This window comes from Haematobia irritans, chromosome 5 (genome assembly GCF_050003625.1).
Source record: "Haematobia irritans isolate KBUSLIRL chromosome 5, ASM5000362v1, whole genome shotgun sequence".
In the NCBI taxonomy this organism is placed as follows: Eukaryota; Metazoa; Arthropoda; class Insecta; order Diptera; family Muscidae; genus Haematobia; species Haematobia irritans.
Window position 1 is genome coordinate 28,431,436 of NC_134401.1, and position 72,089 is coordinate 28,503,524.

A 72,089-nucleotide genomic window follows, 5' to 3' on the forward strand; every position below is an offset into this window, starting at 1 on the left:
GAGACTCCGCAAGCCAAATCTGGGGATCGGTTTATATGGGGGCTATATATAATTATGGACCGATGTGGACCAATTCTTGCATGGTTGTTAGAGACCATATACCAAAACCATGTACTTTCTTTTCTTTCTTTGAGGCTCCGCAAGCCAAATCGGAGGGTCCGTTTATATGGGGGCTATACGTAAAAGTGGACCGATATGGCCCATTTGGAATACCTACATCAATAACAACCACTTGTGCCAAGTTTCAAGTCGATAGCTTGTTTCGTTCGGAAGTTAGCGTGATTTCAACAGACGGACGAACGGACATGCTTAGATCAGAATTTCACCACGACCCAGAATATATACTTTATGATGTCTTTGAGCAATATTTCGATGTGTTACAAACGGAATGACAAAGTTAATATACCACTCTATGGCTCTTTTGAGCAACAAATTCAATGGCCGTGTTATCTCAGGTAATGGCGATGTCAATTGGCCGCCAAGATCATGTGATTTGACACCGTTGGACTTTTGTCTTTGGGGTTATTTGAAAGAAAAGGTGTACGTCGATAAGCCAGCAACAATTCAAGAGCCAAAGGATGAGATAATTCGGCACATTAACGGCATAGAACCTCCATTATGCCTCAGCGTCATCGAAAATTTGGACTATCGGATGAAGGTGTGCCACCGAGGTCGCGGCTCCCATTTAGCCGATATTTTGTTGCATACATAATTGAGTAATTCCAATATATCATAATAAAATAAAATTACAATAATTTCCTAAATAGTTTGTGTTTTATTCAAAATCAACATCGGCCCTTGAAATTTTAACCCGACCCTTTAATATAAAATAAGGTATTGTAATTTAGTTAAATTTTAAAATTTTTTAAGAAATTTTCCCTAGACCAATGAAATTTTATTTAATTCAGGTATGTCTGCAAATAAGTTCAATGCTAACTAAAGCGGAAGAAAATGTTCCCACATATCTCAAAAATAGTAAGAATGAACTTCGGTGTATGATTTGGCGTCAATGATTTTTATACCCTCCACCATAGGATGTATGTATATTAACTTTGTCATTCCGTTTGCAACACACGATCTAGCGATATCCATCCGTCCGTCCGTCTGTTGAAATATATTCCTTAAATCAAAAATTGTTTTCTTTACTTTAAGGCAAATTATCCTTGCTTCAAAGACATACGATTTTAACGGAAGGACGTAAACTTCAAAGAGATGTGTCCTAAAGTTAATGAAAAAGGTATTAATGGAGGCAAATGTTTTAAATTTTCTTTTTAATAAAATTTCTTTAGTTTTAAGAAAATTACCTTTAATGTTGTGCAAATTGCGAAAATTGCAAAAAATCAGATCTATTTTTAACTTCCAATTTAGCTCCCATATATATGTATCGACTGATTTCTTTAAATAGAGCCAAATTGGGCTCATTTACTAACCGATCAGCGTCAAATTTGCCATAAAGCAATCTAATTTGCCACCCTTTAAGTGTGTAAAAAAAATCAAATCAAAATTTTCCCAAATTTGGCCATAAACCCCTTATTTATCAACTGATCTTACACAAAGTGGACGTACTCTAATCTTATATAGTACTAACTATACGTGCAAAAAATCATGAAAATCGGTTCATATTTAAATATAGCTCCCATAATATATATGGGAGCCCGATTTTCGAAAATTTGGTCATAATAGCCTCATTTGTTAACTGACCTTATGAAAATGCGGTTTATGTCTCAAACCTTTAACAATGATACCCCACAAACAATGTTTACTAATTCAGTAGGGGTGGTTTAGGGTATGATATAGTCGGCCCCGCGCGACTTTCTAGTTTACTCACTTGTTTTGCAGTGTAATCGATACTATACTTTTTTCTAACAACAAATAATTTATATATTATTGAAATTGTGCATTTATTTTTTAAATGTTCAAACCTTTGGAGAAAATTATAATAATAATTGTGCTAATGGTTAATTTTGCTTTCTTTGTCTGTCCCATATTATGAGGGGCTTTATTCTTTTATTCAGAAAAAAACCCTCAAAAAAATTAATAAAATAAATTGAGTATTCAAAATGACCCATATTTGTGGGAACATTTCAACAAAGCATTAAATTTATTTTTTAAAGTTTGTATTTAGTTGTAGAACAAATCTAAGAAGCATAAGAAAATACAATAACACTTCATCATATTAACGATGATTGCCAAACAAACGAGCAACAAAAAGTGAAAAGTTTATTTTTATGACTTTTTGATAACTTCGACACTTCATGAGACAAATGTGGTGCAGTAACAGCCAGACGCAGCTAGCAAGCAAGCAAAAGAGTGCAATGCTCTATCATAGAAAAATGTTTTTTTTTTTTTTTTTAACTTGTGGTCTTATCATGGTGAACAGTCGCGTCTCCTCCCAGAACATAGCACAAACTTGTCAATAGGCAGTCCATACCATGCATCGCATCCCATCTATTCATTTGTCATTGGATGCGGAACATTTTGCGCCATTAAAAATTAAACCTTTGAACTTAAATTTTATTTCTTTTGATGGCCCAAGTTATACGATGGAAGGAGTCAACCAAGTGATAAATACACTGTACGGTACATCTAGAATGGGGCATAGTGGAATGTATAGGGTGTAGGAACATGTAAGCAAAGACATAACTTCTCCATATTAACATGCTAGGGATGATGACACAAGAAAAGAAGGTAAAATTTTATTTAAACTAGAGAAAATTTTAGGAATTTGAGGTATAGGTCCACATTGATAAAAATCTATATGAATACTATGTCAAATTTTTGAATCTTTTTTTTATACCCTTCACCATAGGATGGTGGGTATATTAACTTTGTCATTCCGTTTGTAACACATCGAAATATTGCTCTAAGACCCCATAAAGTATAAATATTCTGGGTCGTGGTGAAATTCGATCTAGCTATATCTGTCCGTCCGTCCGTCTGTGGAAATCACGCTAACTTCCGAACGAAACACTAACCACTTGAAGCTTGCCACAAGTACTTGCTATTGATGTATGTCGGATGGTATTGCATATAGGCCATATTGGATCACATTTACGTATAGCCCCATATCAACCGACCCCTACATTTGGCTTGCGGATGCTCTAGGAGGAGCAAATTTCATCAGATCTGGTTGAAAATTGGTACGTGGTGTTAGTATATGACCTCTACTACCCATGCAAAAATTGGTCCATATCGGCCCATAACTATATATAGATACCATATAAACCGATTTCCAGATTTTACTTGCAGATCCTCTTGGAGGAGCAAAATTCTTCCACTTCGGTTGAAATTTAGTACGTGGCGTTAGCATATGGTCTTTAACACCCATGCAAAGATTGGTCCACATCGGTCCATAATTATATATAGCCTCCATATAAACCGTTCCCCAGATTTGACCTCCGGAACTACTTGGCGGAGCAAAATTCATCCGATTCGTTTGAAATTTGGAACGTGGTGTTAGTATATGGTCGCTGATTACCATGCCAAAATTGGTACATATCGATCTATAGTTGTATATAGCCGATCCCCAATCACACAAAAATTGGTGCATATCGGTCCATTATTATATACAGCCTCCATATAAACCGATCTCCAGATTTTACTTGCGGATCCTCTTGGAGGAGCAAATTTTATCCGATCCGCTTGAAATTTGGTACATAGTGTTAGTATTTAGTATCCAACACTCATGCCAAAATTGGTTTATATAGGTTCCTAATTATAAATAGCCCCCATATAAATCGATCCCCAGATTTGACCTCCGGAACCTCTTGGAGGAGCAAAATTCATCCTATCCGGTTGAAATTTGGAACGTGTTGTTAGTATATCGCCGCTAACAACCATGCCAAAATTGGTCCATATCGGTCTATAGTTGTATATAGCCGATATATAGTCGATCACACAAAAATTGGTCCAAAATTTTATTACTGTAGAAAATTGTGTCAAAATTTTATTGGTATAGAAAATTTTGTCACAATTTTAGTTGTATAGAAAATTTGTCAAAATTTTATTTCTATAGAAAAATTTGTCAAAATTTTATTTCTATAGAAAATTTTGTTAAAATTTTATTTCTATAGAACATTTTGTCAAAATTTTATTACTATAGAAAATTTTGTCAAAATTTTATTTCTATAGAAAATTTTGTCAAACTGAATTATATCCGTATTTAATCGGCCATTTTTATACCCTGCACCATAACTTTGTCATTCCGTTTGTAACACATCGAAATATTGATCTAAGACCCCATAAAGTATATATATTCTGGGTCGTGATGAAATTCTGAGTCGATCGGAGCATGTCCGTCCGTCCGTCTGTTGAAATCACGCTAACTTCTGAACGAAACAAGCTATCGACTTGAAACTTGGCACAAGTAGTTGTTATTGATGTAGGTCGGATGGTATTGCAAATGGGCCATATCGGTCCACTTTTACGTATAGCCCCCATAAAAACGGACCCCCAAATTTGGCTTGCGAGGCCTCTAAGAGAAGCAAATTTCATCTGATCCGGCTGAAATTTGGTACATGATGTTAGTATATGGTCTCTAATGACCATGCAAAAATTGGTCCATATCGGTCTATAATTATATATAGCCCCCTTATAAACCGATCCCCAGATTTGACCTACGAAGCCCCTTAGAGGAACAAAATTCATCCGATCCGGTTGAAATTTGGTACGTGGTGTTAGAATATGGTCTTTAACAACCATGCAAAAATTGGTCTACATCGCCCCATAATTATATATAGCCCCCATGTAAACCGATCCCCAGATTTGACCTACGAAGCCCCTTGGAGGAGCAAAATTCATCCGATCCGCTTGAAATTTGGTACGTGGTGTTAGTATATGGTCTTTAATAACCATGCCAAAATTGGTCCATATCGGTCTATAGTTGTATATAGCCGATCCCCAATCACACAAAAATTGGTCCATATCGGTTCATATTCATGGTTGCTACACGAGCCAAAAATAATCTACCAAAATTTTATTACTGTAAAAAATTATGTCAAAATTTTATTTCTATAGAAAATTTTGTCATAATTTTAGTTGTATAGAAAATTTTGTCAAAATTTTATTTGTATAGAAAATTTTGTCAAAATTTTATTTGTATAGCAAATTTAGTCAAAATTTTATTTCTATAGAAAATTTTGTCAAAATTTTTTTTTCTATAGAAAATTTTGTTAAAATTTTATTTCTATAGAAAATTTTGTCAAAATTTTATTCCTAGAGAAAATTTTGTTAAAATTTATTTCTATAGAAAATTTTGTTAAAATTTTATTTCTATAGAAAATTTTTTCAAAATTTTATTTGTATAGAAAATTTTGTCAACATTTTATTTGTATAGAAAATTTTGTCAAAATTTTATTTCTATAGAAAATTTTGTCAAAATTTCAATTCTATAGAAAATTTTGTCAAAATTTCAATTCTATAGAAAATTTTGTCAAACTGAATTATATACGAATTTAATTGGCCATTTTTATTAGTTTAATATATACCACAAGTTTTGAGCCAAAAGTTATTTTGGGCAAAAAACATAATGGACCTCATGACAGAGAATGATGTTGGCCCTCTTGAGATTGTCTCAAAAAATCATTGGATTGGGAAAACGGATTTGCTTTTGCAGAATTTAGAATCGAAACATTTTAATTATCATATCGGAAAAGCCACTGAGACCTCCAGATTTTATAGCAAGCTTGATCCAATGGCTGGCTCTTTATATATAAATAACACTTTAACTCAAGACGAAATAATGTGGATATTAAAAGCAAGAAGCAGCATGATTAAATTAAATGAAAATCACTTTCATCAAAATGGAAATCCTCTTTGTTCAATGTGCAACTTAAATGAAAATGAAAATTTGCAGCATTTCTTATGCAAATGCCCAGCATTAAATGAATTTCGATACCAATATTTCCAAAAGGTTTCGCTTAATGAGAATGAGCTAATACAAATTTTGAATGGTCTCATTATAAATTGGAAAGTTCTTGCAAGCTTGTGTAAATTACAGAAAAGAATTGATGTACGAATTCAATTTTTAATCTTTAAAATTTTTCTAAGAAATAATGTAACATATAAAGGGACTGACGACCATAGGTCATAGTCTTCGGTTTATATCAATACAATTCTTATTTTCTATCTCACTAAATATATATTGCGATGTTAAGGAGTTTTAAAATACCTTGCCATCGGCAAGTATTATCACTACCCAAGTAATTCGATTGTGGATGACAGACTTTTGTAGAAATTTCTACGCAATTCCTGGTGGAGGGTACATAAGATTTGACCTGGTCGAACTTGCGGCCATATATACTTGTTTTTAATCAAATTTGCATTAAATTTTAATTTAGTTCATGGAATTGTTTTGAAACAAGTGTCCTTGACATTAATAATTTGTTGGGAACATGTATTAAATCATCCTAGAAAGAGGAATTTATACACAAATGAAGCATAAAGGTTTACTAAATTTGTGTCTCCCACAAACTAGTTCAAAAATTATTAAAATTTGTAAATGTTACTAATAATGCGACCATCTTGAATTTTGTAGGCCACTAAAACATTTTTGCAATTTTTAACTCCAATTTTTCCTTCACACTACAAACTTTTCTTTTACAAATGAAAAAAAAAAATATTTCCAATAAATTTTTCTTTAGTTTGTCGAACAATATTTATTTATTTTTGAAATTGGCGAGGCATCTACATACACAGTGTTATTAAAATTGTCTAAAATTAACCTAAGTTTTCTAAAATTATCCAAAATGTCATGCACTGGACAAATAAATAAAGTGGATAAATAAATAAAGGATAAAGTGTTCTTCCGATTTCTTTTAGGAAATATTTTGAATTTATTATTATTTGAAATCCATAAAAAAATACGCAAAACATGGTATGCTTTGGTCCAGGTTTTCATATAGCTCTACATAAACCAATCTGCCGACTTTATTTCTTGAACGATAAAAGAAGCCGTCACATTTAATCGACATTGACTTGCCACATTTGAACCACATAGGTCCAAAAACTCAAAGTCCCCACATATACCCCATGATTTTGGAGGCTACAATTTCAAATTAAACCTCTGGAAACATGCCATCTGAGAAAATGCAGAATAATAATGCACTAAGCAGATTATAAAAATTACAAAAAAAAGAACAATAAAATTTTAAATTTGATTTTAGTTTCATTTGTCCCACTCTTTTACTTTCGGTTTATATCTCTTTGCCAGCAATGGTCATCAGCATTTAACTGTCAACATGTGTGGTGCATGGCATTGAAAGAAACAAAAAAAAACAAGAAAAAAATATATTCAGATTCTCGTACTAAGACCGACCCCAAAACAATAATCGTTTCCGCATGAAAAAAAAAGATAAACAAAGTAATTTTCTGGAAACAATGTATTTTATACACCCTGTTAGATACTTAACTCTGTATCAGAGAGGACAGAATAGCATGGTTGTTTGACTAATAAGACTACAATGGCACAAAATCATGCATCATTCTTGGATTGGTGATAACCTTTAGACATCGACCGCAATCTCCTTCATAAGCCAACTCTTGCTGCTGTCAATTCTGTGGACACTTTAGAGATAATGATTAAATGCAAAGGAATATCGGAAAATTAAAAGAAATAAATCGTAAAACTTTCTTGTAAAAAAAATATTTCTTGTTGATAAAATTGTGAGGTAGTTGTATTGCGATGAAATACAAATGATTTGTTTCAAGCAGAAAAGAATTATTGGAAATCTCAAAGAGAAAGGCGGTTATTTTAATGATCATGTTTGAAGTGCAATATAATATGATTTGGTATATTTTAATGTCGAGCACATAAAATTTTCAACGACATCATCTTTATGAAATTTATATAAAATTGATTTGATTTTATACAAAACATCCTTGCGTAGTGCTAAAATACTGTTTGATGGGAAATAATATAGTTATGACCGAAACTTGCCTTTTTGACAATTTTCCGGACATTACCGGTTTAACTGTCAAGGATTGGTAGGCGAAGTTTAGACGTGGTGGAAAATTTAAAGATATAGGTGAATGTGGACATTAAGAAAATATCCACAAAAATTTAGAATTTCCGTAAATTTAACTTTATTGAAATTGACTAAAAAGCCTAATACTCTGAAGGTATCAACTGAACTGTACACCATAAAATTCATGAATATTTTTTTATGAGAAAATTCTGTGCAAAGTGGTTGCCAAGCAAGTTCACTTTCGATCACAAACAATGACGAGTCCACTTACGACATAATTGGGCTTATAACGGATTCAAGATTATTTTTGTTCAACGAAGTATAGTTGACGAATTGTGAATCTAAAAAATATACAGAATTTACATTTAGGACCTGCAAGTATCTCAAATTCTTCCCTCACATTTCCCACTGGTGGCTAGTTTCACATTAAGAGATGGTACGAATAATTTTTTTTTTAATTTTTCGACAGGGCCAAATTTGAATCGGATCGGCTGAAATTTGTTCCTCCATGAGGCTCCAGAAGTCATATCTTGTGCACTCAGTTTACCTGGGGCTATATAATTTTGAACCGATATTGGCTAAGTTTTGCATGATTATTAGAAAACATAAACTAACATCATGTACCAAATTTCAATCGGATCGGATGACATTTTTTCCTTCAGAAAGCTCAAGAAGTAAAACCTCGAGATCGGTTAACATGAGCGTTACATATAATTAAACCGATATGGACCAATTTTTGCATGGTTGTCTGAATACGCGTACTAAATTTCAACCAGAACGGATGAAATCTGGACCATCAAGAGACTTCGGAAGCCAAATTTTAGGGCCGGTTTAAATGGGGGCTTTAGACAATTATGAAGCGATATGGGTTAACCCTCTAATGCCCAATCCCGCCTTTAGGCGGGCTCCATTAAATAAGAAAGCTTTTAGTATAACACACCTTAAGACAACAAAAATGAATAAAATAAAAAGAAAACTTAGTTGAACCTGTTCAAGAGCCTTTGCAGCATAAACTGAATTTTACCGTATACAGTTTTCTTGCTTTTGAGTCGTTAACATTGAATATTTAATCAACTGACAAAAAAATTGGGGCATTAGAGTGTTAAGTTTTGGTGATTAGAGTGCATATTGTAATCACAGTTGCCATAGTTGGTAGATTTTTTACTGTTTGGTGGAATTCTTAATGTTTTGGTAGATTTCGCAAAATATCCCCCTCCAACCGTACCCCTTGGTTGGAGGGGAAATATTCACAAATTTTCTATAGAAATAAAATTTTTAAAAAATTTAAAAATAAAATTGTGAAAAAATTTTCTATTGAAATAAAATTTTGCCAAAATTTTCTATCAAAATAAAATTTTGACAAAATTTTTTATAGAAATAAATTTGTGACAAAATTTTCTATAGAAATAAAATTGTGACAAAATTTTCTATAGAAATAAAATTTTTACAAAATTTTCTATAGAAATAAAATTTTTACAAAATTTTCTATTGAAATAAAATTTTGTCCAAATTTTCTATCAAAATAAAATTTTGACAACATTTTCTATAAAAATAAAATGTGAACAAAATTTTCTATAGAAATAAAATTTTTTTCTCTAGAATTTTGAAAAAATTTTCTGTAGAAATAGAATTTAGACAAAATTTTCTATAAAAATAAAATTTTGACAAAATTTACTATAGAAATTAAATTAAGACAAAATTTTCTATAGAAATAAAATTTAGATAAAATTTTCTATAGAAATAAAATTTTGAAATTTTGAAATTTTGGTATGTTGCATAAACTCGAAGATTTTTTTTAACTTGACGATAAAGCTAAAATGCATTCAAAAATAGGAAATAGTTTCAAAGTCGCTTTTTATACCCTCCATCATAGGATGGGGGTATATTAACTTTGTCATTCCGTTTGTAACACATCGAAATATTGCTCTAAGACCCCATAAAGTATGTATATTCTGGGTCGTGGTGAAATTCTGAGTCGATCTGAGCATGTCCGTTCGTCCGTCCGTCCGTCTGTTGAAATCACCCTAACTTCCGAACGAAATAAGCTATCGACTTGAAACTTTGCACAAGTAGTTGTTATTGATGTAGGTCGGATGGTATTGCAAATGGGCCATATCGGTCCACTTTTACGTATAGCCCCCATATAAACGGAACCCTCAAATTTGGCTTGTGGAGCCTCTACGAGAAGCATATTTCATCCGATCCGGCTGAAATTTGGTACATGGTGTTGGTATATGGTCTCTAACAATCATGCAAAAATTGGTCCACATCGGTCCATAATTATATATAGCCCCCATATAAACCGATCCCCAAATTTGGCTTGCGGAGCCTCAAAGACAAGCAAATTTCATCCGATCAGGCTGAAATTCGGTACATGATGTTGGTATATGATCTCTAACAACCATGCAAAAATTGGTCCACATCGGTCCATAATTATATATAGACCCCATATAAACCGATCTCCAGATTTGGCGTGCGAAGCCTCAAAGAGAAGCAAATTGCATCCGATCCGGCTACAATTTGGTACATGGCGTTGGTATATGGTCTCTAACAAGCGTGCAAAAATTGGTCCACATCGGTCCATAATTATATGTAGCGCCCATATAAACCGATCCCCAGATTTGGGTTGCGGAGCCTCAAAGAGAAGTAAATTTCATCCGATCCGCCTGAAATTTGGTACATGATATTGGTATATGGTCTCTAACAACCATGCCAAAATTGGTCCAAATCGGTTCATAATTATATATAGCCCCCATATAAACCGATCCCCAGATTTGGCTTGCGAAGTCTCCAAAAGAAGCAAATTTCATCCAATCCGGTAGTAATTTGGAACATGGTGTTAGTATACACACAAAAAAATAAAATATGAGTTCGTACATAAATTTGTACATTTTTATAAGTTTATAGACTTTTTCATAAAAAATGTCTTTACTTACATAATATATTGTTTTCATAAATACTTGCTGTGAAATTATGAATCTTTTAATGATATATAGAGACGGTTTCATAAAATTAATGAAATTTTACTTAATATATCAAAAAATACTGGTTTTCTCTTAGCGTGAGAGAACCACAACATAGTGTTACTCTCATAGATATACAATACAAGCATATAATACGAGACAACAAAAAACGAAACATAACGTTTTGAAGGTAACACGCGAGTTTGATGTATTTGAGTTGTTCAGTACAGTTTGAGTCGCCGTCGCGAGTTGTAGATTTTTTATTGCTGTAAAAAAAAAAATATGAAAAAGCAATATTAACTGGAAGCGTTGTTCATGTTTATCAATAATATAAAATATTATAAAATTATGTTCTTTGCTGGCTGGACTTTAATGCGGGTTTTAATAAATGGGTTCATACATTTTGACCAATTATGCAGGCATTACGAATCAGGGGAAAAAATTTAAAAGAAAACTTTCATATAATGCATGTCGTTTTTAGTACATATTATGTAAAGGTACATATTTTTCAATGACAAAAATATGTATACTTCATTTGTAATATTAAAATTTCCATTCCTATTATGTACACATTCATAGTCAATGAAAACCTGTATTTTTGATTTTATGAATTGCTTTCATATAATTTATGAATACCGTGTTTGGAAAATTTTTGTGAACGCTATTCATAAAATAAATGTATTATTTTTTTGTGTGTATGATTTTTAACAAGCGTGCCAGAATTGGTCCATATCGGTCCATAATTATATATAGCCCCCATATAAAACGTACTCCAGATTTGACCTCCGGAGCCTCTTGGAGGAGCAAAATTCATCCGATCCGGTTCAAATTAGGAACGTGGTGTTAGTATATGGTCGCTAACACCCATACCAAAATTGGTCCAATCACACAAAAATTGGTCCATATCGGTTCATAATCATGGTTGCCAATAGAGCCAAAAATAGTCTACCAAAATTTTATTTCTATAGAAAATTTTGTTAAAATTTTATTCGGTTCATAATAAAATTTTCATCATTGTCAAAATTTAATTTCTGTAGAAAATTTTGTCAAAATTTTATGTCTACTTTGTCAAACTGAATTATATACGTATTGGATCGATCTTTTTTGATTTAATATATACCACGTATGGACTTACATACAATTTAGAAGATGGTGTTAGGAGGTTTTAAGATACCTTGCCATCGGCAAGAGTTACCGCAACTTAAGTAATTCGATTGTGGATGGCAGTGTTTGGATGAAGTTTCTACGCAATCCATGATGGAGGGTACATAAGCTTCGGTCTGGCCGAACTTACGGCCGTATATGCTTGTTTGCCTTAATCATGGCATTATTAATACTAGAAATCAATTCTGAATTTGGAAAATTATACTAAGGTTGACAAGTTTTTAAAGGTTTTTAATACAACGAGATGAAAAAAGTACAAAGGCGAATAAATTCAAATTTGTTTCCTGTTTTGTAGCACGCAATAATAAAATTTAGAAGAATATTGGGCCTTCAGTGTAATTCCCCTCTCTTTGGCTTGCAATCATTACTAAAATCATTGGTGAAAATTTCTTTAGAACCGGGCAAGCTCTTTTTATCAGTGCAGTTTGAGAGAAGCGGCAAATCAATTCTAATCAAGTGGGAACAAGCGATGTAGTATCAACCAAATTACTTTAAATTAGCGTTTGTAAAAAAAATTTTGATTCAACCAAATTCGTAATTGAAAATGTTTCGAAAGGTAATTGTAATTGATCAAAACTATTACCGCATGATAATCACTTCCAAATTTCCAAAATTAATATTTCAAATATTAATAAAAACATTTATGCTATGCAATTGAGGCATTGTATTACTCCAGGCAATAAACAACATTTTTAATTCAATAATACGATTAAAAGCCATAAAATGAATAACATTATTACATTCCAAATCCGTCACATACACAAATGTAGGCCCAGGAAGGCCATTACAAATGGACATCTGCCCTGTGACGAATATATTAATTTTTATTTTTAAAGAAATTTCATTAGCCCTAGATTATAATATTTATGAACATTAAAATTTTCTAGAAAATATTTATACACAGTAATAAATAAAAACAAATAAAATATGGTGGAAGTATTAAGCATTCGCTGTTGTAGCTATCATCTGGCTAGGTCCCACTTAGAAGACATGACCCCCTTGGCCACAAAAGGCGACAATCATGAGGAATTTGTTGTGTGTGTTTGTGTGCCTTGGGCCTGCTACTTGCCACCGTATGCCTTTATATTTCCTCAAATGAAGTGGCAACTGTTTGTGGTTTTGGACTTAGTAGGCCCCTATGCCGCTCTTGTTTTATTGCTGCTCTTGGGTTACGCTTGGTTCAAAATATTATGTCATTTTTAATGTAATTAAACATTATTTTAATGTCTGGTAATGTATGTAAATGGAAAAACAATAAAAGAAAATCATAATAAAAACGAAAAACGAACGAATTTTTATTCCAAAGTCATAAAAACGCGTAAATGCGATGTTCTTCTGTTCTGACAACGGCAACGACGACGACGACGATGAAGAACAGCACCGACCATGGGGATAGAAAAACAAACGGAGAGTCATGAATGAACGATATAAAAATTAAAAGAAGCAGTACCACCAAAAGCTTTGAGACTTAGGAGGCTCTGAATTCAATGGAAAAGAAAATTATGTTAATAAAGTCCAACACAATGGGAGAATTCAAAATTATGTTTAAGAGCAAAAAGTTCTTGCTAGTGGGCAATGAGGTATATCCTTCAAACTAGTCCTAAGTTTGTTGTATTAAAACCGAACTTCCCTGCGATTAGAACCAGGCTTATACATACCGTCCACCATAGGATGGGGGTATACTAATTATGTCACATCGACATCTTGACTTCAGTCCCCGTAAAGTAATATATTCTGGGTTGTTGTGAAATTTTATCGATCTATCGATTTCCACCAGTCCGTCCGTTCCCATGTCCGTCCTTGACTTGACCCAACTAGTTGTTATTGATGAATGTAAGAGGTATTGCAAATGAGCCATATTCGAGCACTTTTACGTATAGTCCCCAAATAAAGCGCCTTCCAGATTTGGCTTGTGGAACCTCTTGGAGGAGCAAATTCCATCCGATCCGGTTGAAGATGAAGGTTTTGTTTTTCATTTTTTTCCGGCGGTGACGGCTTGACTGCAAAGCCGATATTAAATTGTCTATTCTGCGGCACACAATTATCCATTATAAATTCAATTTGAAGTTTTCCGAATGGTAATGAAATTAGTTGTACAACCAATCTTGCCATCACATTTACAATTCATTCAATTTTTCTTAGCTAAATTTTTACAAAATTATAGCAACTTGATACTGACGTATATTGGGTTGCAAGCGAAACATTTTGAAAAAAAAACAAGTATGTACGGCCGTAAGTTCGGCCAGGCCGAAGCTTATGTACCCTCCATCATGGATTGCGTAGAAACTTCATCTAAACACTGCCATCCACAATCGAATTACTTAAGTTGCGGTAACGCTTGCCGATTGCAAGATATCTTAAAACCTCCTAACACCATCTTCTAAATTGTATGTAAGTCCAAACGTGGTATATATTAAATCAAAAAAGATCGATCCAATACGTATATAATTCAGTTTGACAAAGTAGACATAAAATTTTGACAAAATTTTCTACAGAAATAAAATTTTAACAAAATTTTCTATAGAAATAAAATTTTCACAAAATTTTCTACAGAAATAAAAATTTTGAAAAAATTTTCTATAGAAATAAACTTTTGACAAAATTTTCTATAGAAATGAAATCTTGGTAGATCATTTTTGGCTCGAGTGGCAACCATGATTATGAACCGAATAAAATTTGAACAAAATTTTCTATAGAAATAAAATTTTGACAATGATGAAAATTTTATTATGAACCGAATAAAATTTTAACAAAATTTTCTCTAGAAATAAAATTTTGACAAAATTTTCTATAGAAATAAAATTTTGGTAGATTATGTTTGGCTCTAGTGGCAACCATGATTATGAACCGATATGGACCAATTTTTGTGTGATTGGACCAATTTTGGTATGGTTGTTAGCGACCATATACTAACACCACGTGCCTAACTTGAACCGGATCGGATGAATTTTGCTCCTCCAGGAGGCTCCGGAGGTCCAATCTGGAGAATGTTTTATATGGGGGCTATATATAATTATGGACCGATATGGACCAATTCTGGCACGGTTGTTAAAGATCATATACTAACATCATGTACCAAATTTCAGCCGGATCGGATGAAATTTGCTTTTCTTTGAGGCTCCGCAAGCCAAATCTGGGGATCGGTTTATATGGGGGCTATATATAACTATGGACCGATGTGAACTGATTTTTGCATGGTTGTTAGAAACCATATACCAACACCATGTACCAAATTTCAGCCGGATCGGATGAAATTTTCTTCTCTTTGAGGCTCCGCAAGCCAAATCTGGGGATCGGTTTATATGGGGGCTACATATAATTATGGACCGATGTGAACCAATTTTTGCATGATTGTTAGAGACCATATACCAACACCATGTACCAAATTTCAGCCGGATCGGATGAAATATGCTTCTGTTAGAGGCTCTACAAGCCAAATCTGAGGGTCCCTTTATATGGGGGCTATACGTAAAAGTGGACCGATATATCCCATTTTCAATACCATCCGACCTACATTGATAACAACTACTTGTGCCAAGTTTCAAGTCGATAGCTTGTTTCGTTCGGAAGTTAGCGTGATTTCAACAGACGGACGGACGGACGGACGGACATGCTTAGATCGACTCAGAATTTCACCACGACCCAGAATATATATACTTTATGGGGTCTTAGAGCAATATTTCGATGTGTTACAAACGGAATGACAAAGTTAATATACCCCCATCCTATGATGGAGGGTATAAAAATACAACAACTATTAATAAATTTATTTGATTTAAGTCAATGTGTTTGATTAATTGGCGGCTAATTTTGAGTCGAGATAAGTCGACATATTTGGCGCCGGCTTCGACTGGCAAAATCTGGTCGGCGGCGGCTAAAATCAGCGCTTGAGTTCTAGTGGCCTAAAATCCCAGCTGACCTCTTTGCAAGAAAACCTAATTATTTTGCCCCTTGCTCACGAACAGCTCAATTTGGAATGGCTTCATATCGAAGAAAACCAAATTCGATAACTGGGCACTTCCGTGAAAGTAAATCAACACTTGGGCTCCTTCAAGTTTTTTTTATTTAGTTGTGCATCGGTGAGCTCTTGTGCACTTTAAAACCCAGTTCGAGCTCATTCTTCATCCTTTCTAGCAATATGCTCAGCGTATGAGCAAGTTTTCTAGCACCGCGGTGTGGATTTCGATCGCATATGGTCTTCATAAAGCCGTGGTTTCAACCTCAGTTTTAACCGAACACCACAAAATTTTTCAGCGGTGGATTATCCCTCTCAGTAAAGCTGGTGACATTTCTGAATGTCTCCCAGCTTCTCTTAGTAGTTTCACAGCAAGGTGGAACGCTGTTCGGACTCGACTATAAATAGGAGGTCCCTTGTTATTGAGCCAGTGATAAGAGAAAAGTTCACCCCTGTGGTATCAAAATGTGCTGAATATTCTAAGTGAGCCTGAAATATTGGACTGCCACCATACCTAGTTAATTTATGCTACACTTTTCGGATCATTTGTGGTGTATTTACAGTCAAATTTTTGGACGAGATTCGACACTGCCACATCCCAGCAAAAACATTTTGGAAGTTCTTCTCAAGGCACAACTTTAAAAGAACTTCCAAAAATGCTCTCCCAAAGATGTTCTTTATTTTAACTGCACAGGAAGTTCATTTGAGTAAATTTCTTTATAACTCGCTTTTTTCATATTTTTAATGGAAATTTTTTTTTGTGTTTCAAATAGGTTAAAAACAGATTAAGAATTACCCAGCAAAAAAAATTGGAAGTTGTTCCACAAACATTTCTTTTAAAGCCCATCCCAGAACCCCCCATCGAGTTTTTTCAACTTCCGATGCAGTCCTTTTGGACAAGTCCATAAACATTTCTTCCAAAGCGCATCGTGGGATAGCCCAATAATTTTTTTCCACTTCCGATGTAGGACAAGTGCACAAACATTTCTTCTAAAGCGCATCTTGGGATCCCCCAATGATTTTTTATACCCACCACCATAAAATGGTGACGGGGGTATAATAAGTTTGTCATTCCGTTTGTAACACATCGAAATATCGATTTCCGACTATATAAAGTATATATATTCTTGATCAGGGAGAAATTCTAAGACGATATAAGCATGTCCGTCTGTCCGTCTGTCTGTCTGTCTGTCTGTCTGTCTGTTGTAATCACGCTACAGCCTTCAATAATGGCGCTATCGCCCCGAAATTTGGCACAGATTCGTTTTTTGTTTGCAGGCAGGTCAAGTTCGAAGATGGGCTATATCGGTCCAAGTTTTGATATAGTCCCCATATAAACCGACCTCCCTATTTGGGGTCTTGAGCCTATAAACACCGTAGTTATTATCAGATTTGCCTGAAATTGGAAATCTAGTGGTATTTTGGAACCATAAATAGGTGTGTCGAAAATGGTCCGTGTCGGTCCATGTTTTGGTATAGCCCCCATATAGACCGATCTGCCGATTTTGCTTCTTGGACGTCTAGAAACTATATTTACCATCCGATTTCCCTGAAATTGGAAATCTAGAGGTATTTTGAAACCATAAAGAGGTGTGTCGAAAATGGTCCGTATCGGTCCATGCTTTGGTATAGCCCCCATATAGACCGATCTCCCGATTTTGCTTCTTGGGCGTCTAGAAACTATATTTACCATCCGATTTGCCTGAAATTGGAAATCTAGAGGTATTGTGGGACTATAAAGAGGTGTGTCGAAAATGGTTCGTATCGGTCCATGTTTTGGTATAGCCCCCATATAGACCGATCTCCCGATTTTGTTTCTTACGCGTCTAGAAACAGTATTTTCTATCCGATTTGTCTGAAATTAAAAATCTAGAGGTATTGTGGGACTATAAAGAGGTGTGTCAAAAATGGTCCGTATCGGTCCATGTTTTGGTATAGCCCCCATATAGACCGATCTCCCGATTTTGCTTCTTACGCGTCTAGAAGCAGTATTTTCTATCCGATTTGTATGCAATTGAAAATCTAGAGGTATTTTGCGATCATAAAGAGGTGTGTCGAAAATGGTCCGTATCGGTTCATATAGACCGATCTCCCGATTTTGCTTCTAGGTCTTCTAGAAACTATATTTACCATCCGATTTGCCTGAAATTGGAAATCTAGAGGTATTTGAAGACCATAAAAAGGTGTGCCGAAAATGGTGCTCATCGGTCCATGTTTCGGTGTAGCCCCCATATAGACTGATCTCCTGTTTTTGCTTCTTGGGCTTCTAGAAACTATATCTTCTATCCGATTTTCCTGAATTTGAAAATCTAGAGTTCTTTTGGGACCATAAAAAGGTGTGTCGAAAATGGTGCCCATCGGTCCATGTTTTGGTATAGCCCCCATATAGACCGATCTCCCGATTTTGCTTCTTGGGCTTCTAAAAACTATATTTACCATCCGATTTGCCTGAAATTCTTGAGCTTCTATAAACTTTATTTATTACCCGATTTGCCTGAAATTCGAAATCGAGATGTATTTTTAGACCACTAATAAGTATGCCGAAATTGAGGTATATCGAGGTCCATTTTTTGGTATAACCTCCATATAGACTGATCTATCGATTTTTACTTCTTGGGCGTCTAGAGACTATATTTTTTAGCCGATTTGTTTGAAATTGAAAATCTGGAGGTATATGTGAGTAGCAAATGATGCCTATCGGTCCATGTTTTGGTATAGCCCCAATATAGATCGATCTCCCGGCTTTATTTCTTGGGCTTCTAGAATCTGTAGTTTTTATACGATTTGCTGGAAATTAGTAATCTATAATAAAATTTTAGACAAACGAAATTTCCTTTTCGTATAAAGTATTTTCGTTTATTCAACGATTGTCTCTAAAATTTGTGTCAAAAAAAAAAAACTTTGCTTGTCTAAAATTACGTTTCTCAAAAAAGAAAACACTTCTTTCATGGTCATGAAAATTGCTTGAAACTGAAGGTAGAATTTTCCAGATTTAACTCATCGTATTTGTTTAAATAATGGCGGAAAAAATCTACAGATTTAAGATTTCAAATCAAGTCGTAATTTCATCATATACACGATATGTTTATAATTCTCTAAAACTCAAACAAAATTGGTTCTCATAAATCCAGAATCTGATCTGGTCTTCATTGACTTGCTTGGGAGAAGATTTGTCATCAAACCCCCTACAATTCTATATATTATCAAGTAACCCACTACGACGAAGAGTTTTCAAAGTAAACTATTATATCTGATTCATGGTGGTGGGTATTTAAGATTCGGCCCGGCCGAATTTACTGTTTTATATACTTGTTTCTACTTCCGATGCAGTCCTTGTGGACAAGTATTAGAAAGAACGCAATCAGCCTATTTTAAGTGCAAATTTTGTATAATTAAATTTTACAAAAAAATAGAAAACTAAAAAAAAAAATAGAAATTAATAACAAAAAGTAAAAAAATAATAATAAAAAAATAAATTTCATCCCCGCTGGGATTTGAACCCGTGCCGTTTGACTTTTTCTCTTCCATGGAAGTTTTTTTGAGAAGGTTTTGCAAATTAGGAGAATTTTTAATTTTTTTGTTGATTTTTAATGGAAGAAATATATTTATACGAAAATATATGCGAAATATATAAAAACGATGCATAACATAAAAAAATTATTTTTTAGAAAAATATTTGATAAAAAAAAATTGCCGTTGGTGAGATTTGAACCTGCGTTTCTTATTTTTTCGTTCATACTAATAAAGAACATCTCGAGAAGCAATTAGAATGTTATTCCTTGGTGTCGTATTACGATGATATCACAAACATTTGAATTGACCTTTCGACGCTTTATGTTCAATGGCGTTTGTGGCTGAGTGTGCTAAGGCGTTCTGTTATGGTGCCCGCAAACTCAGGTTCAACCCCTGGGTGGAGCGAAAAAGTTTTTAAAATTGTTAAAATTAGATAATAGGAAAATAATTGTGTAATAAAACATAATGATGAAAAAAAGTGAAATTTGTAAAAAAAATTTTTTTTTTCGCTTTTTAAATTTCTTCATTCAAATTAACTTCCAGGGCACAACTTCTAAAGCAATGCAAAGGATCCAAAAAGGGAGTACTTCCGTCCTATGACAAGCCCATGTAAAATTCATTGGAGATGATCCAAGTTTGCACTACTTCCGGATCACAGATTGGGGATCCAAACTACTTTTTTGGAAGCTCTTTTTTTGCTGGGTAATAAAATGGAACAAATTATTTAAATTTAGCTGAAAAAAATGCTAAATCCTTTGTAGAAAAATTTCGATTTTTTTTAAATATTTGATCACAAAAGTTCCAGACAAGCGTTATAATACATTAAAAATCATAATAAAAAAATTTAAAAATTATTTATTTGTCAAAATATCACAAAATTTCAAAATTTAATTCACATCCAAAACACTGATTTCGCCTCACACCTTAAGAAGTGATGCAAATTTAGTGCAGCGGCTGTTGAAATGGTGGACATCCGTCCTATGACAAGCCCATGTTAAATTCATCGTTTCGGCATCATCACTTCCGGATACAATAAGAACGTTTTCACTACTTTTTGGCGACGCTTTTTTCGCTGGGATTTTAATGCTGGAGAGCTTTTACGATAGCCACTTGTGGTTTTCCAGCTAAACATAAAACAATCACACTATCGCGTTTAATTCCTTTAAGAACGACTTTATTTCGGAATGCAATAGATCAAAATGCTTTCGTAAGTTTGTAAGCAATAAAATGAACTGCCACTAAAACAAATCTATCAGCTGTCAGACGAGTGGTTTAGGCAACACATACCAGGCACACTATAGAGTTTAAAGTACACCTGTACCGAACAGCAACAGTGGGTCATGATCACGGTTGAAATTCGCACCAAAAATATTATTCCAAACTTTGGAGAAAATGTTACCACAAATCTACCAAATTTAAAAAAAAAATCTTATTTTGAGAGAGTTGAAAGTACACCAGTACCGAACAGCAATAGTGGGTCATGATCACGGTTGTCACTCGCGCCTAAACTAATCTACCACACTTTGGAGAAAATTTTTCTACAAATCTACCAAATTTAAAAAAAAATCTTATTTTGAGATGTTTGATCAAATTTTTTTGTATATGAAAAAAGTTTTTTCTTCGAATGAATGAGTGACCGCTCCTATCAGCGTTTTTTATACCCTCCACCATAGGATGGGGGTATATTAACTTTGTCATTCCGTTTGTAACACATCGAAATATTGCTCTAAGACCCCATAAAGTATATATATTCTGGGTCGTGGTGAAATTCTGAGTCAATCTAAGCATGTCCGTCCGTCCGTCCGTCTGTCCGTCTGTCCGTCTGTCCGTCCGTCCGTCTGTCCGTCTGTCCGGCTGTCCGTCCGTCTGTGGAAATCACGCTAACTTCCGAACGAAACAAGCTATCGACTTGAAACTTGGCACAAGTAGTTGTTATTGATGTAGGTCGGATGGTATTGAAAATGGGCCATATCGGACCACGTTTACGTATAGCCCCCATATAAACCGATCCCCAAATTTGGCTTGGGGAGCCTCCCGGAGCAGCAAAATTCATCCGATCCGGTTGAAATTTGGTATGTGGTCTTAGTATACGGTCTCTAACAACCATGCAAAAATTTGTCCATATCGGTCCATAATTATATATAGCCCCCATATAAACCGATCCCCAGATTTGACCTCCGGAGACTCTTGGAGGGGCAAAATTCATCCGATCCGATTGAAATTTGGTACCTGATGTTAGTATATGGTCTCTAACAACCATGCAAAAATTGGTCCATATCGGTCCATAATTATATATAGCCCCCATATAAATCGATCCCCAGATTTGACCTCCGGAGACTTTTGGAGGGGCAAAATTCATCCGATCCGGTTGAAATTTGGTACCTGATGTTAGTATACGGCCTCTAACAACCATGCAAAAATTGGTCCATATCGGTCCATAATTATATATAGCTCCCATATAAACCGATCCCCAGATTTGACCACCGGAGCCTCTTGGAGGAGCAAAATTCATCCGATCCGGTTGAAATTTAGTACGTGGTCTTAGTATACGGTTTTTAACAACCATGCAAAAATTGGTCCATATCGGTCCATAATTATATATAGCCCCCATATAAACCGATCCCCAGATTTGACCTCCGGAGTCTCTTGGAGGGGCAAAATTCATCCGATACGGTTGAAATTTGGTACCTGATGTTAGTTTACGGCCTCTAATAACCATGCAAAAAATGGTCCATATCGGTCCATAATTATATATAGCCCCCATATAAACCGATCCCCAGATTTGACCTCCGGAGCCTCTTGGAAGAGCAAAATTCATCCGATCCAGTTGAAATTTGGTACATGGTGTTAGTATATGGTCTCTAACAACCATGCAAAAATTGGTCCATATCGGTCCATAATTATATATAGTTCCCATATAAACCGTCCCCAGATTTGACGTCCGGAACCTCTTGGAGGAGCAAAAGTCATCCGATACGGTTGAAATTTGGTACATTTTGTCAATATATGGCCTCTAACAGCCATGTAAAAATTGGTCCATATCGGTCTTTAGTTATATATAGCCGATGACTTATTACACAAAAATTGGTCCATATCGCCAAAAACAATCTACCAAAACTTTATTTCCATAGAAAATTTTGTCAAATTTTATTACTATAGAAAGTTTTGTCAAAATTTCATTTCTATAGAAAGTTTTGTCAAAAGTTTATTTCTATACAAATGTTTGTCAAAATTTTATTTCCATAGAAAATTTTGTCAAAATTTTATATCTATAGAAAATTTTGTAATTTACCAAAACTTTATTTCCATAGAAAATTTTGTCAAATTTTATTACTATAGAAAGTTTTGTTAAAATTTCATTTCTATAGAAAGTTTTGTCAAAAGTTTATTTCTATAGAAATGTTTGTCAAAATTTTATTTCTATAGAAAATTTTGTAAAAAATTTATTTCTGTAGAAAATTTTGTCAACATTTTATTTCTATACAAAATTTTGTCAAAATTTCATTTCTATACAAAATTTTTGTCAACATTTTATTTCTATAGAAATTTTTGTCAAAATTGTATTGCTATAGAAAATTTTGTCAACATTTTACTTCCATAGAAAATTTTGTCAACATTTTATTTCTATAGAAAATGTTGTCAAGTTTTTATTTCTATAGAAAATTTTGTCAAATTTTTATTTCTATAGAAAATTTTGTCAAAATTTTATTTCTATAGAAAATTTTGTCAAGGTTTCATTTCTATAGAAAATTTTGTCAAAATTTTATTTCTATAGAAAATTTTGTCAAACTAGATTATATACGTATTTAATCGGCCTTTTTTTGTTTAATATATACCCCGTTGGGCTAACTTACAATTTAGAAGACAGTGTTAAAAAGTTTTACGATACCTTGCCATCGGCAAGTGTTATCGCAACCCAATTAATTCGATTGTGGATGACAGCCTTTAGTAGAAGTTCCTACGCAATCCACGGTGGAGGGTACATAAGATTCGGCCTGGCCGAACTTACGGCCGTATATACTTGTTTTTTGTATGAAATAACACAAAAATTACACTTTTTAAAGATTTTGAATTTATAGAACATTTTTTCAAAATGATATTTTACCAAAAATTTGGTCAAAATGTTATATCTGTAGAAAATTTGGTAAAAATTTAATTTTTACAGAAAATTTTCTTAAAATTTTATTTTTATAGAAATTTTTCTCAAAATTTTATTTCGATAGACAATTTTTTTTTTAATTTTATATATTTTGGAAATTTGTTCAACATTTTATTTCTATAGAAAATTGAAGGAATATTCGAGGAGAAAGAGACCTTAGGTTAGTTTAGCTTCAATGGCATCCAGATATTTCAGGCTCACTTGGACTATTAAGTCAATTGTGATATCACAGTGGTGAACTTCTCCCTTATCACTGAGTTCTGCCCGATTCTTGGTTATGGCTCAAGGGACTTCCCTTTTTTAGCCGAATACGAACGGAGTTCCACATTTCTTTGAAACCACTTATAGAAGCTCAGAAATGTATGTCACCAGCTTTGTGAGTGGGGTAATAACGGATATTGTCTATGGCTCTGGCTCAAGGGACTTCCCTTTTTTAGCCGAATGCGAACGGAGTTCCACATTTCTTTGAAACCACTTATAGAAGCTCAGAAATGTATGTCACCAGCTTTGTGAGTGGGGTAATAACGGATATTGTCTATGGATCTCTCATGAGAGTGCAATCAATATCGCGACCTTCAATTATCGTAATTTAAAATTTTCAACTTTTACATCATTTTCTTCCACTGTAAGGTCGCATTGCAAACATCAACAATTTCCAACAATTTTTGACAATAAAAATGTAAGAAAATTTATTTTTATTACCTTAACTAGCAGAGGCGGAGAAAATTTTTATGTTCATTTTTAATATTTTTTCTGTTTTTGTTTTGCGTGGATAATAGATCATTTCTTCATCGCAATTGTAAGTGAGTGAGTGAGTGGTGGTTAGTAGTACAAAAAGAAATTTGACTAACTCCAGAAGAGTCCACTTCAGCGACAATACTTAAGTTGGTCATGAATTGATGTCCGGCACCCTTTAATGTGGTGTAAATTATGACCTAATATGGTTAATTAAAGTCCATTATAAACATTGGAAATATTTGTTGGACTTTATGTCAGTCATGACTTCCTCATTCTTGGCAAATGGTTTAAGAGTTGTTTTTTTTTTGTTCACTACAAATACAATTTCAAATTTTCTCCAATGGCCAGTGCAAATCTTTAACTCTATTGCTTTGAAATTGGCCAAATTATTTGCTCGTTCTCTTCGTTGTAAATCCAAAAAATGGTAACTCAAATCTTGTTATTGGCCGAAGCTTGTTTTGGAGTGCACTGTTTTGCTGTTTTTTTCTTTTCTTCTCCTCTCCTTTATTGGCCTCAAGCTGACTATGAACTCCACGTTTTTCGTTATCCTGATTTGTATCGAAAACTGGTTTCTGCAATGTTTGTTTACATTTCATTCAGGTAAACTTCCAAATATGTTCGCTCTTCTAGCTAACCAACACAAAATTGTAATGTGCTTGCCCCCCCCTCACTGATTACAGTTGAGAATATCTATCCCAGCAATTATGTTGCCTGTCATGGCTAATAAGAAACAGTACGAAACATATGTAATGACATTTAGAAAAGTACTTTTGAAGTAAGGCGAAATGGGATTTAGTTTTTGGGTTTATTTTTATCTTAAAAGATACTGAAGTTGTGAGTCGAATGCATCACATGGAGATGTAAACAGGTATCCATTGAATAAGCGAACTGAAAATGTAATAGTTTTTAATTATTTAATTTAACTTGGGATATATTTTTCAATTTCAAATAAATTAATTTTTATTGTATTTTATATTTATTTAATAGAATATAAATTATTATACACTGAAAAAGCATGCCGGGTTCCAAAGATTTTATCTGTACACTGATGATTTTGGTATTGATTCCGAGCCAAAGAAGTGGAGAATTGAAGTAAGGCTACTTCTAAGGCACAATTATATTTTAAATTTGAGTTTGGCTTACTTGAGTCTAGGAAACAAATTTTAATTTATTAGATTTTTTTTCAGCTTTTTCTTCATTAAAAGTCCATTAAAACTTGTTTACGACAACTTATATTTCCAAATTCGGACTGGACTCCAAGTAGAAATTATGCTTCAAGTAAAAAAAAACTTCTTTAGAATAAAATTTTGCAAAACATCTCTTATTTTTGAACGCCTTTTTGCTTTGTAGTGAATATGCAAAAAGTCAACAAACTAAAAAAAAACGATTTCATTAGTTTTAAAGAATTTTTTAGAATAATTGAAGTAATGTTGACCTTAGTCAAAGAAAATTTCCTTTCATGTCAAGAAACCGACTTGATTGAAAAATTTATAAATATAAAATTTTATTTTATATTTATAAATTTTCCTTGTTCAATAGCCGAGATATCCGCCTTCTTTGCTAAGCAAATTTAGCATTGGAAGTTTAAGGAAATAAAATATTTGGCCTCAGAACAATTTTTTTCAGTGTCGAGCTATTTTCTTGCAAAAGTGCTCTACCTTGAAGATCAAGTTATTTTTTCAAAAAGACGGCAAACCCAAGCATACTTACAAAATAGTAAAGAAATAGTTGTCGGAGCACAGTTTTCAAATGCTCAAAAGGCTACCACAAAGAAATACAATTTTGACAAGGTTTTCTATAGAAATAAAATTTTGGCAAAATTTTCAATAAAGATAAAATTTTGACAAAATTTTCTATAGACATAAAATTTTGGCAAGCATAAAATAAAATAAAATTTTAACAAAGTTTTTTATAGTGATAAAATTTTGATAAAATTTTCTTTAGAAATAATATTTTCACAAAATTTTCTATAGAAATAATATTTGCACAAAATTTTCTATAGAAATAAAATTTTGACAAAATGTCCCATAGAAATAAAATCTTGACGAAATTTTCTATCGAAATAAAATTTTGAAAAAATTTTCTATAGAAATAAAATTTTGACAAAATTTTCTATAGAAATAAAATTTTGACAAAATTTTCTATAGAAATACAATTTCGACAAAATTTCCTATAAAAATACAATTTTAACAAAATTTTCTATAGAAATAATATTTTCACCAAATTTTCCAAAGAAATAAAATTTTGACAAAATGTTCCATAGAAATAAAATCTTGACAAAATGTCCCATAGAAATAAAATCTTGACAAAATTTTCTATCGAAATAAAATTTTGAAAAAATTTTCTATAGAAATGAAGATTTGACAAACTTTATATTTAAATAATTGACAAAATTTTCTATAGCAATAAAATTTTGGCAAAATTTTCTATAAAGATAACATTTTGACAAAATTTTTTATAGACATAAAATTTTGGCAAGCATAAAATAAAACAAAATTTTAACAAAGTTTTTTTAGAGATAAAATTTTGACAAAATTTTCCATAAAAATAAAATAAAATATAGAAATAAATTTTTGACAACATTTTCTATAGCAAAAAAAAAAAAAAAATGACAAAGTTTTCTATAGCAAAAAAAATTTACAAAATTTTCTATAGAAATAAAATTTTGACAAAATTTTCTATAGAAATAATATTTTCACAAAATTTTCTATAGAAATAAAATTTTGACAAAATGTCCCATAGAAATAAAATCTTGACAAAATTTTCTATCGAAATAAAATTTTGAAAAAATTTTCTATAGAAATAAAATTTTGACAAAATTTTCTATAGAAATAAATTTTTGACAAAATTTTCTATAGAAATACAATTCGACAAAATTTCCTATAAAAATAAAATTTTCACAAAATTTTCTATAGAAATAAAATTTTAACAAAATTTTCTATAGAAATATATAAATAAAATTTTGACAAAATTTTCTATAGAAATAAAATTTTGACAAAATTTTCTATAGAAATAAAATTTTGACAAAATTTTCTATAGAAATAAAGTTTTGAAAAAAAAAAATTATATAGAAAAAAATATTTTACAAAAATATTCTATAAAAATAAACTTTTGACACAATTTTCTATAGAAATAAAATTTTGCCAAAATTTTCTATAGACATAAAATTTTGACAAAATTTTCTATAGAAATAAAATTTTGACAAAATTTTCTAGAGAAATAAAATGTTGACAAAATTTTCTTAAAAATATATATATTACAAATATATTCTATAAAAAAAAATTTTTGGTTAAATTTTCTATAGGAATAAAATTTTGACAAAAATTTCTATAGAAACAAATTTTTGACAAAAATTTTTTTAGAAATAAAATTTTGACAAAATTTTCCATAGATATAAAATTTTGACAAAAGTTTCTTTCAGAACCAAATTTTCAATAGGAATAAAATTTTTACAAAATTTTCAATAGAAATAAAATTTCGACAAAATTTTTTATAGAAATAAGATTTTGACAAAATTTTCTATATAAATAAACATTTCACAAAATTTACTATAGAAATAACATTTTGACAAAATTTTCTATAGAAATATTTTTTTACAAAATCAGATTTTTTGTTTGGTATAATTTTTGTAAAATTGACCCTTTGTTTTGGGTAGATTGATTTTGGCTCGAGTAAAACTGTTCTTAGGGGCTCGCTGTGAGTATTATCGCCAAAGACACCATGTGTCTATTTCGTCTCCTTATAGGTGTTGCATACGAATCCTGAACGAATTTTTAGATACATGATATATTACTTTCTGAAAAATTATTTTCTCCGACCTGATATCGGACTATCACGTACCCTATATTAATTTCACAACTACTCAATGGTCCCTATAAATTCTATCGAAGTAAATCGACAAAGTTTATTTCAATTTTCCCCTTCCCCAACCAGATATGGACAAATCATATACTAATTTAAAAATCATGTATAAATTTAATCACCTCCTCCCACGTTCCCTGTAAATTTCAAGTAGATCGGAGATGTTTAAATTTTGCTCTATTGTTTTAAAGGGACGTCACTTTCCCCGATACAATATCGACAAACACCGTGGTGAATAGCACCCCTAACCTCCCCTGAAAATTCTTGAAGCTTTCCTTCAAGTGTGGGGCAAGGAAGGTTGCCTCTTCGTTTATAACTATCCCCCACTTCCTTTGTAAATTTCAAGAAAACTTAAGAATTTGTTTTGCAGTTTTAGAGGAGGACCTCCTCGCCGACCAAATATCGAAAAGTGATGTAGCATATCTTTTGTAAAAGAAAAGAAGAAAATGACAAGCAAATTATAAGCCTAAAGGGGCGGACTCTCTTCCGTCCAAATATCACAAAATCAGGTATCAACTATTAATATCGTAACCTCTCCCCAGTCCTCTGTAAATTTCAAGTAAGTCGGTAAAGTTAAATTGTTTCTCTATATGTACTTAAGAGAAGCGGATGTATCCCTATGCCCTTTTATTTTTATTAAAAAATCAGGAACCTGATATAAATTTCATAACCTCACCTATTTTTTCCGTAAAATTTCAGTCGGGGAGTTAAGTTTTGTTTTCACTGTACTTTAAAAATAAAGTCGGTCAAAGGGGTGGTCCCCCTCCCCGACCAAATATCGAAAAATAATGTAGCGGACTTTTGTCTAGATGCCAACCCCAACATTCAATGAAAATTTCAAGCAAATGGCATAATTTTGTTCCAAGTTTCAAAAAGTAGGGCAAGGGGGAGGTCCCCCTCTCCGTCCACATATGAAATCATCGGGTATCCCATATTAATTCCATAACCTCACCACATGTTCTCTGTAAATCTCAGATAATTTAGAGAATTTTAGTTTTTTTCACTGTACTTAACAAAAAAGTCGTACAAAGGGGAGGCCCCCCTCCGCAACAAATATCGAAATAAAAAGTAGCGGATCTTTGTCTAGATGCCAACCCCAATCTTCAATGAAAATTTCAAGCAAATCGGTCAACTTTGGTTAAATTTTCAAAAAGTCCGACGAAGGGGAGGTCCCCCTCCGCGACCAGGTGTCAAAAAATGAGGTACCCTATTTTCACCACATGAACGCCCCCTACGATCTCTGAAAGTTTCAAGTAAATCGGTTCAACCGTTTCGGCGCCAACTCGGAACATACAAACAAACAATCAAACAAACAAACAAATAAACAAACATAAATTGAATTTTATATATATAGATAGATAGATAGATTGATAAAGACAAATTTTTAGCGTCAAGAAAAACCTTCATTTGTCCAAAATGTCGTTCCTAAAAAAATAAATCTTTTCTTTCAGTACCTCTTTGGGGGTTTCCTGTCACTCCCTACAGGTACTTGATGGTCAAAAAATTACATATTTTCTGTAGTCAAGCTTGAAGGTGTATATTAGGCCTTTAAACAACGTCCTTTATATATGGTATACCAACATTTCCAAGAATCAAAAAATATTTTTCTAACAACGACTTAATTTGCATAATTCAATAATTGTTAAAGATTTTTTGAAAAATTTCTTATTATTCCAGCTTCGACACTTTAATCAAGATGTGCACTTAAGTCCATCAAATATTTTCTACAATTTTATTCTATGAAAAAAAAATCATCCTGGTTTCCATTGCAACAACAATACTAAAATTACAATTTGCTACAATTTTTTTCGATGAAAACGCGTTGGTTTCTTGCAGCACCCCATTAAAGTGGAAACAACACCAATGGTGTTTGGCCGGCCACTTTGCCATGCCATGTCGAGGCTCTGGCAGTGTGAAAAACATTTGCACTCCAAAGCAACAACAAAAAAGTACGCCCGTTCAACATTCAATGTCCGTCCGTTCGGGGATTTGCGGGGAACTTATTATTAATTTGAACAAGTTGAACCAGTTCCATCAAAGGTTGTTATTAAATAATAAGGAGACCAGAGATACAAGTAGCCAACAACCTCAAATGTATAGTTAAATGGGGTGAAAAACAGAGAGAGAGCGAGAGGAGTGGAAGAGAACGAATAACAAATATAACTCTCAAAAGTGAGTTAAAGAGAAAAAATGTTAGGCAAAGAGAATTTTTTCTTTAAGTTTTAGTACATCATAAAAGGGAGATTATAGGGAGAAAGTACTCAAGAGAATTTGTTTTAATTTCTATGCGTAATATAAGAGTAATGGCTATGCATTTTTTAAATTTAGTACTAAAGATGCATTTGCTGGGAATGGAGTGCTGATGGTTTTTTTGATTTTTTTGAAGGAAGAATAGATTTTCAAATCCATAGACAATATTACGATTTTTTCCCTTTCACCTTAATCCCTTAATAATTAGTAACACTTTATGGTTCATCAAATCCTATATTTCTTTATGATCAGATGGTGACTGCATACTGTTCTTTCGGCTCACATATTCAATACCCGGAGCTAGCATATTTACACCCTTATAGATTTCCCTTTGAGAATTTTCCATAATCACCCACAACAAAATCACAACGCGTGCCTTCAGCATGCCAAAGGGAATTTAAATCTCATCAACACAAATATCCCTGGCAAATGAATGGAACGAAAAAAAAAAGAAACACCTAAATGATGAACATTATGAAGAGGAAAAAACTGTTTTTTTATTTCATTTAAAAATATAGATCTACTTCAAAATGATTTCAAGTGGTTAGGAAGAACGATGATGCCACTATATCTCTTATTCCATCTACATGAAACTTATATATTTTTTTCCTATAAACAACAAAAGCAATATAGTCACTATAAATTTGTGTTTAAACAAAATCCCTTTGAGAAATGACGAAACAAAAAAGAAAAAGAAAATAAATCTAAAAATAAATTTCAACAACTCTTCTTTCTCCCATGTGAGGTGTCATTGAAACTCCTTGCCTCTATGTTTTTTAAATTTTTTATATTTTTTTGGAAAATTGATTATTTACCCCTTTGAAAGTAGATTAGTATGGAGAATTTATGTTTAGATAGTTTCTTCTAAATTTTATTTAGTGATTAATACAAAATCTGGCAATGTGTTTAAAATCTATCAGCAGTTGACAAACAACAAAAAAATATGTTTTATTGGCCGCAAAATAGGATGTATGAGCCCTATATAGCCCCAAAATTATCTGAGGAGGTGAATTTTTATAAGACTTATAGCTCATTAGCAAATGTGTTTAATATCACCAGCATATTAGCTTTAATATGTTTCTATAATTCCAAGAAAGAAAATAATATAGTCGAAAAGCAATATGAGTACACTCAAAAAATTGTGAGCCAACACTGAAAAAAAATTGTGGTGAGACCAAAGATTTCATGTCCTTAAAATACGAATGCGAAATTTGCTTAGCAAAGAGGATGCATTTTTTCCTTATCCAAAAATCGATAAACTTTTCAATGAAGTCGTTTTGTCCTTATAGTTACGTGATTTGACTTTAAACTGGGTATTTTTACGTGAAAGAAAATTTTCTTTGACTAAGGTCAACTTGACATTAAAGTTTTTGAAAAATTCTTCAACTTTAATGTTGACTTTTTGAATTTTAACTACAAACTAAAAATTGGTCAAAAATAGGAGATATTTTTCAATACTACATATTAAACATGTTTTTTACTTGAAACACAACATAATCTCTACTTGAAGTCGGGTACGAATTTGGAAAATTAAATTGTCGTTCAAACGTGTTGAAAGGATTTTAATAGCACATGAAAAAAACCAGCTGAAAAAAAACCGATTAAATTAATTTTTTTCCTAGAAAACTAAAACTAAAGGGAATTTTTTCTTAAATTTATCCTTAATTCAATTCTCTGCTACTTTGCCCCGGAATCAATACGAAAATCCTTAGAGTAAAGACACAATTCAGGCATTCATAGATTCAGGCATGTTTTTTTTTTCCAGTGCACCAAGATAGAACATTTTGGCTAATTTTAGAAAATTTTGATTGAATGTAGAAAAATTTAACTAGACTGTATAACAGGCGGCGATATTACGCCGATTTTACAATAATAAATAGACATTTTACGACAAATTCCGTCCGTCCGTCTGTTGAAATCGCGCGATTTAACTTCTGAACGAAACAAGCTATCGACTAGAAACTTGGCATAAGTAGTTGTTATTGATGTAGGTCGGATGGTATTGCAAATGGGCCATATCGCACCACTTTTACGTATAGCCCTCATATAAACCGAACCCCAGATTTGGCTTGCGATTGCTCTGAGAGAAGCAAATTTCATCCGATCCGGCTGAAATTTGGTACATGGTATTAGTATATAGTGTCTAACTAGCATGCAAAAATTGGCCCATATCGGTCCACTTTTACGTATAGCCCCCATATAAACGGACCCCCAAATTTGGCTTGCGATAGCTCTAAAAGAAGCAAATTCATCCGATCAGGTTAGTATATGGTATATGGTATAGTATATGGTATCTAACAACCACGAAAAAATTGGTCCACATCGGTCCATAATTACATATATCGCCCCCATATTTGGCTTGCGGAGCCTCTAAGAGAAGTAAATTTCATCCGATCTGGCTGAAATTTGGTACATGGTGTTGGTATATGTTCTCTAATGACCATGCAAAAATTGGTCCACATCGACCCATAATTATATATAGCCCCCATATAAGCCGATCCCCAGATTTGAAATTTGGTACGTGGTGTTAGTATATGGTCTCTAACAACCATGCAAGAATGGGTCCATATCGGTCCATAATTACATATAGCCCCCATATAAACCGTTCCCCAAATTTGATCTCCGGAGCCTCTTGGAGGAACAAAATTCATTCGATCCGGTTGAAATTTGCAACGTGGTGTTAGTATAAGGCCGCTAATAGTTATATATAGCCGATCCCCAATCACACAAAAATTGGTCCATATCGGTTCATAATCATGGTTGCCGCTCGAGCCAAAAATATTCTGCCAAAATTTTATTTTTATAGAAAACATTGTCAAAATGTTATTTCTATAAAAAATTTTGTCAAAAGTTTATTTCTATAGTAAATTTCGCCAAAATTTTATTTCTATAGAAAATTTTGACAAAATTTTATTTCTATAGAAAATTTTGTGAAAATTTTATTGCTATAGAAAATTTTTTTCCAAATTTTATTTCTATAGAAAATTTTTTCTAAATTTTATTTCTATAGAAAATTTTGTTAAAATTTGGAACATGGTATTAGAATGTGGTCTCTAACAAACACGCAAGAATTGGTCCATATCTGTCCATAAATATATATAGCCCCATATAAACCGATCCCCAAATTTGACCTCCGGAACCTCTTGGAGGAGCAAAATTCATCCGATTCGGTTGAAATTTGGTACATTGCGCAAGTATATGGCCGCTAACAAACATGCCAAAATTGGTCCATATCGGGCTAAAGTTATATATAGCCGATCCGCAATTACACAAAAATTGGTCCATATCGGTTCATAATCATGGTTGCCACTCGAGGCAAAAATAATCTATCAAAATTTTATATCTATAGAAAATTTTGTAAAAATTTTATTTCTATAGAAAATTTTGTCAAAATTTTATTTCTATAGAAAATTTTGTCAAAATTTTGTTTCTATGGAAAATTTCTTCAAAATTTTGTTTCTATCGAAAATTTTGTAAAAATTTTATTTCTATTGAAAATTTCTATAGAATTTTTTCTCAAAAATTTATTTTTATAGACAATTTTGTCAAATTTTATTCATATAGAAAATTTTGTCAAACTGAATTATATACGTATTTAATTGGCCTTTTTTAGTTCAATATACTTGTTTTTGTTTTCATTTGTTAAAGAAAATTTTGTAGTTTGATGGAAAAAAATTGAATTCAAAATTGCAAAACTGGTAAAATTTACAAACTATAAGAATTTCTGAACTATTTGGAGGGAGACACAAATTTAGGAAATGTTTATGCATCATTTGTGTAACGTACACAAAAAATTATTAAAGTCAAAGAAAATTTCTCAAAACATAATAATTTCATGAACTAAAATAGAATTAAATTGGCTTTAGTGCCATATAGAGTTCTTTTGTTTTTTGAGTTTAGTTCCAAATCGTGCACGAGCTCTGGAAAAAGCTATCGACAGTCACCCAATTTGGGTTTCTCAGATGAGAAGCCATTCCAAATTGCACAGTTTGTTAACGAATTTAAATGTCAGGTTTACTTACCAAAAGGGTCGGCTAAAAATGTTTGCAGCTCAGATTCATCGATTCATGGTGTCAAAATAGATGCCTAAATTATTTGGAAAATGTTCTAAAGACAGTATTGGACAGACAAACATTTCAGCCGCAGACCATGGGCATGTTTCGTTCGGGAAGAAGGTGTAAATTTCGAAAATGTGTCCTACGAAATGAGCCCCAATAACCAAATGAAATAGGGCCACAAATGTGAGACAACGTTTCATAATGAATATGAGCCCCATGAAAATGAACCCCAACAAAATGTAAGTGAAGCATGAAAATTTACCACATTTTCACTTTTGATTGTAAAGAAATGACCCCTAATCGATAAAAATGAATTTTAACTGATGGAAAAATATGAAGTTTTAAGAAAAATTTATTGCGTTATCCTAATTTTTTTATCACAATGGACTGCACCCAGAGAAGGAATATGATCAACTCAAACATGTTTTAAGAGCAAAATATTGTTTTAGGGTGGTGATCATGTAACATGGTTTTCGCAACCATGTTATTTTCTCGGAAATCATGTATCTGATTTCGGCAAGCAGGTTATATTTGACGAGAAAATAACATTTTAGTGACAAGCATGTTACATGGTCACCATACAAAAATAACATTTTCCTCTTGAAACATGTTTGAGGTGATCATATTCCTTCTCTGCGTGTGAATAGTCTAAGTGGGTCGGAAACTTAATCGGGCTGCATTTTTTAACATAGTCATTTTGGACTCTCTCCATAGGAGAAAGCCTTAAACACAAAAAAAGCAAAATTCGTGCGAGACAACGAAATTCGGAACAAAAAACCGAAAATGCGAAAATAAGAATTTGGAATTCATTTTCATTTGAAAGATTTGGGTTTATTTTCATAATGCAAATGTGCCCCAAAAATAAAATGAAAGGACACCTCAAAAAGCATAAAAATTTGGATTTGTTCTTTTCCATATAAATTTTTGTGGGTACTAATTCATTTAGGTTTTGAGGCTCATTTTCATGGGGTCCGTATTCATAGCGCCGTGAAACATCGGCGGATTCGACTATAAAAATCACATCATAAAATTATATTTTATCGTATAATTTTGCAAATAATTTTTGTTTCAATTTTATGCATTGAACATTCCAAAAACGCAGTAGTATTCTTAAATACTTTCATGTACCTATGCATAGGAATAATTATGCTTACAATGAGCCTATTACAAGAGCTTTGAGAGAATTTAATTCAATAAATATAAATTGTAATCTTCATCTATCCGTTACTTTAAAAGGATTTTGATTACATTTTTGATGTATTTTATTTTAGAAATTAGCGAGTCTCTAAGGATTATATTGTGAATTATCCAAAGACTGAATAAATAAATAAATAGTTTGGTATTGCTTCCTAGATAAGAGAAATTTTCTGCTGATATGTTAATTTCAGATTAAATTTCTGGAGCTCTATCATTAGTCAAGGTAGAACCATATGGCGCAAGGTTAAACGATTGAAGAAATATGAAATAATTTAAAAATATGAAATAATTTGAAGAAAAAAATATAAATTTCTCAAACGTTCATTTATCCCTTAATAGATGAGATATTCAAAACTTTTTCGACATAATCTCTATTGATTACCAGCTGTTGACTAAAAGCCACAGCCCAGATTTTCTCTCTAATACTTTTTTTTTATCAATACCACATGAATGAGGCCATTTTATATTTCAACACATAATAGCTTTAAATTCTAAACTATCATGTGGATAAAATTGGAAAATATTGAATGCATACACAATATTAGGCCATGGTTAATTAAGTTAATGAACCCTCAAAAAACCAATTATCTTTAAGATTTAGAATACCGCACCTAACATTGGCATTGAAATGACGATGAAGAAGGAGAAGAAAAACAAGAAACAAATCAGGTTGTTTTTCTAATATATGGAACATATTGCTACAATAATTTCATAAGAACAGACCGGCTGTTCTAATGCTAGGAAATTCATAAATGAAGTAGGAAATCATCCAAAATTAAAAAAAAAAAATTAAAATTTGAAATATTTCAATTTCATGCACATTGCTTTTCTTGAAATTGTTTTGTACGATTTCATCAAGAGTAAATTTATTTAATTTATTGCTATGAAGTAAAATGCGGTTAATTAACGAAGAGTGAGTCTAAAGAGATTTCTTAATAATTCTCTTTGAGTGTAAGTGTTAATAGAATTGAGTAAAATCTTTCACTCTCTCTCTCTCTCTCTCTCTCTATTCTTTGACTCTCTAGTTTAGTTAATTTCTTTGATTATTCACTGGGTTAAGCGCCTATTTATATTCATGTGTTTGATTTTGGTACTAATTTTGGGGGAGAAAGGACTTTTGTGAGTTATTGGGAGAGAGAGAGAGAGAGTTTCTCAAAGAACTCAAATATAATTAAAGGATTCATGTATAGTTCATGAATTTGCCGCTAGATGGCCATAGCTAGTTTTAGGCAAAACGAAAGGAAACAGACTTTGCAAGACAAGTGTCCATAATGGAAAATTATAAAGGATTAGGAAATAAACATTTAAAGAAAAATAAAAGGGAATAAATTCTACTATATCTAAGATTATCCTAAAAAAAATATATATTTTTATTTTCATTTCTTTTAATTTTATTTTTTATAAATTAACTTTATTTTCCCAATATTTACTTCCATTAGCATTGTCTTAATATTCTATGCTGGCTATGTTGCTCTTTTTTGGTTTTCAACTCACAATTGGTTTTCTATTCTCTCTCTCTCTCTGATTGTTATGCTCTTCCCATTTAGCCCATCGTTTCTTGTAACGAGTGTAAATTTCCAACTCGCACCAACGAAGTCTCTGCATAGGCAGGCAGGCAGACCAGTAAGTTGTCTAAGCATTTATCAACCATTCATGGGCATACTTGATGTTTGTTTGAATTCTTTAAAAATCAGTTCGAGTCCGAGCATCTGAAAGAGCGGACGTGTTATGACGGAAAAATTTTCATTCGCGAATGTCGTTCATTACCGTAGTATACCAGTATAGTGTGGAAGTAATATCTAATAGAAGAACAAACAAAAAAACGTTTGTAAAACAACAAACTCCTATAACGTAAAATATCAAAAGAACACACTACTCATAGCATAGAGTACACAAAAGAAAATCGTCAGAATATTAAAAAAAAAAAAAAAAACGAATATGAAAAAGTTCCCTAACGACCAAGTAGACGACAGCGAATGAGAAAATTGTGAAACACGAAAAAGGAAATACAAAAAAAAAAGAAAATTCCCAAACGAAGTTAAAGCATAAATCGAAAATTTAAATCTAAGGCCGAAGAGTGCAAAAATATTGTGAACGTTAAAGTGCTTGGGAAAATCTACACCCTCTCAAGAAAGAAAGAAAAAAAAAAGTTATAAGGCCTAAGGAAAATTGGAAAAATTCCTTTGAAAAACCAAAGCATTTCTAGTGAAAAATCTAAAAAAGGAAAATAAAGAAATCTAACATTTATAGAATCCCCCACAAAAAAAAGAGCCAGCATAATGTGAACGAGTGGACTTAAAAAGTGAACTCCCCAAAAATGTTTCCCTTTGTAATGAAACGTAAAATTCATTTGATTAAGAAAAGGGAAATTTGCCTTTAATAAAATCAACAAAAAGAAAATATTATAAAATGTCCACATCTCCCAAAAACCTAATAAACCAAAGTGTTGAATAATTCTATTCCTGCAACGGCAAGAAAAATTCAAAAAAATTCAAATTCAAAAATTTCTTAGCCTTAAAAAAAATAAAAAGTGAAGTGAAAAACACGCCCTTCCTACTATCATAGCGTAAGAGGCCATGTTGGAACCCCCTCAGAAAGATCCAATTGGGGGCTTGTTGTTACCATTGAATATGGAACAATCACCACTATACCAACACCATAACCTACTCCATGGCAAAATATGGAGTTTGTTATTCTTGCTTGTACTGCATATGGGATATTTTCATGGAGTAGCAGCATCCTCATCAACGACATCCCAGTTTGGTCAAGTAGCCGCTTTGGTTACCAGCAGCACATCCGCCGAATCATCGTTAACACCATCATCATCATCGGTAAACACAAATGCTGGTGGTGCAACACAACCGGCCACAAATCAATGTTCCTGGCAGTACAATGGTACCACTTCGGTTAAATGTAATTTACGTCTCATTGATCGTTCGCTGGCATTGGATTTACAAGGTGCTGATGGTTTTAGTCAGCTGGAGATAAGATGCAGTGATTTGTATTTATTCGAATCACAATTGCCCCAAGCGGCTTTTGCTCGTTTGCAAACCTTGGAAGAGTTGCGTTTGACTTCATGCAAACTCTTGCAATTGCCCAATAATGCCTTTGAGGGTTTGAATACCGTGAAGACATTGGCCATTAGTACCCATAACTCAGAATGGGGTCCCAGCAAGACTTTGGAATTATTTCCGGATTCATTGAATGGCCTGAAACAATTGACAGAGCTACATTTGCCCGATAATAATCTAAGAGCCTTGCCTTCGGGTTTTCTGTGCCCGGTGGGTAATCTACAAGTTTTGAATTTGACCCATAATCGTATAAGGGCTGCTGAAAATCTAGGATTTGCCGATATGAATTGTAATGGTGGCAGTGAGCTGCAAACTTTAGATGCCAGTTTCAATGAGCTGAGATCCATTACCGAGTCTTGGGGTATATCCAGACTACGACGTCTACAACATCTCAATCTCCAGAATAATAATATTTCCGAATTGTCCGGAGAAGCTTTGGCTGGTCTCTCCTCGCTGCGTATAGTCAACTTGTCCAACAATCATTTGGAGACTTTGCCTGAGGGGCTATTTGCTGGATCCAAGGAATTACGTGAAATTCATATGAAAAATAATGAACTCTATGAATTGCCCAAGGGATTATTTCATCGCCTGGAACAATTGCTGGTAGTGGATTTATCAGGCAATCAGCTGACCTCCAATCACATTGACAATACCACCTTTGCTGGCCTCATACGTCTCATAGAATTGAATTTGGCCCATAATGCTTTGACTCGCATCGATTATCGCACCTTTAAGGAGTTGTATTTCTTGCAAAATTTAAATCTACGTAATAACTCCATAGGCCATATTGAGGAGGATTCCTTTCTGCCTTTGTATAATTTACATACGCTAAATTTGGCAGAGAATCGTTTGCATACGCTCGATGATAAACTCTTCAATGGCCTCTACGTCCTTTCCAAATTAACTTTGAATAATAATTTGGTTAGTGTCATTGAACCTAATGTCTTCAAAAATTGCTCAGATCTCAAAGAATTGGATTTGAGTTCGAATCAATTGAATGAAGTTCCCCGAGCCATACAAGATCTATCCATGTTACGTACTTTGGATTTGGGAGAAAATCAAATACGCACCATCGACAATGACAGCTTCAAGAATCTGCATCAACTCACCGGTCTTCGTTTGATTGATAACCAAATTGGCAATATTTCAGTGGGTATGTTTGCCGACCTCTCCCGCTTGAGTGTTTTAAATTTGGCCAAAAATCGTATACAAAGTATCGAAAGGGGATCGTTTGACAAAAACTATGAATTGGAAGCTATACGCTTGGATCGCAATTTTGTCTCTGATATCAATGGAGTTTTTGCCACGCTAATGTCTTTGCTGTGGCTAAATTTATCTGAGAATCATTTGGTGTGGTTTGATTATGCATTCATTCCTGCCAATCTCAAGTGGCTGGATATCCATGGCAACTACATTGAATCGCTGGGCAACTATTACAAGCTGCAAGAAGAGATACGCGTGAAGACTCTCGATGCCAGTCACAATCGTATCACGGAAATTGGTCCCATGTCCATACCCAATACTGTGGAACTGCTGTTTATCAACAACAATCTCATCTCCAGCATACATCCTAACACTTTTGTCGATAAGGTGAATTTGGCTCGTGTCGATTTGTATGCTAATGCCTTGGCTAAATTACAATTGCAACAGTTGCGAGTGGCTCCTGTGGGGCCGACAAAGCCATTGCCCGAATTTTATTTGGGTGGTAATCCCTTCGAATGCGACTGCACCATGGATTGGTTGCAGCGCATCAACAACCTGACGACACGCCAACATCCGCGCGTTATGGATTCCCATAACATTGAGTGTGTAATGCCCCATGCCCGGGGAGCTCCTGTTAGGCCATTGGGCTCGCTCAAGTCTCAAGATTTCCTATGTCGTTATGACTCGCATTGTTTTGCCCTTTGCCATTGCTGTGATTTTGATGCTTGTGATTGCGAGATGACATGTCCCAACAATTGCACATGTTATCATGATCAAATATGGTCCACGAATGTGGTGGACTGTGGTGGCCAACAGACAATGGAGCTGCCTCGTCGAGTGCCCATGGATTCGAGTGTTGTGTATCTGGATGGCAATAATTTCCCTGTTTTGAAGAATCATGCCTTCATTGGGCGCAAGAACCTCAAGTCATTGTTTGTCAATGCCAGTCGTGTGGCCAGCATCCAGAATCGCACCTTTGCCGGACTCATCTCATTGCAAACGTTGCATTTGGAAGACAATCTAATGCAGACATTGCAAGGCTATGAATTTGAGCATTTGTCTGCCTTGCGTGAGCTCTACCTGCACAACAACCTGTTGACAACCATTGAGAATGCCACATTGGCTCCATTGCAGTCGCTGGAGGTGCTTCGCTTAGATGGCAATCGTTTGGTTACTTTGCCCATATGGCAATTGCAATTGCCTCAGTTCCGGACTTTACGCACCATTGCCTTGGGGCGTAATCACTGGTCATGTCGTTGCAAATTTTTGCAAGAGTTGACCTCATATGTGGCTGACAATGCGGTGATAGTACAAGATTCCCAGGATATCTTTTGCATGGAAGATGCCAGTGGTGTTGGCGGTCGCAGTGACATTGGCAGCTTCACGAGTGGTGGTGGCGGGGGTGGCAGTGGAGTCAGTCGTAAACGTGAATTGGATTTTAATGTAACAGCCGCCTGCAGTGACTATTATGCTGGCGGCTCAATGCTCCAGCATGGCATACCAAAAACGTACATTCCCCTATTGGCAGCTGCCTTGGCTTTGGTCTTTCTCCTCATTGTTGTCATCATCATCTTTGTGTTTCGTGAATCTCTACGTATTTGGCTATTTGCCCATTATGGTGTTCGCGTATTTGGGCCACGTTGTGAAGAGTCTGAGAAACTGTACGATGCCATACTCCTACATTCGGCCAAAGACTCAGAGTTTGTGGGTCAATATCTGGTGGCTGAGTTGGAAACGGGTAGGCCGCCATTGCGTATATGTTTGCAACACAGGGATTTGTCACACGATGCCACACATTACCAGATTCTAGAGGCCTCCAGAGTCTCACGAAGAGTTGTAATACTGCTGACACGTAATTTCTTGCAAACCGAATGGTCCAGATGTGAATTGCGCAGGGCTTTGCATGATGCCCTCAGGGGAAGGCCTCAAAAGCTAGTGCTGATCGAAGAGCCTGAAGCTATTTTCGAAGCTGAAAATGATATTGAGCTACTGCCCTATTTGAAGACTACCGCAGTGCATCATATACGCAGAGGAGATCGCCATTTCTGGGAGAAGTTACGCTATGCCTTGCCAGCGGATTATCGAAGTGGTAATAACTACACCCTCGACCATAATCATGAACGTATCAAGCAACCAGCTAGTCCCGGCATTCTATATAGACCTGCCCCTCCTCCTGCCTATTGTCCCGAAGGAGAAGGTGAGCAGCATTATTCCTCGGCCACTACAGCCACACCCTCACCAAGGCCCCAGAGAAGGGGCAATGAACACATAGGGACCCTACACCATGCAGGGGCAACAGCAATACCCGCTGCGGCAACTGCCTCTTCGTCCTCCTCAACATCTACACATCTACATCCAAATAATGCCATGCAACAACAAACATCGGCAGCAGCCCAGTATTATCATCAACATGCTAGTGGAGTGCCTATGAGTTATGTGCAAAGGCCACCCTCGGAGCATATATACTCCAGCATAGAATCGGACTATTCAACGCTGGACAATGAGCAAATGTTGATGATGCCCCCAGCTTCACCCTCACCATCGGGAGGAGTACAGGGTATTCATAGTCTGCATCGCAATTTGCATCATCCACACCAGCAGCAGCAGCAACAGCATCATCCAAATATGTCGCAGACATGGCGACCTCAACAGAATCCAAAACTACAACATCCTCAGCAACGAGTAGGTGGTGGGATTGCTGCGGCGAGTGACCAGCATAGTAGTGGAGCACAGACTTTGCAACATCCACAGCTGCAACAGTCGCAAACGGCAGCAACAGCGGCCCAAGTCTCAAGTTCTGCAGTAACATCACAAGCTCCATCTTCCACCAGTAGTAGCAACAACCAAACAATACAGCCTGGCCAACAACAAGGACCCCATGTACAGGCATATTTAGTGTAATTCTATTTTCTATAAAATTTTATTTAATTCCTATCCCCCTATATGAAACACACAAAAAATCCCAGCAACAAACAAACAAAACAAAAAATGAAGTAAATAACTAAAATTCATTTTTAATAGTCATAGTGCAACAAAACTAATTTTTACTAACACTAACAACTATAACAACAAAGAAAAAAAAAACTTATAAATGTAAAAACAAAAGAAACAACAACAAACAAAAAAGTACTGAATTTTTAAAACTTAATTTTATGGCTTAGTTTTTAGTTAGAGTGAAAATGATGCGAAAGACAAACCGACAAGAGACAGAGACCAACAGACGGACGGACGGACGGACGAACGAATTTAACATTAAGACAGCTACTCTACAAAACCAAGGAAGACTTTTACGAACAAGGACAACTATGACTACATTTTGAGATAAGTTTTGTAAAAAGTAAGGACTGGTTCCTGTTTTATGATTTTAAGTTTATTTTTAAGTTTATATTTTGTAAAAAAACATAACGAACATTTAAATGAAGACGACTATATTATGATGATGATAATGGAGAAGCAAGTGATAATGCATAAATTAAAGAAAAAAATCTTAATTTAAACAAAAAATCAAAAAAAAAATCTCTGAGTTCTAATTTCAAAACAAATGGGAAAAAATCTCCCCACACCACAAGGGAAGTGGAAGGCAAATATGCGTAAGATATAATGAAGTGTTTCCAATCTGGGAAAAATTAAAAAATTTTATATAAGAAAAAATGGCAGCTCAAAGTTACAAGGTTGGTATGGAGTGGATAATTTATTTACTTTATTTATTTATTTATATATTTTTTTTATTATTTGAAAGAGAACGATAGCTTCTGAAATTGGATGAATAATTAAAATATTTTTTACATTAGTTAGGATCTCGATTTTATGACAGCAGATGTCACAATTGCATGCCAAATTACAAGTTACGTATTTATTCATAACAAAAAAGGTAGTGGCAGATGGATCTATGGGAGAGTATTTCAATTATTTATTTATTTGCTGTTCATCCAGCCGATATATCGGTTAAAAAAAATCAAATATTTTAAAATTTGCAAATTTGAGAATTAATTTTCTAAAATATGGAATAAAATTAAATGAAAATAAATTATATACCAATCTATTGAAAATTATTTGCTGTCCATCCAGCAAAAAATATTTATATGAACTTATACACAGAAAAAAAAATTTCACCAAAATGTTTCCAATTAAAAAGTTAATTGAAGTTGACAGTTTTTTCAATTAATATATTAATTGATACAATTAACTTTTTAATCATTATAGAAACATTAAGTTAATTAAGTCAATGATTGAAAATTTAAAATTTTTTAATTAAAAAATTAATTGATACAATTAACTTTTTAATCAAATTCGGAAGACTAATTCATTTAAAAAAAAGTGATGATTTTTTTTTTAATTTTTAATTAAAAATGTAATAATCCAAATAAAAACTCTGAGCCAATTCAGAAAGCAATTGAAAATAGTTATCTTTTTTAATTTGTAAATTAATTGAGTTTTGCAATCAACATCAATTAAATTTTTAATTGAATCAATTAAAAAATTAATTAAAATTTGCTAATAAAATCAATTAATTTTTTAATCAAGAATTTTTCTATGACCCCATTAAAACTGTGATTGATACTACCATTTTCGTCGCTGAAGACATTTCAATTAAAAATTAATTGGATCAATTAATTTCGTTATTAAATCAGAAAAAAAAATTTTGTGTGTATTAACTACCAATCAATTAAAAATTATATGTTGGGGCCGCATTAAAAATTTTAAAATTTGTAAAATTTACCTTTTAACTTTCTGAAATGTGGATTGAACTTAGAATAAAATAAGTAAAATTCCAATCGATTAAAAATTATTTGCTGGCCATCCGGTTCAGTGTTTTAGGGTAATAATTGAAATATTGAGGTCGCATTAATTATTTAAAATTTTTCAAAATTTCAGTATTTAATTTTCTAAAATGTGACATAAACTTAAATTAAAATATATTAAATATTCGCAAAATTTTAGAATTTATATTTTTAAAATATTAAATAAACTTAATTAAAATAAATTATATACCAATTTATTAAACATTATTTAGTGTCCATCCAGCATGCATAAGTGAAAAAAAAAATATTTAAATGAACTTAAATTAAATACCAATCGACTAAAAATTATATGTTGGGGCCGCACACAGAAAAAAATTTCACGAAATTTTTTCCAATTAAAATCTTTATTGAGTTTTAAAAAATATTCAATTAAAAATTTAATTGAATCAACAAATTTTTTAATTGAAATAAAAATCAATCACACAAATTAATAGTATCAATAAACTTTTTAATTGGATCAATTAATTTTTTAATTGACTGCCAATTAATTTTTTAATTGATACTATCATTTCTGTGATTAAAGACATTTCAATTAAAAAATTAATTGGATCAATTAATTTCGTGATTGAATCAGAAAATTTTTTTTTTGTGCATTAAATATTTTAAAATTTGCAAAATTGACTTTTTAACTTTCTGAAATGTGAAATGAACTTAAATTAAAATAAGTAAAATTCCAATCGTTAAAAAATTATTTTCTGGCCATCCGGTTCAGTGTTTTAGGGTAATAATTGAAATATTGAGATCGCATTAATTATTTTAAAATTTTCAAAATTTCACTATTTAATTTTCTTATATGTGAAATGAAATTAAATTAAAATAAATTAAATATTCGCAAAATTTTAGAATTTAATTTTTTAAAATATTGAATTAAAATAAATTATATGCCAATTTATTGAACATTATTTGCTGTCCATCCAGCATACATATGTGAAAAAATATTTAAATGAACTTAAATTAAATACCAATCGATTAAAAATTATATGTTGGGGCCGCATTAAATATTTTAAAATTTGTAAAATGTACCTTTTAACTTTCTGAAATGTGGAATGAACTTAAATTAAAATAAGTAAAATTCCAATCGATTAAAAATTATTTTCCGTCCATCCGGTTTAGTGTTTTAGGGTAATAATTGAAATATTGAGATCGCATTAATCATTTAAAATTTTATTTAAATGAACTTAAATTAAATACCAATCAATTAAAAATTATATGTTGGGGCCGCATTAAATATTTTAAAATTTGCAAAATTGACTTTTTAACTTTCTGAAATGTGAAATGAACTTAAATTGTAATAACTAAAATTCCAATCGATTAAAAATTATTTACTGTCCACCCATATGTATGTTTGATGGACAGAAAAAATTATTTTTAATAATTTGATACTTAATGTATATTAATTTAAATGCAAAAAAAAATAATTTTGCAAAAATTGAGTTTTTTATTTTTTGAAATGTGGAAAGATTTTAAATTAAATAGTGATCGAGTAAAAATTATATTTTATTTTATGTCTTAGGGTAAAAATCGAAATATTGAGGTCGCACTAAATACTTTAACATTTGCAAAATTTGATTTTTTAATTTTCTCAAATGTGAAATGAACTTAAATTCAAATAAATTAAATACCAATCAATTAAAAATTTGTTACTTTCCATGAACATTTTTTTACCACACATCCACCACAAATATGTGTTCAAAAAAAGGAAAATAAATTAAATATTTAAAATTTTGCAAAATTTGAATTTTTAATTTTTATTTTTTTTTTTTTTTAATGTGCAATGAACTTAAATTAAAGACCAATCGATTAAAAATTTGCTGTCCTTCAGGTTCAGTGTTTTAGGGTTATAATCGAAATATTGAGGTGGAATTTATTATTTTAAATTTTGCTAAATTTCACTATTTAATTTTATGAAATGTGGAATGAACTTAAATTAAATACCAGTCAATTAAAAATTGTTTACTTTCCGTGAACATTCTGTACTGTCAATCCACCATATAGGTGTTCAAAAAAGGGGAAATAAATTAAATATTTAAAATTTTGCAAAATTTGAGTTTTTAATTTTTTTTAAATGTGAAATGAACTTAAATTAAAGACCAATCGATTAAAAATTATTTTACTGTCCATCCGGTTCAGTGTTTAAGGGTAATAATCGAAATATTGAGGTGGCATTTATTATTTTAAATTTTGCAAAATTTCACTTTTTTATTTTTTTGAAATGTGAAATGAACTTAAATTAAAATAAATTAAATACCAACCAACTAAAAATTATTTTCTTTCCATATACATTTTTTACTACCCATCCCACAAATATGTGTTCCAAAAATGAAAAAAAAATAAATATTTAAAATTTTGCAAAATTTGAATTTTTAATTTTTTAAATGTGAAATGAACTTAAATTAAAGACCAATCGATTAAAAATTTATTTGCTGTCCATCCGGTTCAGTGTTTTAGGGTAATAATCGAAATATTGAGGTCGCATTAATTATTTTAAATTTTTCAAAATTTCACTGTTTAATTTTCTCAAATGTGAAATGAACTTAAATTCAAATAAATCAAATTTCAATCAATTAAAAATTTGTTACTTTCCATGAACATTTTTTACCACCCATCCACCACATATACGTGTTCAAAAAAAGGGGAAATAAATATTTAAAATTTTGCAAAATTTGAATTTTTAATTTTTTAAAATGTGCAATAAACTTAAATTAAAGACCAATCGATTAAAACTAAAAACTATTTACTTTCCATCCAGCTCAGTGTTTTAGAGTAATAATCGAATTATTGGGGTTTCATAAATTATTTTAAAATTTAAAATGATTTTAATTTAAAATAAATTAAATACCAACCATCCAGTTGAGTGTTTTAGGATAATAAGCTATTAATTGAGAGGTTACAATAAATATTTAAAAATTTTTAAAATGTGAATGTTTAATCTTTTGAAGTGTGGAATGATCTTAAAGTATAATAAATTAAATACCAACCTGTTGAATATTATTTGCTATCTATCCATTAGATATACATATTTCCTCAAAGACAAATAATATATATTTTTTTTAAATTTTTCAAAATTGGAGTTTTTAATTTTTTGAATTGTGGAATGTATTTAAATGGAGACACATTACATACCAATTAATTAAAAATTATTTATTTGTTTTAAGGCAATTATCAAAATGAAAAAAACAAATAATTTTGCAAATTTAGAGTTCGTAATTTTTTGAAATGTGGAATAAACTTAAATGAAATTATATTGAAAAAAAAATGAAATAAATAAATTATTAAATTAAATCGAACTATAGTAAATTGAATAAAACTAAAATAAAATCAAATAAATTAAAATAAATAAAAGTAATGGTTATGTGGCAGCCCGATGTATCAGGCTCACTTAGACTATTCAGTGCATTGTGATACCACATTGGTGAACTTCTCTCTTATCACTGAGTGCTGCCCGATTCAATGTTAAGCTCAATGACAAGGGACCTCCTTTTTATAGACGAGTCCGAACGCCGTTCTATATATAGAGAAGCTTTGAAACCCTCAGAAATGTCACCAGCTTTACTGAGGTGGGATAATCCACCGCTGAAAATTTTTTTGGTGTTCGGTCGAAGCAGGAATCGAACCCATGACCTTGTGTATGCAAGGCGGGCATGCTAACCATTACACCACGGTGGCTCCCAATAAAAGTGATATACATTTTAATTTTTTAAATTAATTACTTCAAGTACCTACACAGAAAAAAAATTCACGAAAAATTTTCCAATTAAAATTTTAATTGAGTTTTAAAAAATATTCAATTAAAAATTTAATTGAATCAACAATTTTTTTAATTGAAACAAAAATCAATCACAAAAATTAATAGTATCAATTAATTTTTTAATTGGTTCAATTAATTTTTTAATTGACCTTCAATTAAATTTTTAATTGATACTATCATTTCTGTGATTGAAGACATTTCAATTAAAAAATTAATTGGATCAATTAATTTCGTGATTGAATCAGAAAAAATTTTTTTTTTGTGTGTAGTGTAAAGACCAGATGAGTAGCTGGAACGATTCAAAATTCAAATTCATTTTGGTTAATCTAGAGGTCTTTTATCCCAATGGACCTATATGGCATATTTGTAGCTAATTACTAGAAGGTGGATACCAACTTCATATTCCGAAAATCATGAGAATCGTATGTTCTTCACCTTCTCTACCAGATAGGTTTATAAATACAATGAAAAACAAGTATATACGGCCGTAAGTTCGGCCAGGCCGAAGCTTATGTACCACCATGGATTGCGTAGAAACTTCTACTGAAGACCGTCATCCACAATCGAATTACTTGGGTTGCGGTAACTTTTGCCGATGACAAGGTATATTAAAACTTCCTAATACCGTAATATATACCACGTAGTCCATATGGTATATATTAAACTTAAAATGGCCGATTAAATACGTATATAATTAAGTTTGAAAAAATTTTCTATAGAAATAAAATTTTGACAAAATAAAATGTTGACAACATTTTCTATAGAAGTAAAATTTGGACAAAATTTTCTATAGAAATACGATTTTAACAAAATTTTCTACAGAAATAACATTTTGACAAAATTTTCTATAGAAATACAATTTTTACTAAATTTTCAAAAGATTTAAAATTTTGACAACATTTTCTATAGAATTAAAATTTTGACAACATTGGTTATTAGCAGCCATATATTAACACCACGTTGCAAATTTCAACCGGATCGGATGAATTTTGGTCGTCCAAGTGGCTCCGGAGTTCAAATCTGGGGATCGGTTTATATAGGGGCTATATATAATTATGGACTGATATGGACCAATTTTTGAATGGTTCTTAGACACCATATACTAACACCACGTACCAAATTTCAACCGGATCGGATGAATTTTGCTCCTCTAAGAGGCTTCGGAGTTCAAATCTGGGGATCGGTTTATATGGGGGCTATATATAATTATGGACCGATATGGACCAATTTTTGCATGGTTGGTAGAGACCATATATTAACACCATGTACCAAATTTCAGCCGGATCGGATGAAATTTGCTTCTCTTAGAGCAACCGCAAGCCAAATTTGGGGGCCGTTTATATGGGGCTATACGTAAAAGTAGACCGATATGGACCAATTTTTGCATGGTTCTTAGAGACCATATACTAACACCATGTACCAAATTTCAGCCGGATCGGATGAAATTTGCTTCTCTTAGAGCAATCACAAGCCAAATTGGGGGGTCCGTTTATATGGGGGCTATACGTAAAAGTGGACCGATATGGCCCATTTGCAATACCATCCGACCTACATCAATAACAACTACTTGTGCAAAGTTTGAAGTCGATAGCTTATTTCGTTCGGAAGTTAGCGTGATTTCAACAGACGGACGGACGGACGGACATGCTCAGATCGACTCAGAATTTCACCACGACATACATACGATATACATACTTTATGGGGTCTTAGAGCAATATTTCGATGTGTTACAAACGGAATGACAAAGTTAATATACCCCCATCCTTAGGTGGAGGGTATAAACAAACAAATCTCTCTTAAATTTGAGTTTTGCATACTTGATACTAGGAGAAAAATTAGAACCCAGCGAAAAATGCATTTGCCAAAAAGTAATGAAAATGTTCTTTTTGGATCCGGAAATGGTGCAAAATTGGCGCAGAAAGGATGAATTTAACAGGATGTGCCATAGGACGGATACCACCATTTCAACAGTCGTTGTACTGAATTTGCATAACTTCTTAAGGTGGGATCTGAATTCAATATTATGGATGAGAATTGATTTTTTTTTTATATTTTGCCAAATAATTAACTAATTTATTAGGAAACAAATCTCTCTTAAATTTGAGTTTTGCAGCGAAAAATGCATCTGCCAAAAAGTAATTAAAATGTTCTTTTTGGGTCCGGAAATGGTGCAAAATTGGCGCAGAAGCGATGAATTTAACAGGGTTTGTCATAGGACGGATGCCACCATTTCAACAGTCGTTGTACTGAATTTGCATAACTTCTTAAGGTGTTATCCGAATTCAATATTTTGGATGAGAATTGAAATTTTTTTTAATATTTTGTCAAATAATTAACTTTTATCATTTTTTTATGATTTTTAGAATATGCTAACGCTTGTCTTAAACGTTTGACCCCAAATATTTTCACAAGTTCGCAAATTTTTCTAGAATGAATTTAGATTATTAACTCTTACTCTGTCTTTAACGTAGTTCAAACTAATATAGTTTAAATTACCCATTAAAAATATGAAAACAGCGATTTATAAAAAATGAAATTAAAAGAACTACCTGTGTAGTTATTTAAAATAAAAAACATATTTGAGACGAAATTTTTGGATGTGCTTTTAAAGTTTTGCCTTTAGAAGAACTTCCACATTTTTTTTTTATTGGGAAGAAACCTTTTTTCAGTGCAGGTTTTTATATAATATTAAATATAATTTATATATAATATGTAATATTATATTACATTAAGTTATATGAAATAAAATCAGATGGTCAATAGATGATGCACAGGGAGATGAGAGGTAGTTCTCCTTAAGAAATAAGATCCAAATTGAGTCATATCCCCGCTGAGATCTACACACCCTCACCCTCGGCCTGGCCGAACTTACAACCGTATATACTTGTTTTAATTTGTAAATTCTTAATCCCCATATTATAATATTACCAAAATGCATTGTGAATTTCAATCTATTTCAATCTATTTCTCTTCTTGAGTCTCTAAAAGTCGTACTTTCTTCTTCAGTCACAGAATGTGTCAATTTTCTTTTGACATTTTTAAGATTTTCCAAATTTTTTTGATCTAAATAGCAAATTTATTTTTATTAATTTTTACTTGTTTTCCATACTGATCTACTATTCTGTAATTTTATTTTGACTCTTTATAATTTAACACATATGTATTTATATTTTTTATTTTATATATGGGACATTTGTTACTGATAGATGGGATTTACTTTCATCATCATTCGCTTGCTGTGTTTTTGTTTTGTTTTTGGTTTTAATGCCTGTCATTTCGTTTGTCACTTGAAATACACTTTCATTAACATTTTGCCCCTCTGATGCCCTTTCATGCACTAGAGTGTCATGTGAAAACTAAATCTCATTTTAATGGTATTTTTATACGGGCTGATTTTAAATATTAACACTGGTAAATGGTGAATTCCTCCTCGTTGCTATTTTTCCATTTCGTAGTCAGTTTCTTTAATGCAGCTGTTACTAAACTAAAATGTGAAAAAGACAAATTTTTGACCCCACTGACTAGAGCTCAGGATGTGTTAAATATAACAAATAATAAAATCTATAAAATATATATATTCTACGAGTATACAATCGTAATGAATAAAATTTAATGCAAATGTGTTTGACAAAACGGATGGATTGTTTTTTAAATTATTCAGTAGAAATATTAGAGTGTCACGAGTAAAAATATTATGGTTTAGTGGGAAAATATATAGATTTTTTTTGAAAGGATGTGGAAATTGATATAAAATTAAATGCTGACTTTAGTTGTAGCATTTTCGATGGATTATGAAGTCAAATATGGCATCATTAATGGGAAATACCCTATTGTTTGGAATATTAGAAATATTCCTTATTACTATTTTAAAGAAAGTCGGGAACAACTAGCATCCTTAACAGCCGAATATAATAGATTTTTGACCTGTCATTACGGTGTTTGTGAGATATTTCTTTCATGATCAATACCTTCCAAATTGGTTTAAAAGGCATAACCCACTGAAAAAAAATAATATTGCCTTCAAACCAAAGACTTCGTATCCTTAAAATACGAATGAGTTCCTTGTTTAGCATACAAGACACAGTTTTCTGATATAAAGTTTTCTTTTCTTGTCGATAAACGACAAACTTTTCTTTAAAGTAGTTTTGTCCTTGCACACAAAAATTATTTTTTCTGATTCAATAACGAAATTAATTGATCCAATTAATTTTTTAATTGAAATGTCTTCAATCACGGAAATGATAGTATCAATTAAAAAATTAATTGACGGTCAATAAAAAAATTAATTGATCCAATTAAAAAATTAATTGATACTATTAATTTTTGCGATTGATTTTTGTTTCAATTAAAATATTTGTTGAACCAATTAAATTTTTAATTGAATACTCTTTAAAACTCAATTAAAATTTTAGTTGGAAAATTTTTGTGAATTTTTTTTTTGTCTGTGTATGATTAAGTGATTCGATTTAAACTGGGTATCTTAAAATGCAAGAAAATTTTATTTGACTAAGGTCAACTTGTCTTTAATAATTGTGAAAATTTTTTCAAAATTAATGAAATTTTGTTTAAATTTAAAAAAGCGTTTAAAAATAGTAGGTGTTTTTCAACACTTTATTTTAAAGACGATTTTTACTGGAAACATAATTTTTGCTCGAGTCGGAATTTGCAAATTTAAGTTGACGTTAACATGCTTTAAAGCACTTTAATAGCACATGAAGAAACGAATAAATTAAAATTTGTTTCCGTGAATCAAGTACGCAAACTTATATTTAACCCTTTCACTACCGAAATAAACCTAATGATAAAAACTTTTATTTTTCTTAGAACAAAAACTGTCATTTTGAAAACATACCTCAATTACTTCAAGAGTTATATGAGCTTGTTCTGAAAACTTGATTCTTGAATTGTGACCAAACGGCTTTACGTAAATAAGCGCTATTTGGCCTATAATATATTTCAAAGTGTGAGAAAAATACAAAAATGAACCCGTAAAAGTATTAGCTATAGTTTTTGTATAAATGTCCATTTACTAGAAACATACAGTACAAAAATTGTCTCAAATTTTCGCATTTTTCGTTTATCGTTAAAGAAGTTTATAAAAATGTATTTTAGACCTCACCAATATGGACAATATTTATAGCTTATTTAGACTAAAGCCTCTACTTTAAAATAACATCGAGAAATAAATAGAAACTAAGTGGGGAAAATAGGATTTGGTGTCTTTTTCGAATGTCCTTCTAAATGGACATCGGTAGTGAAAGGGTTAAAAGACAATTCTGTCTTAAAAGTATCCTTACCTCAATTCTCCGCTTCTTTGGCTCGAATACCAAAATCATTAGTGTAAAGTCAAAATCTTTGGGACCGGACATCGTTTTTTTTTTTTTTATTGTATATGACATGTTTTGTATAATACATTCATATAATGTATGAAAAAAGTATGAACGGAGAAGAAACATCTATATATATATATATTCAAACCACTAGTTTGTGCACGCACAGCAAAATGTTATTTTTGTGCTATGATCATGAAACATTTTTGCCTCAAAAATGTTGTTTAGAAGTGAAATATGGGGGTCGGTTTATATGGGGGCTATATATAATTATCGACCGATATGGACAAATTTTTGCATACTAACACAACGAACAAAATTTTAACCGAATCCAATGAGATTTGCTCCTCCAAGAGGCCCCGTAGCTCAAATCTGGGGATCGTTTTATATGGGGGCTATATATAATTATGGACCAATATGGATCAATTTTTGCATGGCTATTAGTGGCCACATACTTACACAGCGTACAGAATTTCAACGGAATCGGATGAAATTTGCTCCTCCAAGAGACCCCGGAGGTCAAATCTGGGGATCTGTTTATATGGGTGCTATATATAATTATGCTTGGTTGTCAGGGTCAAATTTCAACCTAATTGAACAAATTTGCTCCTCCAAGAGGCTCCGAAATCCAAATCTGGGGACTGGTTTGTATGGGGATATAATCATGGACCCATATGGACCAATTTTTTGAATGTTGGAGACCATATACTAACACAACGTACTTAATTGCAACCGGATCGAATGAAATTTTCTTCTCTAAGAGGCTGCAAAAGCCAAATATGGGGGTCGGTTTTATGGGGGCTATACCTAAAATAGCCCCCATAAAACCGATAATGCCCATTTACAATACCATCTGACCTCAAAAACAACTACTTGTGCCAAGTTGCAATAGATCAACTCAGAATTTCACCATGACCCAGAATATATATTTTATGGGGTCTTAGACCAAAATTTCAATGTGTTACAAACGGAATGACAAAGGTAATACACGCTCTACATACATCATATGGTGGAGGGTATAAAAATAATGACGTAATATAAAATAGTATATAACATAAATTTCAGGACACTAAACTTTTACAATATTAAGAACAAATTTCTTTAAAAGAAAAAAAGTTTATAATCTTTGCATCAAATTGTTTTCAACAATTTTAGGACACGAATTATGGAAATTTTTGAAAGATATATATGGGAGCTATATCTAAATCTAAACCGATTTCAATAAAATTTAGCACACTTGACTACACTACCAATTGTACTCCTAGTGCAAAAATTCAACCAAATTGGGCTAAACTCTGGCTTCTGGGACCATATAAGACCAAATCGGGCGAAAGCTATATATGGGAGCTTTATCTAAATCTGAACCGATTTCTTCCGAAATCAAAAGGATTCTATTCTGAGCCAAAACACATACTTGTGCCAAATTTTAAGTCGATTGGACTAAAACTGCGACCAAGACTTTGATTACAAAAATGTGTTCACGGACAGACGGACATGGTTATATCGACTCAGGAGCCCACTCTGAGCATTTTTGCCAATGGCACCATGTGTCTATTTCGTCTCTTTCTGGGTGTTGCAAACATACGCACTAACTTATAATACCCTGTTCCATAGTGTGGCGCAGGGTATAAAAACTCCGATTAAATACGTATATAATTCAGTTTGACAAAATTTTCTATATAAATAAAATATGACAAACTTTTCTAAGGAAATGATAGTATCAATTTCGATAGAAACAAAATTTTGGCAAAATTTTCGATAGAAATAAAATTTTGCAAAATTTTCTATGGAAATAAAATTTTGACAAAATTTTCCATAGAAATACAATTTTGACAAAATTTTCCATAGAAATAGAATTTTGAAAAAATTTTCTATAGAAATAAAATTTTGACAAACTTTTCTATAGAAATAAAATTTTGACAAAATTTTCTATAGTAATAAAATTTTGACAAAAATTCTATAGATATAAAATTTTGGTAGATTATTTCTGTCTCGATTGGCGACCATGATTATTAATCGATATGGACCAATTTTTGGGCGATTGCGGATCGGCTATATATAACTTTAGCCCGATATGGACCAATTTTGGGATGGTTGTTAGCGGCCATATACTAGCGCAATGTACCAAATTTCAACCGGATCGGATAAATTTTGCTCTTCCAAGGGGCTCCAGACGTCAAGTCTGGGGATCGGTTTATATGGGTCTATATATAATTATGATCCGATATGGACCAATTTTTGCATGGTTGTTAGAGACCACACTCAAAAAAAAGTGAACTCTCTATTTCACTAAAGCCAATTTAACTTTATTTTAGCTCATGGAATTATTATGTTTAGAGAAAGTTTTCTTTACTCTAATAATTTTTTGTGTACGTTAGTTAAATTAACTAAACCCGAAGAAAAAAATATACTCCAATGAAGCAAAAAGATGAACTAAATTCGTGTCTTCCACAAAATAGTTTAGAATTTCTTTAAATTTGTAAATTTTACCAAAAATGCGTCCATCATGAACTTCGTATGTCACTAAAGACATTCTTAAAATTTTGAACTCCAAGTTTTTCCCTAAAACTACAAAATTTTCTTTAACAAGTGAAAAAACTTAGTTATGTCTAATAAATTTTCTTGAATTTGTCGAAAAATATTTACCTTTTTTTACGACATCGGCATGATGCCAACGTTTGTAATACTGATTAGTTAAAATTTTCTACAAATATTCAAAATTTTCTAAAATTAACCTAAAGTTTTCTTCCTGGTGGGTTCAATGTTTTTTCAGTGCATATACTTATACCGCGTACCAAATTTCAATCGAATCTGATAAAGTTTGCTTCTCCAAGGGGCTCCAGAGCAGAGAATGAAGCCGCCGAGTCTCGCCGCCGATTTTAGCCGCAGCCGACCAGTTTCTTCCAGCCGGAGCCGCCGCCGAATATATGGACTCATCTCGACTAATAATTAGCCGCCAAGAAATCAAAAATATTGATTTAAATCAGAAAAAATTATTAATAATTGTTGTATTTTTTGTTAAAATGTTTAACTTTGCAAACATTTAGCTCAGAAACTGTAAATGAAATGAAAATTTGATTGTAAGTTTGGTTGCACAACTAATCTCATTACCATTCGGATTACTTCAAATCGATTTTCTAATGGATAATTGTCCGCCGCCGAATAGACTAATTTATATGGGCATAGCCGTCAACCCGCAGCCGCTGGAGGCAAAAATTAGTGTCAGCCGCCGCCGGCAAAAATGGTTCGGCTTCATTCTCTGCTCCAGAGGTCAAATCTGTGGATCGGTTTGTATGGGGGCTATATATAATTATTGACCGATGTGGACCAATTTTTGCATGGTTGTTAGAGACCACATACTAACACCACGTACCAAATTTCAGCCGGATCGGATAAATTTTGTTCCTTTAAGAGGTTGAAGAGATTCTCAAAACTGAGAATCGGTCTATATAGAGGCTATATATTTATAATTATGAAACGATATGGACCAAGTTTTGCATGGCTGTTAAGGACCACATTCTAACACCACGGACCAAGTTTCAACCTGATCGGATGAAATTTGCTGCACTAAGAGGCTCCGCAAGCCAAATTTGGGGGTCGGTTTATATGGGGGCTATACGTACAAGTGGTCCGATATGGTCCATTTGCAATACCATTCGACCTACATCAATAACTACATCTTGTGCCAAGTTTGAAGTCGATAGCTTGTTTCGTTCGGAAGTTAGCGTGATTTCAACAGACGGACGGACGGACATGCTTAGATCGACTCAGAATTTCACCACGACCTAGAATATATATACTTTATGGGGTCTTAGAGCAATATTTCGATTTGTTACAAACGGAATGAATGAATTAATATACCCCCATCCTATGGTGGAGGGTACAAAAATGTTTTCATTGCAAATTTTTTTTAATTCAAAGAAAAATTTTGAGAATATTTTGTTTTATTTTATTTAGTGCAAAATCCTCAAACTCCGGTACCACAGACCAAATTTGCACTAGGAGTACTAGTATATATGATCCTTTGATTAAGCTAATGGCATGGCCCAACTTTTTTGAGCAATGTAAAATATTTATTTTAAAAATCGGAAACACTCCAATATATTTGCGCATTTTTTCGATAAAAATAAAAAACAACAAAAACAAAAAACAGTAACACAAATAGAAAACTAAACAAAATACAGTTGAATTTTGAAATGTATCGTTGTATTAATTGACAGCTTTGTAATTCTGTTTACATGTTTGTACACTGAACTTGTTACGTACTTTGTGTTTTTTTTGTGTGGAGGGAGATAATGTAAATATTTATTTTAAATTCTATTATTTATAAACAAGAAAACTGTCATAGATAGATTTGTACTATACATGTATTTATGTATGTGAAGAGAAAACAACAAAAAAACGAAAAGAATTTAAAAAAAAAAACAACTTAGCCAGGAGTGTGAAAACACAAAGAACAATATACAGAGCTACTGCCTAAGTATTTGAAGATTACCTAATTACACACACATACTCACACACAGATGATATAAACACTGCCTATGAAAACACTTTAGGATGATACACAAACATACAAACACACACACACACTTTCTTACAATTATACACATATACACATACATACCATAATGAAACAAAAGTACTTTTATAACAAAATACATAAACACTTATGTGAAATAATTAAAATTCTAATTCGACACAAATTCCTATATAATCACAATACACTTGTAAAAAAAATTCTCCTCATACTCCATTTACATAGGTCAACTATGTGAATCTATATTGTGTTTATATTTATGTAAAGTGTATGATTTTTCAAAAAAAAAAATGAAAACGAAAACGAAAACGAAAATAAACTTCAATTCTACATGTATAGAGATATGACAGCTTTTCTCTTGAAAGAAAAAGTAAAAACGAAAATGTGAGAAAAACTAATGCATAAAAATATTTTTCTACAAAATCTCATTCATTATTGTCTTTCGTCACAATTACATAATCTACTACATAAACTATTTACATTCATTCTATTTATTCATTCATTCATACCTATCTATAATCATCTCATTTATATTTTCAACTCAGAAATCTCATTAGAACTAATACCCATACATAAACAAAAGAACAAAAAAAAACTATACAACCATTGTTTAATCCATAATGAAAATATTTTAAAGAAGCAACAATAATAAATGAATTAAAAACCAAAACGACAACTCAACTTGTATATGTGTATCATACAAAAAAAAAATTAAATTAAATTAAACAAAAGCGATAAATACACTCACATAGATATTATATAGCAAAAGAAAAAAAATTAAATATAACTATAACAAAAAAACTTCCTTCAACTGACTTTTATATATACAAAAAACGAACAAAAACAAAAATTAAATTTAAAAATAAAAATAAAAAATATATATACATACATTCTGAAGAGAAATAATGTACATTTTATAAAAATTAAGTGCTATAAATACAAAAAAAAGAAAACGAAATAAAATCTTATGTATTGTTTTAACTTTAAGTTTTACAACTATATTAGTTATGAAAAATTATAGGCATTTATTACAAATAAACAAATTGCATATTTTCCTATTTATTTACATTTTTGTTTTCTCTCCTTTGTTTATTTTTTTATAACAAAAAAAAAAATAATAATAGAAAAACTACTACTATTGTAAATGTTTAAAGAAATATCATATACCCTATTATTTTACCTAAGTTTTGTGATTATTTTATAAGCTTTTGTCCAATTTTAAATGTAAAACGAATGTTTAAAGGCGTTCAGCTGTGAACGTAAGAATAAATGCGATATTATGAAAATATATAATTCCGTGTTTTATTTGTAGATATAAACAAGTATATACGTCATTAAGTTCGGTCCGGCCGAATGTTAAATACCCACAACCAGGACTGTGGAGTCGAGTCAATTTTGCTCGACTCCGGCTCCGACTCCGACTCTAGCATTTCTTCTTAGCCTCGACTCCGACTTCGGAGTCCGGAAATATTTCTTCAGTTACAATGATATGAAGTGTTTTTCAAAGTTTTGTTTGGCCGGAGTCGGGCAAATTTCGAGCAAATTTTCTACGACTCCCACTCCAGCTAAATCTTCAGACTCCAACTCCAAGACTCCGACTCCACAGCCCTGCCCACAACCATGAATCAAATATTTTCCAGGATACAATATATAATTTGTATCCTGGAAACCAGTTTCTGTAAATTTTCACATGTTGTAGTTGACTGTAGAAACAATAAGCATTGTTCGACTGTTCACCACTTAGGTGAATTCTAACAAATTAGCTTTCTAAAAATAAATTTCGTGTTGTTGTATTACTATGTAACAAAACGAAATAAAAATAAGATTAAGGGACTTGTAAGTTATATGAAAGGTTAATGTACAGTGGGAGAAAAGATGATTCAATTTGTAAGAGGAAATTTCCCAAATGTTTTCTCCATAAGGAGTTAGCATAAAGGGCCCAAAATTGAGTTATCTCTCCCAGCCAGATCTATACTAAAGGCTGTGGAAAGGTTCATTCGCCCGAACCGAAACATGTACAGTCCAGGCGTGTATAGATTTGTATCTGGCGTTTTCTTTTCAATGGCTCTATTGACCATGTTCCTTAATCTATATCTGTCCATAAAGCTCGAAAAATAATTGAATAATTAGATATAATAATTTCCTTTCAAAACTCATCATTGTAACTGGTAGCCTCCATTCTACATATGGAGGCTACGTCAGATTCTGGACTTCTAAGATCTTAAATATCTTGTCAAAATAGGCATGAAAATTCAATAGAATAACGCCTTTCATATGATTTTAAATACAAATTCTAAAAAAGAAGTTTAAATCTATTAGTCGAAAGAGCACAAGGAGTAAACCCGGGAAATTTTACATCTACTTTCGTGCAGTTTAGATGACAAGTGGGCCTTCTATCCCCTCAAGAAGTTAAATGGGGAGATCGATGTATAATAGAATGATATATTTATATACCCATATAAACCGATCCCCAGATTTTACTTTTCATCACTATACAAATCACTATACAAAAATTGATCTACATCGTCCAGATTTCTACTCGTACCATAACATCTGGGCTTCACTTTTCAAATGATAATTAGCAATGGTACAAGAAACAAAAGATTTATTCGCTTTTGAGTGCTAGAGGCACTTGTGGTTTTCTAAAAGTTTTAACGGATATAATACATTACCTATGTTTCTACCCTGTATCATCAAGGTATAGATTCCGATTCTAGGGTACTACAATATACAGAACCTGATCTTACGAAATAACTGGAAGATGTGTTCTTAAGGTACCCAAATTGTTAAACGGATCAAGACCGGACACCCTGCTGCTCTTTTCAGTATAAGCTGTTATTAATGTCCATTTGAAATTTAGACTTGAAATATGGACTTTCTTTCGTTAATCATTGTAGAAGGCTTAACCAAATACTATGTCCGTTATTTACTCCAATTGTAGTCAGCACTAAGTTCACAGATGAGTCTATAAGAGGCCTAAGTACATTAAAAATAAATACAAACCATATTACTTCCTTACAAGGTTGCACCGGCAAGTACCTCACTCGTCTCGATGTATTAGTCTCACCGCCATCACAGTCACTCTAACCTTTCTTAAATTTTTGCTTATAATCAAACTAGAAAGCAAAACTCCAAAGTTTATTCAAAATAACAAATTTCACTAGAAACAAAATCAATTCATCATTCATCAGTCTTAATTCTTCAAAATATATTTATCTATGTCATAATCCCAAAATATAAATATGAGGTAAAGATGTCATAGACATTCTGCCAATTGGCTACTGAACCAGTGATTAGAATTAAATTTTGTGTTAATCAGATACATTTAATGATAATTAGTTTTGTGTTCTCAAATTAACATGTATATCCCTTAAAGATATATGCTTTAAAATCTCAAAATTTCAATTTTCATTTGATATGTATGAGATGGTGACAGTGACATATAATGGCGATGATGATTCTGGTAGATGATTAAATATTAAAGTGACTGATGTATCGATTTAAAGAAATAATTTGATAGTTTCTCTTGTGGTCGTCTAATATAAGCATTTTTATATAGGGCTTGTCTAGCTTTAAGCCATTATAAATTTATGTAAATATTAAAAACAATATAAATACAAATATTTAGATGATTTGGAAAAAATATTGAAATGTAACAAAATAACATAAAGGGACTTAAGATTAGCCAGTCCGAATCTTAAATACCCATCATCATGGACCAAATATAGTAATAGTTTCCTTTGAAAATCTCTTCATAGCGGGTTACATGATATTTTATGGTATTTGAAGATGGATTTGACGAAGAAAATCAGCTCAAATGGTACATCTCCCGAAGTTACTTTTAAAGAGCGGTAGATAGAACTACATTTGATACTGAATTTATGAGAACCATTTTTGTTTGAGCTTTAGACAAAACTTAAACATTTCTTCTAAGCCCGATGAATTAACGACTTTCACATGATTTGTTAGAATGAGCACGAGAACTAAAATCCAACTTCGGGCAATTTGGAAGATAAGTGCAAATTTTTTCAAAATGTTATTTCTATAGAAACCCTACGGGAAATGGAACAACCACTGGACCGGTACACGAATAGTCCCTGGAGTATACGGACCAGTCCCAGTACTGGTCTAAATGTATGGAAGGGACCGGTCACTTTAACATGGGATTGTTATTGACGGGGTAAATTTACACTTTAGGACACGTCTTGGACTAATTCCAAAGGACACGTCCTGGGACAATACAGCAGGAGCACCCCATAGCCAGGTCCTCAGGAACCACTCTCGGACAAACTCTTATAAATCTGTTTAATTTTGGTCATCCGTAACGCATTCGAACTTTTGAAATATGTCAAACAGTAGGTTATTCTGATAATTTTATGTCACTAAATGTGTAGATCCAATAATATTTTAATATCAAGCGAGTTCGAAATTCAATATATTAAGACTATTTAAAATTTGCAACTAACTGGATCACCGGTACCAGGTCTGTGATAGGTCCGTCAGTGGCAATTTGCACCAATTTTCTGTAGGGAAATTTTGTCAAAATTTTATTTGTATGGAAAATTTTGTTAAAATTTCATTTCTATAGAAAGAAATTTTACTTATATAGAAAATTTTGTCAAAATTTTATTTTATTGTCACAATTTTCAAATTTTATTTCTTTAGAAAATTTTCACTAAATTTTATTTCTATAGAAATTTTTGTCAAAATTTAATTTTTTTTAGAAAATTTTAACAAAATTTTATTTTTATAGAAAATTTTCACAAAATTTTATTTCTATAGAAAATTTTGTCAAACTTTTATTTTATAGAAAATTTGATTAAAATTTTATTTCTATCGGAAATTTTGTCAAAATTTTATTTTTTGTCAAAATTGTATCTCTTTAGAAAATTTTGACAAAATTTTATTTTTATTTTCCCATAGAAAATTTTGTCAAAATTTTATTATACCCTCCACCATAGGATATGGGTATATTAACTTTGTCATTCCGTTTGTAACACATCGAAATATTGCTCTAAGACCCCATAAAGTATATATATTCTGGGTCGTGGTGAAATTCTGAGTCGATCTAAGCATGTCCGTCCGCCCGTCCGTCCGTCTGTTGAAATCACGCTAACTTCCGAACGAAACAAGCTATCGACTTGAAACTTGGCACAAGTAGTTGTTATCGATGTAGGTCGGATGGTATTGAAACAAGCTATCGACTTGAAACTTGGCACAAGTAGTTGTTATCGATGTAGGTCGGATGGTATTGAAAATGGGCCATATCGGTCCACTTTTACGTATAGCCCCCATATAAAGGGACTCTCAGATTTGGCTTGTGGAGCCCCTAACAGAAGCATATTTCATCCGATCCGGCTGAAATTTGGTACATGGTGTTTGTATATGGTCTCTAACAACCACGCAAAAATTGGTCCACATCGGTCCATAATTATATATAGCCCCCATATAAACCGATCCCCAGATTTGGCTTGCGGAGCCTAACAGAGAAGCAAATTTCATCCGATCCGCCTGAAATTTGGTACATGGTGTTAGTATATGGTCTCTAACAACCATGCAAAAATTGGTCCACATCGGTCCATAATTATATATAGCCCCCATATAAACCGATCTCCAGATTTGGCTTGCGGAGCCTCAAAGATAAGAAAATTTCATCTGATCCGGCTGAAATTTGGTACATAATGTTGGTATATTGTCTCTCACAACCATGCAAAAATTGGTCCATATCGGTCCATAATTATATATAACCCCCATATAAACCGATCCCCAGATTTGGCTTGTGAAGACTCTAAGAGAAGCATATTTCATCCGATCCGGCTGAAATTTGGTACATGGTATTGGAATATGGTCTCTAGCAACCGTGCAAAAATTGGTCCACATCGGTCCATAATTATATATAGCGCCCATATAAACCGATCCCCAGATTTGGGTTGCGAAGTCTCCAAGAGAAGAAAATTTCATCCAATCTGGTTGTAATTTGGAACAGGGTGTTAGTATATGATCTTTAACAACCGTGCCACAATTGGTCCATATCGGTCCATAATTATATATAGCCCCCATATAAAACGTTCTCCAGATTTGACCTCCGGAGCCTCTTGGAGGAGCAAAATTCATCCGATCCGGATAAAATTAGGAACGTGGTGTTAGTATATGGTCGCTGACAACCATACCAAAATTGGTCCAATCACACAAAAATTGGTCCATATCGGTTCATAATCATGGTTGCCACTAGAGCCAAAAATAATCTACCAAAATTTTATTTCTATAGAAAATTTTGTCAAAATGTTATTTCTATAGAAAATGTTGTCAAAATTTTATTTCTATAGAAAATTTTGTCAAAATTTTATTCGGTTCATAATAAAATTTTCATCATTGTCAAAATTTTATTTCTATAGAAAATTTTGTTCAAATTTTACTCGGTTCATAGTCATGGTTGCCACTCGAGCCAAAAATAATATACCAAGATTTTATTTCTAAAGGAAATTTTGTCAAAAGTTTATTTCTATAGAAAATTTTGTAAAAATTTTATTTCAGTAGAAATTTTTGTCAAAATTTTCTTTCTATAGAAAATTTTGTCAAAATTTTTATTTCTATAGAAAATTTTGTGAAAATTTTATTTCTATAGAAAATTTTGTTAAAATTTTATTTCTGTAGAAAATTTTGTCAAAATTTTATGTCTACTTTGTCAAACTGAATTATATACGTATTGGATCGATCTTTTTTTATTTAATATATAACACGTATGGACTTACATACAATTTAGAAGATGGTGTTAGGAGGTTTTAAGATACCTTGCCATCGGCAAGCGTTACCGCAACTTAAGTAATTCGATTGTGGATGACAGTGTTTAGAAGAAGTTTCTACGCAATCCATGATGGAGGATACATAAGCTTCGGCCTGGCCGAACTTACGGCCGTATATACTTGTTTAGCTTAATATATGTCACGTATGGACTATGTGGTATATATTACGGTGTTAGGAAGTTTTAAGATACATTGCCATCGGCAAGTGTTACCGCAACCCAAGTAATTCGATTGTGGATAACATTCTTCTGTAGAAGTTTCTACGCAATCCATGGTGGAGGGTACATAAGCCTGGCCGAACTTTCGGCCGTATATACTTGTTTTTATAGTAAATTTTGTCAAAATTTTATTTCTATAGAAATAATTAATTTTCGTTGTACATTAAAAGCAACTACTTGTGTCACTTTTTTTTCGAAATTATTGTGATATCAACAGACGGACGGAAATCGCTACATGGACTCAGAATTTCACAACTACCAAGAATATTTAAATTTTTATGGTCGGAGATCAGTATTTCGATGTGTTACATATGGAATGACAAAATTAGTATACCTCCAATCACCCTACGAAGGAAAGTATAAAAATAAAATTTAATTTGGCAAATTCGTATATTGAAAGTTTCTGAAATGTTTTTGGTTTCGATTCTGGTTTACCTTCAAGCAAAATAACCATAGTTCTTATGGCAGCTTAGTGTTGTGGAAAGGAGATTTTTTTTTATAATTTGCATGTTATATTTAACATCTATCCTAAGGGCATTTCATTCTATTTGCCCCACCCAATTGTGTTGATTGACATCGGACACTGTAGCGAGCTGGTAGTTTGATGTAGAAAACTTTCTCATTTGGTTAACTGCTAAGGTTATGATATCGAGCAGGAAAAAGTATGTACTTATTCGAAGTGGTGAATTCAAGTCGATACCCAGCAAAACAATTTGGAAGTTCTTCCAAAGGCACAACTTTAAAAGCACTTCCAGAAGATGTACTCCCAATGATGTTCTTTATTTTAACTACACAGGAAGTTATTTTCATTCAATTTTTATAACATGCTTTTTTCATACTTTTAATGGGTAATTTTAACTCTTTTTTGTTTCAAATTGGTTAAAAACAGTTTAAGAACTCATAAAATGGTACAAATTATTTAAATTTAGTCGAAAAAAATGGTAAATCCAATATGAAGAAATGTGGCGAGCGTTAAAATCTGTTAAAAATTATAAAAAAATATAAAAATGATTTATTTGACAAAATATCACAGAATTTTTTAATTTGCATCCAAAAAATTGAATTCGGATCACACATTAAGAAGTGATGCAAATTCAGTGCACCAGCTGTTGAAATGGAGGACTTCCGTCCTATGACAAGCCCATGTTAAATTCATCGCTTCTGCGTCAATTTTGCACCACTTCCGGATCCAAAAATAACATTTTCATTACTTTTTTGGCGACGATTTTTTATCTGGGTAGGTTAAGAAAATACATTACTAAAATTTTAAAAATACAATTTTGTTTCTATGACAATTAAGTCAATATGACTATGAAGTGTTATTATGACAAATGAAACAGTTCGGTTAGTGAATTATATTCATTGATAAAATTCAATCAATAGAGGTTATTGTAGGTTAGGTTAGGTTAGGTTATGTGGCAGCCCGATGTATCAGGCTCACTTAGACTATTCAGTCCATTGTGATACCACAGTGGTGAACTTCTCTCTTATCACTGAGTGCTGCCCGATTCCATGTTAAGCTCAATGACAAGGGACCTCCTTTTTATAGCCGAGTCCGAACGGCGTTCCACATTCCAGTGAAACCACTTAGAGAAGCTTTGAAACCCTCAGAAATGTCACCAGTATTACTGAGGTGGGATAATCCACCGCTGAAAAACTTTTTGGTGTTCGGTCGTAGCAGGAATCGAAACCACGACCTTGTGTATGCAAGGCGGGCATGATAACCATTGCACCACGGTGGCTCCCGGAGGTTATTGTAACATTTATTAAAAATTTTGTCATAATTGTATGTCTATAGGAAATTTTGTCAAAATATTATTTCTATAAAAAATTTTGTCAAAATTTTATTTCTATAGAAAAATTTGTAAAAATTTTATTTCTATAGAAAATCTTGTCAAAATTGTATGTCTATAGAAAAATTTGTCAAAATTTTATTTCTACAAAAAAAATTTGTCAAAATTGTATGTTTATAGAAAATTTTGTCAAAATTTTATTTTTATAGAAATTTTTATCAAAATTTTATTCTATTGAAAATTTTGTCAAAATTCTTTTGTATAGAAAATTTTGTCAAAGTTTTATTCTATTGAAAATTTTGTCAAAATTTTATTTTTATAGAAAATTTTGTCAAAATTTTATTCTAATGAAAAATTTGTCAAAATTTAATTTTTGTAGAAAAATTTTTCAAAATTGTATTTCTATAGAAAATTTGTCAAAATTGTAAGGTTAGGTTAGGTTGTCTATAGAAAAATTTGTCAAAATTTTATTTCTATAGAAAAACTTGTCAAAATTGTATGTCTATAGAAAATTTTGTCAAAATTTTATTTTTATAGACAATTTTGTCAAAATTTTATTTTTATAGAAAATTTTGTCAAAATTTTATTTTTATAGAAAACTTTGTCAAAATTTTATTCTATTGAAAATTTTGTCAAAAATTTTATTTTATAGAAAATTTTGACAAAATTTTATTCTATTGAAAGTTTTTTCAAAATTTTATTTTTATATAAAATTTTGTCAAAATTTTATTCTTTTGAAAATTTTGTCAAATTTTATTCTATTGAAAAAAATTGTTAGGTTAGGTTAGGTTGTCTATAGAAAAATTTGTCAAAATTGTATGTCTATAGAAAATTTTGTCAAAATTTTATTTTATTGAAAGTTTTGTCAAAATTCTTTTTTATAGAAAATTTTGTCAAAATTTTATTTTTATAGAAAATTTTGTCAAAATTTTATTTTTATAGAAAATTTTGTCAAAATTTTATTCTATTGAAAATTTTGTCAAAAATTTTATTTTATAGAAAATTTTGTCATAGTTTTATTCTATTGAAAGTTTTATCAAAATTTTATTTTTATATAAAATTTTGTCAAAATTTTATTCTATTGAAAATTTTGTCAAATTTTATTCTATTGAAAATTTTGTCAAAATTTTATTCTGTTGAAATTTTTTTTCAAAATTTTATTCCTATAGAAAAATTTGTAAAAATTTTACTTTTATAGAAAAATTTTTCAAAATTTTATTTCTATAGAAAAATTTGTCAAAATTTTATTTCTATAGAAAAATTTGTCAAAATTTGATTTCTATAGAAAATCTTGTCAAAATTCTTTTTTATAGAAAATTTTGTCAAAATTTTATTGTATTGAAAATTTTGTCAAAATTTTATTTTTATAGAAAATTTTGTCAAAATTTTATTCTATTGAATTTTTTTTCAAAATTTTATTTCTATAGAAAATTTTGTAAAAATTTAATTTTTGTAGAAAAAATTTTCAAAATTTTATTTCTATAGAAAATTTTGTCAAGATTGTATGTCTATAGAAAATTTTGTCAAAATTTTATTTTTATAGAAAATTTTGTCAAAATTTTATTTCTATAGAAAATTTTGTCAAAATTTTATTTCTATAGAAAATTTTGTTAAAAATTTTATTTTTATAGAAAATTTTGTTAAAAATTTTATTTTTATAGAAAAATTTTTAAAATAATAGAGTGCCATAAACAATTTACTCAATGTGAGTATGAAGTATTATTGGCACCGATGGAACATTTCTGTTAGTGAATTCCTGTAAGTTGCATCTCTTAAAACTTAATAAAATTGAATACTTACCAGACAATAGAGATACAACAGCCTCTTGCAAAATAATATAAAGAGGTTTCACTGTGTATTAATTATAGTTTCTACCAAGGCTGGTGTAGAGTATATGAACACATATCCCTCTCTGCACCCTATCTGATATTCTTCCAATATAATGTTTACATCTCTATATTCATTCATAAAATTCCATTAATAGAGGTTAAAGTAAGAGATTTATTAGGTGCAGCTTTAATCACTTTGTTGTGCCTTTATTGGCATTTTCCAGTCAAACACCACCAGCACCATGACAAAATTATGCACCACACTAAACAGCCGACCGACTGAACAACCGGTCGAATTTTTTTTTTTTTGGTTGTTTTTTTCTGGAATTGACAATAAAAATTGTAATATTATGTTGCAAGTTCAGAGGTTACAAAAATCATATCGTTAAATTCTTAAACGACAACAATATAATATCGTCAAGAGAATAAGCAATGGCAGCAATAATAAAATGAGACTACAACAATGTTGTGCATGCGATTTTGTTCTAATACAGTGGTGTAGAGAGACTAAAATTCAGAAACTATTTTCATAACCTAATTAATAACTGAAAAGGTGACCTCCATACTTAGTACAAATAAATGGACAGGCGAACGGGTAGCACAAGTTATGTTATGTCCACTCAGGAAGTGATTATGAATAATAGAGGGGATATGATATTTGAATCAGTGTTGAACACTGATAAGGGGGCAACGAGTCCTCACGAAATAATTTCAAAAAATTCTTATCCAAGCTGAGTAATTATACAGGTATACAGGTATGAAGTGAGCGTCAATATACAAATGCCTCAATAAGGAGCATTTGTTGCGAACGAACCCTTTTTTTATATCCTCCACCATAGCATGGGAAGTATATTAACTTTGTCATTCCGTTTATAACACATCGAAATATTGCTCTAAGACCCCGTAAAGTATATATATATTCTGGGTCGTGATGAAATTCTGAGTCGATCTAAGCATGTCCGTCCGTCTGTTGAAATCGCGCTAACTTCCGAACGAAACAAGCTATCGACTTGAAACTTGGCATAAGTAGTTGTTATTGATGTAGGTCGGACGGTATTGCAAATAGGCCATATCGGTACACTTTTACGTATAGCCCCCATATAAACCGACGCCCAGATTTGCCTTGCGGAGCCTCTTGGAGGAGCAAAATTCATCCGATCCGGTTGAAATTTGGTACGTTGTGTAAGTATATGGTCTCTAACAACCATGCAAATATTGGTCCATATCAGTTCATAATTATATATAGCCCCCTTATAACCCGATCCACAAATTTGACCACCGGAGCCTCTTGGAGGAGCAAAATTCATCCGATTGGTTTGCAATTTGGTACATTATGCTAGTATATTGCCGTTAACAACCATGCCAAAATTGGTCCATATCGGTCTATAGCTATATATAGTCGATCCCCAGTCACACAAAAATTGGTCCATATCGCAAAAAAAAAATAATTTACCATAATTTTAATTCTATCGAAAATTTTGTCAAAATGTTATTACTATATATAGAAAATTTCATCAAAATTTTATTTCTATAGGAAATTTCGTCAAAATTTTAATTCTATAGAAAATTTTGTCAAAATTTTATTTGGATAGAAAATTTCGTCAAAATTTTATTTCAATAGAAAATTTTGTCAAAATTTTATTTCTATAGAACATTTTGTCAAAAATTTTATTTCTATTGAAAATTTTGTCAAAATTTTATTTCCATAGAAAATTTTGTCAAAATTTTATTTGGATAGAAAATTTGGTCAAAATTTTATTTCAATAGAAAATTTTGTCAAAATTTTATTTCTATAGAAAATTTCGTCAAAATTTTATTTCTATAGAACATTTTGTCAAAATTTTATTCCAATAGAAAATTTTGTCAAAATTTTATTTGGATAGAAAATTTCGTCAAAATTTTATTTCAATAGAAAATTTTGTCAAAATTTTATTTCTATAGAACATTTTGTCAAAAATTTTATTTCTATTGAAAATTTTGTCAAAATTTTATTTCCATAGAAAATTTTGTCAAAATTTTATTTGGATAGAAAATTTGGTCAAAATTTTATTTCAATAGAAAATTTTGTCAAAATTTTATTTCTAGAGAACATTTTGTCAAAATTTTATTCCAATAAAAAATTTTGTCAAAATTTTATTTCTATAGAACGTTTTGTCAAAATTTTATTTCTATAGAAAATTTTGTCAAAATTTTATTTCTATAGAAAATTTTGTAAAAATTTTATTTCTATGGAAAATTTTGTCAAAATTTTATTTGGATAGAAAATTTCGTCAAAATTTTATTTCTATAGAAAATTTTGTCAAACTGAATTATATACGTATTTAATCAGCCTGTGTTTTTGTTTAATATATACCCCGTAGGGGCTAACTTACAATTTAGAAGACGGTGTTAAGAAGTTTTAAGATACCTTGCCATCGGCAAGAGTTACCGCAACCCAAGTAATTCGATTGTGGATGACAGTCTTTAGTAGAAGTTTCTATGTCATCCATGGTGGAGGGTATATAAGATTCGGCCTGGCCAAACTAACGGCCGTATATACTTGTTTTTATTTAAATCATTTCCACAAAATATTTCCCATTAATCACTGTTCATCATCCATCAGCTAAAAACCACACTACCAGCACAGAACAGAGAAAAGTGCATTTATAACAAAAGGTGGAGCGTGCGTGGGCCTCCTACGCTTGCTAGCATTTATCGGAGGAACAACAGCTTTTCAACTCAAAATAAAAAGGAACGAAAATACTTTTACGTTGATCTGTCTGGCATGGTTCTTGCAAGGGGACCAAATGATTTTTTTATGACTTTCAAAAGCTTTCGTTTTTTTAGAATTTTGCATTTAATTCATTATATTTTGGGTTTTTTGTACTTCGTTACTTTGGGTGGATAAAAACATTCCGCTGCCATTGTGTGTAGGCTTTAGAAAAACGTGACAA

The 72,089-nt window shown here is 31.9% G+C and overlaps 1 protein-coding gene across 1 annotated transcript; it reads left to right on the plus strand.

Annotated features, from left to right (window-relative positions):
* The first annotated feature begins 37,498 nt into the window (after positions 1 to 37,498).
* On the plus strand, positions 37,499 to 43,613 carry Toll-7 (Toll-like receptor 7). The gene has a single exon (XM_075309746.1). It carries the CDS (start codon positions 38,399 to 38,401, stop codon positions 42,995 to 42,997), a length of 4,599 nt encoding a protein of 1,532 aa, XP_075165861.1. The 5' UTR covers positions 37,499 to 38,398; the 3' UTR covers positions 42,998 to 43,613.
* The last annotated feature ends 28,476 nt before the right edge of the window (positions 43,614 to 72,089 follow it).

What these genes read in the sequence shown, in the direction of transcription:
- Toll-7 (XM_075309746.1), top strand. Translation starts at nt 38,399, where the DNA reads ATGTTGGAACCCCCTCAGAAAGATCCAATTGGGGGCTTGTTGTTACCA.